This window comes from Phyllobates terribilis, unplaced genomic scaffold, assembly GCF_046119375.1.
Source record: "Phyllobates terribilis strain yellow unplaced genomic scaffold, ASM4611937v1 Scaffold_217__1_contigs__length_3308461, whole genome shotgun sequence".
Lineage (NCBI taxonomy): Eukaryota > Metazoa > Chordata > Amphibia > Anura > Dendrobatidae > Phyllobates > Phyllobates terribilis.
In genome coordinates this window covers 592,020-654,609 of record NW_027362977.1, presented here as the reverse complement: position 1 = coordinate 654,609, position 62,590 = coordinate 592,020, and the positions used below count along the sequence as shown (strand labels likewise).

The window sequence follows — 62,590 nt, the reverse complement described above, 5'->3', positions numbered from 1 at the left end:
TGTACGGAGCGGAGCCGCGCGTGTACGAGGTGTACGGAGCAGATCCGCGTGTATGAGGTGTACGGAGCGGAGTCGCGCGTGTACGAGGTGTATGGAGCAGAGCCGCGCGTGTACGAGATGTACGGAGCAGAGCCGCGTGTACGAGGTGTACGGAGCAGAGCCGCGTGTACGAGGTGTAGGGAGCGGAGCCGCGCGTGTACGAGGTGTACGGAGCAAAGCCGCGCGTGTACGAGGTGTACGGAGCGGAGCCGCGCGTGTACGAGGTGTACTGAGCGGAGCCGCGCGTGTACGAGGTGTACGGAGCGAAGCCGCGCGTGTACGAGGTGTACGGAGCGGAGCCGCGCGTGTACGAGGTGTACGGAGCGGAGCCGCGCGTGTACGAGGTGTACGGAGCGGAGCCGCGCGTGTACGAGGTGTACGGAGCGGAGCCGCGCGTGTACGAGGTGTACGGAGCGGAGCCGCGCGTGTACGAGGTGTACGGAGCAGAGCCGCGCGTGTACGAGGTGTACGGAGCAGAGCCGCGTGTTCACGGAGCAGAGCCGCGCGTGTACGAGGTGTACGGAGCGGAGCCGCGTGTGTACGAGGGGTACGGAGCGGAGCCGCGCGTGTACGAGGTGTACGGAGCGGAGCCGCACGTGTACGAGGTGTACGGAGCGGAGCCGCGCGTGTACGAGGTGTACGGAGCGGAGCCGCGCGTGTGCGAGGTGTGCGGAGCGGAGCCGCGCGTGTGCGAGGTGTACGGAGCGGAGCCGCGCGTGTACGAGGTGTACGGAGTGGAGCCGTGCGTGTACGAGGTGTACGGAGCGGAGCCGCGCGTGTACGAGGTGTATGGAGCGGAGCCGCGCGTGTACGAGGTGTACGGAGCGGAGCCGCGCGTGTACGAGGTGTACGGAGCAGAGCCGCGCGTGTACGAGGTGTATGGAGCGGAACCGCGCGTGTACGAAGCAGAGCCGCGTGTATGAGGTGTACGGAGCGGAGTCGCGCGTGTACGAGGTGTATGGAGCAGAGCCGCGCGTGTACGAGATGTACGGAGCAGAGCCGCGTGTACAAGTTGTACGGAGCAGAGCCGCGTGTACGAGGTGTAGGGAGCGGAGCCACGCGTGTACGAGGTGTACGGAGCAAAGCCGCGCGTGTACGAGGTGTACGGAGCGGAGCCGCGCCTGTACGAGGTGTACTGAGCGGAACCGCGCGTGTACGAGGTGTACGGAGCGGAGCCGCGCGCGTACGAGGTGTACGGAGCGGAGCCGCGCGTGTACGAGGTGTATGGAGCAGAGCCGCGCGTGTACGAGGTGTATGGAGCTGAACCGCGCGTGTACGAAGCAGAGCCGCGTGTGTACGAGGTGTACGGAGCGGAGCCGCGCGTGTACGAGGTGTACGGAGCAGAGCCGCGTGTATGAGGTGTACGGAGCGGAGTCGCGCGTGTACGAGGTGTATGGAGCAGAGCCGCACGTGTACGAGATGTACGGAGCAGAGCCGCGTGTACGAGGTGTACGGAGCAGAGCCGCGTGTACGAGGTGTAGGGAGCGGAGCCGCGCGTGTACGAGGTGTACGGAGCAAAGCCGCGCGTGTACGAGGTGTACGGAGCAGAGCCGCGCGTGTACGAGGTGTACTGAGCGGAGCCGCGCGTGTACGAGGTGTACGGAGCGGAGCCGCGCGTGTACGAGGTGTACGGAGCGGAGCCGTGTTTGTACGAGGTGTACGGAGCGGAGCCGTGCGTGTACGAGGTGTACGGAGCGGAGCCGCGCGTGTACGGAGCGGAGCCGCGCGTGTACGAGGTGTACGGAGCGGAGCTGTGTTTGTACGAGGTGTACGGAGCGGAGTCGCGCGTGTACGAGGTGTACGGAGCGGAGCCGCGCGTGTACGAGGTGTACGGAGCGGAGTCGCGCGTGTACGAGGTGGAGCCGCGCGTGTACGAGGTGTACGGAGCGGAGTCGCGCGTGTACGAGGTGTACGGAGCGGAGCCGCGCGTGTACGAGGTGTACGGAGCGGAGTCGCGCGTGTACGAGGTGTACGGAGTGGAGCCGCGCGTGTACGAGGTGTACGGAGCGGAGCCGCGCGTGTACGAGGTGTACGGAGCTGAGCCGCGCGTGTACGAGGTGTACGGAGCTTAGCCGCACGTGTACGAGGTGTACGGAGCTGAGCCGCACGTGTACGAGGTGTACGGAGCTGAGCCGCACGTGTACGGAGAGGAGCCGCATGTGTACGAGGTGTACGGAGCGGAGCCGCACGTGTACGAAGTGTACGGAGCTGAGCCGCGTGTGTACGAGGTGTACGGAGCTGAGCCGCGCGTGTACGAGGTGTACGGAGCAGAGCCGCGTGTGATCGAGGTGTACGGAGAGGAGCCGCGTGTGTACGGAGCTGAGCCGCGTGTCTACGAGGTGTACGGAGCGGAGCCCTGCATGTACGAGGTGTACTGAGCGGAGCCGCGCGTGTACGAGGTGTACGGAGCGAAGCCGCGCGTGTACGAGGTGTACGGAGCGGAGCCGCGCGTGTACGAGGTGTACGGAGCGGAGCCGCGCGTGTACGAGGTGTACGGAGCGGAGCCGCGCGTGTACGAGGTGTACGGAGCAGAGCCGCGCGTGTACGAGGTGTACGGAGCAGAGCCGCGTGTTCACGGAGCAGAGCCGCGCGTGTACGAGGTGTACGGAGCGGAGCCGCGTGTGTACGAGGGGTACGGAGCGGAGCCGCGCGTGTACGAGGTGTACGGAGCGGAGCCGCACGTGTACGAGGTGTACGGAGCGGAGCCGCGCGTGTACGAGGTGTACGGAGCGGAGCCGCGCGTGTGCGAGGTGTGCGGAGCGGAGCCGCGCGTGTACGAGGTGTACGGAGTGGAGCCGCGCGTGTACGAGGTGTACGGAGCGGAGCCGCGCGTGTACGAGGTGTACGGAGCGGAGCCGCGCGTGTACGAGGTGTACGGAGCGGAGCCGCGCGTGTACGAGGTGTACGGAGCAGAGCCGCGCGTGTACGAGGTGTATGGAGCGGAACCGCGCGTGTACGAAGCAGAGCCGCGTGTATGAGGTGTACGGAGCGGAGTCGCGCGTGTACGAGGTGTATGGAGCAGAGCCGCGCGTGTACGAGATGTACGGAGCAGAGCCGCGTGTACGAGGTGTACGGAGCAGAGCCGCGTGTACGAGGTGTAGGGAGCGGAGCCGCGCGTGTACGAGGTGTACGGAGCAAAGCCGCGCGTGTACGAGGTGTACGGAGCGGAGCCGCGCCTGTACGAGGTGTACTGAGCGGAACCGCGCGTGTATGAGGTGTACGGAGCGGAGCCGCGCGTGTACGAGGTGTACGGAGCGGAGCCACGCGTGTACGAGGTGTACGGAGCAGAGCCGCGCGTGTACGAGGTGTACGGAGCAGAGCCGCGTGTGTACGGAGCAGAGCCGCGCGTGTACGAGGTGTACGGAGCGGAGCCGCGTGTGTACGAGGGGTACGGAGCGGAGCCGCGCGTGTACGAGGTGTACGGAGCGGAGCCGCACGTGTACGAGGTGTACGGAGCGGAGCCGCGCGTGTACGAGGTGTACGGAGCGGAGCCGCGCGTGTACGAGGTGTACGGAGCGGAGCCGCGCGTGTGCGAGGTGTGCGGAGCGGAGCCGCGCGTGTACGAGGTGTACGGAGCGGAGCCGCGCGTGTACGAGGTGTACGGAGCGGAGCCGCGCGTGTACGAGGTGTACGGAGCGGAGCCGCGCGTGTACGAGGTGTACGGAGCGGAGCCGCTCGTGTACGAGGTGTATGGAGCGGAACCGCGCGTGTACGAAGCAGAGCCGCGTGTGTACGAGGTGTACGGAGCGGAGCCGCGCGTGTACGAGGTGTACGGAGCAGAGCCGCGTGTATGAGGTGTACGGAGCGGAGTCGCGCGTGTACGAGGTGTATGGAGCAGAGCCGCACGTGTACGAGATGTACGGAGCAGAGCCGCGTGTACGAGGTGTACGGAGCAGAGCCGCGTGTACGAGGTGTAGGGAGCGGAGCCGCGCGTGTACGAGGTGTACGGAGCAAAGCCGCGCGTGTACGAGGTGTACGGAGCGGAGCCGCGCATGTACGAGGTGTACTGAGCGGAGCCGCGCGTGTACGAGGTGTACGGAGCGGAGCCGCGCGTGTACGAGGTGTACGGAGCGGAGCCGCGCGTGTACGAGGTGTACGGAGCGGAGCCGTGTTTGTACGAGGTGTACGGAGCGGAGCCGTGCGTGTACGAGGTGTACGGAGCGGAGCCGCGCGTGTACGGAGCGGAGCCGCGCGTGTACGAGGTGTACGGAGCGGAGCCGTGTTTGTACGAGGTGTACGGAGCAGAGCCGCGCGTGTACGAGGTGTACGGAGCGGAGTCGCGCGTGTACGAGGTGTACGGAGCGGAGCCGCGCGTGTACGAGGTGTACGGAGCGGAGTCGCGCGTGTACGAGGTGTACGGAGCGGAGCCGCGTGTGTACGAGGTGTACGGAGCGGAGCCGCGCGTGTACGAGGTGTACGGAGCGGAGCCGCGCGTGTACGAGGTGTACGGAGCTTAGCCGCACGTGTACGAGGTGTACGGAGCTGAGCCGCACGTGTACGAGGTGTACGGAGCTGAGCCGCACGTGTACGACGTGTACGGAGCTGAGCCGCACGTGTACGAGGTGTACGGAGCTGAGCCGCACGTGTACGAGGTGTACGGAGCTGAGCCGCGTGTGTAAGAGGTGTACGGAGAGGAGCCGCATGTGTACGAGGTGTACGGAGCGGAGCCGCACGTGTACGAAGTGTACGGAGCTGAGCCGCGTGTGTACGAAGTGTGCGGAGCTGAGCCGCGCGTGTACGAGGTGTACGGAGCGGAGCCGCGTGTGATCGAGGTGTACGGAGAGGAGCCGCGTGTGTATGGAGCTGAGCCGCGTGTCTACGAGGTGTACGGAGCGGAGCCCTGCATGTACGAGGTGTACGGAGCGGAGCCGCGCGTGTACGGAGCGGAGCCGCTTGTGTGCGAGGTGTACGGAGCAGAGCCGTGCGTGTACGAGGTGTACGGAGCGGAGCCGCACGTGTACGAAGTGTACGGAACGGAGCGGTGTTACTATATCACTTATCTCTATAAATGTATATATACATACAGTACAGAATATATACATACTGACCCTACATATATATATTTCTTACGGTTACGTCTACAATATTTACCGTTTTACCTTTTGTACATTGCTGATAAATCCGGACATGATGACGACACATGGACGGAATAACAATAGGGATGAGACTCGTCTGAGCTCTGCTGTGAAGGCTTTGTCCAGTCAGTCGGTGGCGGCTGTCATGGTCATCTGAGCTCTGCTGTGAAGGCTTTGTCCGGTCGGTGCCGGCTGTCATGGTTGTCTGAGCTCTGCTGTGAAGGCTTTGTCCGGTCAGTCGGTGCCGGCTGTCATGGTCGTCTGAGCTCTGCTGTGAAGGCTTTGTCCGGTCAGTCGGTGCCGGCTGTCAGGATTTCCCAGTGTTATTAGCTCTGGGCTACAAATAAATGACAAGTTCATAAGTCTGGGACATAAAATATCACAGATAAAGAAGAGCTCTAGAATTATAAGAAAATTCTAATTTTATTAAATTACATAATAAAAATTACAATAAATTCATGTAAAATACAAGGATAGCTCAAAAAGTGCAGAGCATTAGATTGTGACTATCAGATTAGTAATGTGCAGAACTATGTGTAAAATAGGAAAGAATTAATAAATGATTAAGTGCTAGTGTAATATATTCTCCCTGTGTGGTAATAATTCCCCGCAGTTTATAAATCACATAAAGTCTTTTCTCTATTTTCTCCACTATTCCCGTCTCATCACTTCTACACGTCTGTATATTTTTGCACTTTTCTTACAGTTTCTCGGCATCTCCTCTCCATATTTGTTGGTTAACACACGCCATTTCCCTCATACTCCCTTAGTCACAATTTCTTTTCACACATTTGGGCAAATTATTTTTCCTACACTAATTTCACTTATCCAGACAATAAGTATAATAATACTCTTCTCCCATGGGCTCTTCTTGTTTAAATTAGTTGTACAGTTTTCACAGTGATAGGTATACGCTATAACAACATATGTAATTTCTAGTAATCTGAACACATATATAGTATTCAAAAAATACTAAATAATCTGGATTATTTTGGTAATTCAAACATTCTCATACGTATAATTCTTTTATATCTCCCTTCTTCTCCTGTCAATATCCAAACATATATAAAACCAGCGCAGAGAACCATCTAAGTAATAATGGGCGGTAATGCGCATGCGTCTCCTGAGGACCTCATAGACCTCACTCAGTGGGTATCATAGTAACCGCTTGCGTATCCTGCTTGTGGTTCACCTCGCACATGAAGGAGATCACTTCCTTATGAGGCGGCACAGGAACATCATGCGCCAACGACACCACCCACTTCATGACATCAGATGACATTTTTTATTGGCCGATTGAGTAAAAACGTATCTGTAGCTGATTGGTCCAGTGACATATTTAACCAGGCTATGCCCCCCACTTAAGACACACCCCCAGTAAGAAGCCAGAGCGGTGAAACGCGCGTCGGGTTAAAAGGGGGCAGACTTGTATACAGATTGACTACTCCCTATGTTCATTCAAGTGAAATAAGTTTACCTGATAAGGATCCTATGTGGGGCTTAATTGTGATGTAACAGAAATAGTGGATCAATAGAAAAAATACTTTATATGATATATAAACTGCGGGTAATTATTAACATATAGGGAGAATATATTGCACTAGCATTTAAGAATTTATTAATTCTTTCCTATTATACTTCTGCATATTACTAATCTGATAGTCACAATCTAATGGCCGGCACTTTTTTGAGGTATCCTTGTTTTTTTACCTGATTTTATTGTCATTTTAATTTTGTAGTTTAATAAAATTAGAATTTTCTTATGATCACCGAGCTCTTCTTTGTCTGTGATATTTTATGTCACAGACTTATGAACTTTCTAGTCTTATTGAAGTGCTATGTATCATTTTGGAACATACAATGATAATACAATTAAATGGCGCCTGGCTCCCCCACAGCTGTGGCAGCCACAGCATAGGAGTTGAGGTCGGACGCCTTTTGCAAGCTCTCCCTCCTTGGCTTACTGTCCTCTCCTGGATGTGCCCTTACACTGTTACCCCATACTACACCCCCAACACTACTCAGTCTCTATTCTGTGCCCACTCACACTTTTCTCCCCCCATTATTTCCCCCTCCCCTCCTCATACTGTCTTCTCTCACATCCCCCTGTAAACCATACTGTCTCCTCATATATTTACCCTCACACATCCCCCATACTGTGTCTGCACACATCACATCACCCTCGCTCCCCATACTGTGTCCGTATACATTTCCCTCCTTCGCTCCCCATATTGCGTACGCACCCATCCTCCCCATTCTGTGTCCGCACCATTCACCCACACACACAATCTCTCCCACCCCTCCCCCCACACTAAATCACCCCACCCATACAATAAATCTTCCCTCACACTAAATCTTCTCCCAGCCACACAATAAATCTGCCCTCATAGTAAATCACCCCCAGCCATACCATAAATCATCCCCTATAGTAAATCTCCCCCCAGCCATACCATGAATCACCCCCATAGTAAATCTCCCCCCAGCCATACCATAAATCACCCCCATAGTAAATCTCCCCCAGCCATACCATAAATCACCCCCATAGTAAATCACCCACTAGCCATACCATAAACCACCCCCATAGTAAATCACACCCCATAGTAAATCTCCCCCAGCCATACCATAAATCATCCCCTATAGTAAATCTCCCCCAGCCATACCATAAATCATCCCCTATAGTAAATCTCCCCCCAGCCATACCATGAATCACCCCCTATAGTAAATCTCCCCCCAGCCATACCATAAATCACCCCCATAGTAAATCACCCACTAGCCATACCATAAATCACCCCCATAGTAAATCACCCACTAGGCATACCATAAATCACCCCCATAGTAAATCACCCACTAGCCATACCATAAACCACCCCCATAGTAAATCACCCACTAGCCATACCATAAATCACCCCCATAGTAAATCACCCACTAGCCATACCATAAATCACCCCCATAGTAAATCACCCACTAGCCATACCATAAACCACCCCCATAGTAAATCACCCACTAGCCATACCATAAATCACCCCCATAGTAAATCACCCACTAGCCATACCATAAACCACCCCCATAGTAAATCACCCACTAGCCATACCATAAATCACCCCCATAGTAAATCACCTACTAGCCATACCATAAACCACCCCCATAGTAAATCACACCCCATAGTAAATCTCCCCCCAGCCATACCATAAATCATCCCCTATAGTAAATCTCCCCCCAGCCATACCATAAATCACCCCCATAGTAAATCACCCACTAGCCATACCATAAACCACCCCCATAGTAAATCACACCCCATAGTAAATCACCCCAGCCATACAATAAATCTCCTTCTATAGTAAATTTCCCCCCAGCCATACCATAAATCACCCCCATAGTAAATCACCCCCTAGACATACCATAAATCACCCCCATAGTAAATCACCCCCTAGCCATACCATAAATCACCCCCATAGTAAATCACCCCCTAGACATACCATAAATCACCCCCATAGTAAATCACCCCCTAGCCATACCATAAATCACCTCCATAGTAAATCATCCCTTAGCAATACCATAAATCACCTCCATAGTAAATCACCCCCCACAATGAATCTTCATCTCCATTCCATCTTCGGTGTCTTCAGCTCTGAAGCACAGAGCACTTTCCACCAATCTGCGCCTCTGCAGCTGCAGCCCCGGTGAGTGGTGTCAGCAACGTGATCACATGACCTGACCCTGAGGTCAGAGCGTCAACGCTGGGAGCCAGCACGCTGCAGCTTCTCTGAGCCAGTGTCAGCTTGACATTCTGCTCAGAGAATGGCCAACTCCTAGTCTGGGGGGCGGCAGAACGCAGCCGCCGGGGGAGACACATCAAACTGCCCGACTGCGCCCCCCTGCCAGCTGCGCCTGGGTCACATGCCTCTGCAGCTGGCTCCCGGCGGCGATCACTCCCGCACAGCCTCTGTACGGGCGCGATCAATGAGGAGTAATAATACGTACCTGGTCATTAAGGCCCAGGGCACAGGTACATATTATTACGCCCTGCGTCAGAAAGGGGTTGAGGAGCAGGTTCCCTATACAGTTATAGCATATACAGTGACTGCAAGGCCTGCCCAAAATTTTGAAAAGCCTCAATACCCCTTTGAAGACACATAGAGGAGGTCCTGAGTAAAAAAAATGTCCCCATTATAAAGGAGCGGGTCTCCTATACTGTTATTGTGTATGCAGTGACTGCAAGGGCTGCCCAAATTTTGGAAAAAACCCAATGCCAATTTGAAGACACATAGAGAAGGGCCTCAGTTAAAAAAAAATTTCCCATTAATAAGGAGCAGGTCTCCTATACTGTTATTGCGTATGCAGTGACTGGAAGGGCTGCCCAAATTTTGGAAAAACCCCAGTACACCTTTAAAGAGACTTAGAGGAGGTCTTCATTAAAAAAAATTGTTACCATTGTTAAGGAGCGGGTCTTCTATACTGGTAATGCCCATGCACTAAGTGCATTGGCTGAAAAACCTTTATCCCTGTGGGGTATACATGAACATACTGTATAACCTACAGAATGTTAGAGGTAGGCCTCTAAAAAAATATTCCTATGGGCATCATAAAAACCCTTACAAAAAAATTATGTGGGTGTTGCTTCACGGTCACCCTGGTGATATGGAGGTGGAGGATAAGGAGAAGGAGGAGGACAACAGAAAATAGACAAAATCAGGAAGAGTATACCCATGTCTGGGTGTGAAGAGGTGCATGGGAATAGACCCCCCCAAAAAAAGCCACTGGATTTGACTTTATGTTCCGCTGCTATCATCCGGTGGTGATGAGAAGTCTGGTCCAATCCAGCCCTTGTTCATTTTTATAAGAGTCAGCCTATTAGCATTTTCAGTTGACAGGTGGATGCGCCTTATAATACCCCAGCGACACTAAAAACCATCTCTGACAAAATGCTAGACTCCAGGACCTCCAAGGCATAGAGAGACAGTTCATGCCATGTGTCTAGCTTGGATACCAAATAGTTGTAAGGCACCGGGACGCTGGTACAGTCGCCAAGGTAGTCCTTCAGCATCTTCTAAAACTTTTCTTTTTTGTCAAAGTAACCCGCGCATCATATTTGTGTCTCTCTCATCTGTACTCCTTGGTTGTCCAAGGTACTGTGACCTCTGCCGCCAGCAATTTCAGATGTGAATTTTTTTTTAAATTACGAAACAAGGACCTTCTAGTACTGAAACATTTTACTAGACCTCTCCACCGCGAGAAGGAGAGATAGAAAGTTCTCCTTGTAACGTGGGTCTAAAAGTGTGACCAACCTGTAATTACTGTAGGCCAAAATGTGTACAACACGAGGGTCATGAGAAAGGCAGAGGAACACAAACTCAGCCATGTGTGCCGGACTGCCAACAGCCAAGTCTTCCCTGTCCTGACCAAGAAGACCACTGTCCATGCTCCCCTACTCATCCTCCTCATTCTCCCTTTCCTCAGGCCATCCACGATGAATAAACGGTATGAATGTCATGTGGGTAATACCGTCTGTAGGGCACAAAACCAGCTTCTCCTCCTCATTAGCACCCAATCCGAGTTGGGATGAGATGAGGCTGGGCTTTGTGGCATCAGCCTGTATGGTTCCTTGCTCCATATGATCATGCTGTGCCTCTTTAATTGTGAGCAGCGAGCATTTCAGAAGACAGAGAAGCGGGATGGTGACGCTAATTATGGCGTCATCGCCGCTTACCATCTTGGAGTCTTCAAAGTTTTGGAGGACGACACAGATGTCTGACATCTATGCCCACTCATCAGTTCTTATGTGCGGAGGATGACCTGAATGCCAACGGGCGTGTTGAAGCTGCTACTCAACAACTGCCCACTACTGCTTACAAATAATTCCCAACATGTGCAATGTTGAGTTTCAATGCGTGACGACATGGCACACCAGTCGGTGAGCTGGAAGCACATCGGCATATGGGCCAGCACAATGGCCAAGCATGATGCGTGTGTGAGCTCTCCTCATTTCAGAGCAACCACCAGGTTCCAGCCATTGTCACACACGACCATGCCTGACTGTAGGTTCAGCGGTGACAGCCACAGATCTGCCTGCTCTTTTACAGCTGTCAATAACTCTGCAGCGGTGTGCGGTTTGTCACCTAAGCATATTAGCTTCAGCACAGCCTGTTGCCGCTTGGCCGAGGCAGTGCTTCCAGCTTGCGATTGATGTGGTCATTTTGAAGATGGAGGCCGAGGAGGAGGTGCAGGAGCTGTACAATGTGGGGGCAACCCTGATTGACCCAGGGCCTGCAATCCTTGACATCGGGAGGATGTATTCCGCACCAGGATCCGACTGGGTCCCAGCTTCCACTATCTTAATTCAGTGTGCCGTCAGCGAGATGTACCATCCCTGGCCACAAGCACGTATCCACATGTCCGCGGTTAGGTGGACCTTCCCAGCATTGTTGAGGGCACGCATAATTTTCTGGGACACGTGCTTGTGTAATACAGGGACAGCACACTGGGAGAAATAGTGACGGCTGGGACCAAGTACAGAGGGATGGCCGCCGCCGTCAGGTTGCGGAAAGATTCTGTCTCCATGAGCCGAAAAGGCACCATTTCAAGTGCAAGCATTTGAGAAATGTGTGAGTTTAGTAGTGTGGCCTGTGGGGTGTTGGCTGCTTATTTGCGCTTGCGTTCAAAGGACTGGGGTAGGGACAACTGAACGCTGTGCTGGGACAAGGACGTGGACGCTGACGGTTGCAAGTCTGCAACGACAGGTGCAGGGCAGGAGGCATCTTCACCTGCATCATGGACGGAGGCTTGGCGTGCACATACAACAGCGGAACACGCAGTGGTGTCACCCGCAGACACTGTTTCTGTACCCTGGCGTTCGGCCAACTAGTTGGGTGCTTTGCTGTCATGTGCCTGAGCATGTTGGTGGTGGTCAGGCTGTAGTTTTGCAACCCTTGCTGATGTTGGCATAGCAGAGGTTGCAAATGGCCTTTTGGGGTTATCTGGACAGTCTTTAAAAAAGAGCCAGACTTTGGAAGAACTAACAGTTGTACTGGCAACTTCCCTTGTGTTAGTGTTCCGGGAGCAGTTGCCCGCCTTGTGTCTGTGGCCACCCCACTGCTTGTTCCTGCCTGTTGTGGTGCTACGCCTCCCTCCCCCTCTGTGCTGCTGTCCTCGTTATGCATGTCACTTTGCCAGATTGGGTCAGTGACTTTGTCGTCCACTACCTTGTCTTCCACGTACGCACCCTGGGCCACCTCCTGACTTGATGGCAATTGTGTCTCATCATCATCCACCTCTTGCGACAGTTTCCCACTGTTGACTTTGTGTGACCGTGGCTGTTAAAATATTTGGGCATTGCTACATGCGATCTCCTGTAGCCCCTCTTGAATTGGGCCGGGCAAGAGGCCCGAAACTATAAATGGATAAGTGAACAGCTCTTCAGAGTGTCCAAGTGTGGGATCACTTGTCTACCAGGCACTCGGCATGGTGGGAGGAAGGAGAATCAGTGTGAAGAATATGTGGTCCAGACTCACGGCTACTGAGATGAGACCATGTGGAAGACAGGGTGGTGGTGGTGGCAAACTTACTGGAAGCATTATCTGCTATCCAAGAAACAACCTTTTCACACTGCTCTAGCTTCAATAGTGTTGATCTGTGGCCCCCTAGAAGTTCGGACAGGAAGTTAGTTCGAGATAATGTGGGTGTTTGTTGTGCTCCCTCAGCAGGCACAATTTTATCTTGCCCGTGGCCTTGGCCTCTGTGTGCACCATTACCATCATGTCCACTTCCTCGTCCCTTGCCACGCAACTTGCCCATTTTAAATGGACTATAATATTTGTCACGCTCCCCGAAATTTCAGGATTATTACTGCAGTAATATCGAATCACGTCTGATGACCATGGTTTTATGCAGTCGCCTACTAGTACGGTATTTCTCAGCGACCAAGTGTGAATAGTTTTGACCAACATACACCTGCAAGACTTTAAATGGAGTGTAATATCTGATGTGCTTCCAAAAATTTCAGGATTATTACCGTAGTAATATAGGATCACGTCTGATGGCCACGTTTTTATGCAGTCGCCTAATTGTATGGTATATTTCAGTGACCAAGTGTGAATACTTTTGACCAACATACGCTTGCCAGAATTTAAATGTAGTGTAATATCTGATACACCCCCCAAATTTCAGGATTATTGCTGCAGTAATATGGGATTACGTCTGATGACTAGTGATGAGCAAATATGTTCGAAAAACAATCACCAATTTCAAATTTGGCATGAATATGGCAAATTGGGATTCATGATCGGAAACAAGCATTTTTTCGTAAAATCTGCAAAAATCAGTAACATTCGGTGAAAATATGGGTGAAATTATTTAACACTTTCGCTAGCATAGTGGTGGTGTATGATGAGCGGGAGGATGTGTTTGAAGACGGAGGGGCTGGGAAGAGCTGACCCTTTTTTTTCCCCTAACTTTATGTGTGTAAATCGCGACTAGCCAATCAGGGCGCAGAAAGCATCCACTCTGTCCAGACACAATGGCTTGTGCCGTTGGCTGCTGAAATCACATGTCCTCTCTATATGAAGAGCGGATATGTTGTGTCAGCGCCATTTCTGATTATAACAAGTCACAGATGCTGCTACTGGACGCTGCTCCTGCATACCGAGAGATTTTAGCTAGTTAGATAGGCGGTTGTTTCTAAGTCAGAGAGTTTAGATAACTAGTGTCCTGTGTGTCTGTGAAATCGACCTTCCAGCAGATTTTTTTTTCTTGTGCCATTACTGTGTTCCAGAAAAAGACAGCAGGGCCCATGTCATAGGACTTTGTTGTGCATTGTGCTCCATGCTCGAGTATGTCTTAAAAAATCTATTTTTTCACTTTCTAATGTCATACAGCAGGCCCTACTAGCCCATCTTCTAATTTTGTGGGCTTTAAATTCAGCTGTATGCAGAGCAATTGAGTGCAGAGTACAAAAATATTTTTTTTTCATTTGCTAATGTGATACAGCAAGCTATAAGATCCCACCTTGTCATTTTGCGGGGGTGAAATTTAGCTGTATGCTGAGTAAAAAATATCTATTTTTTTCAGTTGCTAACAAGTAGTGATGAGCGAATATGTTCGAAATCCGAACTCCAAACTTAAGTTCGACACGAATATGGCACATTCAAATTTGTGATCGGAAACATGAACATTTTTTATTAAATTCGGGAAAATTGGTAACGTTTGCCAAATAAGTGTGGGAACTTGATTGCGGGCAGCTACAGCATTTTTAACAGTTTGGCTAGCATAGTGCTTGTGTATGATGAGCGGGGGTATGTGTTAGATGAGGAAGGAGCTGGTGATAGCTCAGAACAGGACATATCAGCAGCGCGTTTGTAATCTTTTTTTTCCCCCTGTAACTGTAAGTGAGGAAAGCGCGGCTAGACAATCAGAGCGCTGGAAGCATTCACACTGTCCAGGCACAAGAGCTTCTGCCATTGGGTGCTGAAATCACATGTCCTCTCTATATAAAGAGCGGCCATATTTACTCGGCGCCATTTTATCCATGTCACTGCCAGTGACAGACGCTGCTCAGTGTGCTCCTCCTGTTTATTGAGAGATATTAGCTAGATAGATGGGCGCTTGTTTGGTAGTCAAATAGTGTAGATAAGTCCTCTGCTGCTTACCTGTGAAATCGACCTTGCAGCACATTTTTTTCTTGTGCAATTACTGAGATTCAGACAGAAACAGCAGTGTCCATGGCATAGAACTGTGTTGTGCACTGCTTGTATTGTGCTGTATGCACAAGTATCCCTTCAGTCTGTTTTTTCACTTGCTAATGTGATAAAACAAGCAAGCCCTTGTAGCCCACCTTTTGATTTTGTGGGGTTGAAATTCAGCTATCTACAGAGCTTGTCAGTGTAGAGCACAAAAACCTTTTCTTTCGTTTGCTAATGTGACAGTGCAAGCTATATTAGGCCACTTTGTCATTTATTGGTAGGTGAAATTCAGCTGTATGCACAGTAAAAAATAATTCTGTTGCTGGGCACAGCAGACAAAAGATTTTTTTGTGTTGCAAACATGATACACTCTGCTATAAGTCACCTACTATTTTAGTGGCATTGAACTTCAGCTGTTGTCAGAGTAAAAAAAATATATTTTTTCTGTTGCTAGCCAAACTACAAAAAATATTTTTATCTGTCGCAAACGTGATACACTCTGCTATAAGAAAGCTACTATTTTAGTGGCGGTGAACTTCAGCTGTTTTCAGAGTAAAAAATATTTTTTTTCTGTTGCTAGCCAGAGTCCACAATTTTTTTTTTTCGGTCACCAACGTGTTACACTCTGCTATAAGCCACCTAGTCCTTTAGTGGCGGTGAAATTCAGCTGTATGCAGAGCTTCTGCAGGGTAAAAAAAATCTATTTTTTGCTGTGACTAACATGATACAACAGGTTAGATCTGAGTTTGAAATATCTTGGAGCACATATTCTATGTTATACAGGCCTCATCCACAGTCAAAAAATACTTTCTTCGATTCCTAATGTTATACAGCAGGGGACATCTCAGTTTGAAATAGTTTGGAGAATACCTCATATGTTATACCGGCCTCATCCACAGTAAAAAATACTTTCTTCTGCTACTAACGTCATACACTAGAAGACATCTCAGGGTGCCAAGGGAGGGTGGTTCACTGCGATCGAGGGGGGTTGGTGATACCAGAAAAACTGTTAGTGAAGGTGCAAGAGGCGAGGAACAAATGGAAGAGGAAGAGGTGATGGGGGCGAGCAACAGTCTGAACATGAAGAGGATAATCATCCCCTCTCTGTTTTTCGTGTTTAGCAGGAGGAGACAGAGGAAGCAAGCATCAGAATTACCCAGCTACCAACACAGCATGGGCTTTAAACTCATTGAAGAGCCCGACATACGAGTGTTTTTTTGCTGCACTATCTGCAACATGATTCCCATATAGTTATGATTCGAAATAGTGCTGACTACTGGGTTGCCACTCTGTTAGAGCCACGTTATAAGAGTAAATTTTGGCAGATGCTTCCCACCCTGGAAAGGGACCCGCGAATGCTGGAGTATGGAAACACGCTTTTACATAACCTTAAGATAGGTTTTCCCCAAGACAGCAGTGAAGCACACAGAGTGCATCGCAGCTCTACACTTCCAACCTCCAGCACGTCAATTCGTCATCACCAAAATATTAGCAGTAGCAGTAGTGTAAGTGGCAGAAGCAATTTTTGTGATCCCTTTCACGCATTTTTTAGTCTGGCTCATGCACCAGCACAACAGAGTACAAGTATGACACGTGGTGAACGACTGGAGAGGATGGTGCTCTCCTGATTGAGTCTCCATCTGCTGGGTTGGCTGTAGTGGAAGAGGTGTAGTTCCTAATTATACTATTTCTACTGTAGTGAAATTGATGCCACTTTGCTGGTTTCTGCCACTAATTTTCTGGAAATGTGGAGAATCCTAATTGAGTCTCCATCTATTGCGTTTGCCTGTAGTGGAAGAGGTGTCATTCCTAATTCTACAATTTCTACTGTACTGAAATTGATGCCACTTTGCTGCTGTCTGCCACTAATTTTTGGAAATATGGAGAATCCTGATTGGGTCTCCCATCTGTTGGGTTGGCTATAGTGGGAGAGTTGTCGGTCCCCATTATACTACTTCTACTGTAGTGAAATTGGTGCCACTGTTTTGGTGTTAGGCCCTAATTTTTTTAAATGTGAACACTACTTATTGGGTCTCCATCTGCTGGGTTGGCTGTAATGGAAGAGGTTTTGGTCTCCATTAAACTACTTCTATTCTAATGAAATTGATGCCACTTCGATGGTGTTAGGTGCTAATTTAGGGAAATGTGAACAATCCTGGTTAGGTCTCCATCTCCTTGGTTGGCTGTAATGGAAGAGGTGTCGGTCTTAATTACACTATTTCTACCGTAGTGAAATTGAAATCCTGGCCCCCTCCACAACTAATAATATCAGCCCTCAGCGGACCCAGAAACGGCACATCCATAAGATGTGGCAAATCTGGCACTTAGCCTTGCTCTTCCCACTGCCATGTAACGCAGGCGAGTGCGGTAATAGGGTTGGGGTTCATGTCAGCCTTGTATTGGTGACTGACATGAAGCCCAGGTTAGTAATGGAGAGGAATCTCTAAGTCTTTTATTGAAATAAAATTGCACACGGTTTTAATAATTTATTTTTCGCCTAATCCGTTGAAGCCCTCGTCTCCTGAAAAAAAACAAAAATATAAAACAACCATATCCCTCACCTGTCCGCCATTGTGACGTAATACAGTGTATCCCACGGCGATCCGGGTCACTTCTACAGCAACCACATCAATCACTGATGTGACTGCTGTAGAAGACAGCACTATACACTGACAGGAGTGTAATCATCTGAAGATTACCAAAGGATTTTATGTGGCAATGTAGTGCCTAGTGTCAGAAAGCTGGGTTTGCATTCTAGGTCATGGGTCTTTCACCATGACAATGACCTCAAAGATACTTCAAGAAGCACCCAGAAATGGGTGGAAACAAAGTGCTGGAGCGTTGTGAAGTGATGAGTCCAGATCTAAATCCCATTGAACACCTGTGGAGAGATCTTAAAATTGCTGTTTGGAGAAAAATATTAAAATCTGAGAGTCTTCAGTGATTGATACCTTTTAATAGCTAACTGAAAAGATGGTAACAAATCTCAAGCTTTCAAGACTACTCAGGTCTCTTCATCAGACATAGTATAACACAAAACCTGCAGAGTCACATATTTATACACAACATGGCACAGGAATAATGCAATAGATAAGACAAGTGATGTGAAGCAGAACTATCAGTATGGGAGAGGGAGAAGCAGTTGTGGTGGTGAATATTAGAAGAGTTCATAGATAAGGAGTGTGAAAGTTTTATTGTCCTGTGATTGAGGTCTGGTCCATGATTGTGATGCCCCCAAACGGTTTGAGGAGCCCATTCCTTAGTTGATGTAGAAAGACATAAATCCATGCGACACATTCATTCCAGCTCAGAGTGTGTCAAAGATTGTCATAAGTTTGTACTTCCACATTTTCCTGTCTCTCTGAGATCTGAAGTTACCTTGCAATACAAGTAATTTCATGTCTATTTTTATTGGTGGGAAGAGCAGATTTTGTCCTTAACTTGCCCTGAACAAAGATGGCCGATTTGGCAGTGCGCATGGGTGCTGTGGGGCTGGGAATGAGCATGTGTGCGGGGCTTCCATCAGATTGGTCACGTGTCTCTGACGTAACAGGAAGTCATTCTTCCTGACCCGTGGCCACTCGGAAACGCCTCCTCACTGCTCCTCTACCGGCCTGACACAGCTCACATGCGCCGGTGATGCCAATTAAGCATCAGAGGCGCTCCTATAAAACTCCCCATTTGCACACTCCTCTCCACATGACCCGGGAAGCAGCATCTAGCGAAACACGTGTCAGGGGTGCACTTTGACATGGAGGGACGCATGACTTCTGGATACAGTATGGGTGAGCAATAATTTACATTTGGGGACCTGTTAGCACTTTAGAGAGGGATATAGGGGCGGATTCTTTTACCCTTGTCATAATACTGGGACCCAATTTTGCTACTTTGCACAAGGACCCTTAACTGTACCAGATGCACTTTATTTCCCCTCTGTTGCCTTCGTGTTATTCTTTTCCCCTACCTTGGCTCTCTGCTCAGTCCTTTGTTTATCCTATTATTGTCTCCAAGATTTGTATAAGCTGTCCACAATGTAACCGATTAATAAACATAATTGCATTTTGAGCACTAGCATGGACATTCTTGATGTTCTTATTTGGGCCATTATGTACTCATTATTTTTAGTATAATTTCATGTCTATGATGCTGTGATCAGGGATAAAAAAATGATTGGCCACAGGTAGATCTATTCTTTTTTCTTTTATTGTGTGGCGATGAGAATTCATCCTTGTTCTAAGTTTTTGCCCTGTCTCTCCCCTACATACAGACCACCAGCTGGACATTTGGTACATATAATTAAGTACATTACATGTGATGCAGCTGAAAGTACCCGAGATCTTGGGGTCCTGATGTGAGTTGGGATCTTTATCTTGTCAGTGTCAGCAGGGCCGGCTCCAGGTTTTTCTGGGCCCCGGGCGAAAGAGTCTCAGTGGCCCCTTTAACACATACCACGATTCATGATGCAAAGATACGGCGGAGAAATATATATATATAGTACAATGCAAAGATTTCACTTCTTACATTACATGAGTGATATCTATTGTAAATTCCACAATAGCTCAGAAACCGGTGAATCGCTCCACACAGAATACTGGCCCCCATATAAGGCTCCATACGGAATACTGGCCCCCATATAACGCTTCATACGGAATACTGGCCCCCATATAAGGCCCCATGCGGAATACTGACCCCCATATAAGGCTCCATGCGGAATACTGACCCCCATATAAGGCTCCATGCGGAATACTGACCCCCATATAAGGCTCCATGCGGAACACTGGCCCCCATATAAGGCTCCATACGGAATACTGGCCCCCATATAACGCTCCATACAGGATACTGGTCCCCTTATAAAGCTCCATACAGGATACTGGCCCCCATATAACGCTCCATACAGGATACCGGTCCCCTTATAACGCTCCATACAGGATACTAGCCCCCATACAATGCTGCATGCAGGCTGTTACCCCCCACATAATGCCCCATACAGGCTGTCCCCCCCTTATAATGCTATAAGGCTCCATACGGAATACTGGCCCCCATATAAGGCTCCATACGGAATACTGGCCCCCATATAAGGCTCCATACGGAATACTGGCCCCCATATGGAATACTGGCCCCCATATAAAGCTCCATACGGAATACTGGCTTCCATATAAGGCTCCATACGGAATACTGGCCCCCATATAAGGCTCCATACAGAATACTGGCCCCCATATAACGCTCCATACAGGATACTGGTCCCCTTATAAAGCTCCATACAGGATACTGGCCCCCATATAACGCTCCATACAGGATACTGGTCCCCTTATAAAACTACATACAGGATACTGGCCCCCATATAACGCTCCATACAGGATACCGGTCCCCTTATAACGCTCCATACAGGATACTGGTCCCCTTATAAAGCTCCATACAGGATACTGGCCCCCATATAACGCTCCATACAGGATACTGGTCCCCTTATAAAACTACATACAGGATACTGGCCCCCATATAACGCTCCATACAGGATACCGGTCCCCTTATAACGCTCCATACAGGATACTGGCCCCCATACAATGCTGCATGCAGGCTGTTACCCCCCACATAATGCCCCATACAGGCTGTCCCCCCCTTATAATGCCCCATGCAGGCTGTCACCCCTCCTCTTTATAATGCCCCATGCAGGATGTCCCCCCCTCTCTTTATAATGCCCCATGCAGGATGCCCCCCGCCCTCTTTATAATGCCCCATGCAGTCTGTTCCCCACCTTATAAAGCCCCATGCAGGCTGTCACCCCCCCTCTTTATAATGCCCCATGCAAGAATCCCCCCCCTCTTTATAATGCCCCATGCAGGCTGTCACCCCTCCTCTTTATAATGCCCCATGCAGGAATCCCCCCCCCCCTTTATAATGCCCCATGCAGGCTGTTCCCCACCTTATAATGCCCCATGCAGGCTGTCACCCCTCCTCTTTATAATGCCCCATGCAGGATGCCCCCCCTCTTTATAATGCCCCATGCAGGCTGTTCCCCACCTTATAATGCCCCATGCAGGCTGTCACCCCTCCTCTTTATAATGCCCCATGCAGGCTGTCACCCCTCCTCTTTATAATGCCCCATGCAGGATGCCCCCCGCCCTCTTTATAATGCCCCATGCAGGCTGTCACCCCTCCTCTTTATAATGCCCCATGCAGGCTGTCACCCCTCCTCTTTATAATGCCCCATGCAGGCTGTCACCCCTCCTCTTTATAATGCCCCATGCAGGCTGTCACCCCTCCTCTTTATAATGCCCCATGCAGGATGCCCCCCCTCTCTTTATACTGCCCCATGCCTCCATACATTAAAAAAAAAAAAATCAAATACTTACCTCCCGTCTCCTCACCTGCTACCAACCGCCCGCTGCCCGCTGTCCACTGCTCGGGTCCGGGACTCCAGCGTTGTCGGCGTCTTCCCGCTCAGCGCTCCCTGTGACGGCTCAGGGGAGGGCGCGGTGTAAAGGCGTCACCGCGCCCTCTGACCTGTGACGTCACAGGGAGCGCAGAGCAGGAAGACAGCTGATCTGCGGAGGCACGGGGAGAGGTAAGTATCCGGCTGCCGGGGTCCTGAGCAAACGGCGGAGAAGGGCGGGCACTGACACCGCTCTCCTCCGCCCATAGCCCAGCGGGGTGCGCGACCGCCAGTGGGCCCCTCTGCCTGCTCAGGGCCCCGGCATTTGCCCGGGTGCGCCGGGTGCTGACTCCGGCCCTGAGTGTCATTATAAATGGACAGGTTTTACATTTTTGGTTGCAGGGAAAGGTTCATGTAGCTATTGGAGAGGACAGGGAGCTTCTGACAATGATGCTTTTTAGATTTGGGGACTGCCTAAAACACAGAAGTGGGAGATCTCGAAATATAGATTGTAACCGGGCATCTTTTTGTAATAAAGGTTGTAATTTCCATGCAGCTCTCTTTAGCGCTGCCAAATTTGGATTGTAGGTGACTACTAGAGGCACCAGGTTGCCCTTGTTCAAAAAGGTCTTTTTGAGGCCACTAAGGTGTTTGTCTCTGTCCATAGGGTTGGAACATATCCGATTGTATCTGATGGCTTGGCTTTAGCCCATACAGTTTTTTTTATGTGTTTTGGATGGAAACTGAACTGACCCATTTAAGGTATGTTGGACGGTTAATTGGATGTCTCTATTTCATTGTTCTGTAGCTTAATGAAGGTGTCCAAAAAGTTAATTTCAGTACAGGAGTAGTTGAGTGTTAAGTTGATGGTTGTAAAAAAATACTTCTTTCCGTATATTTTTTCTATCGAGGACTTCTTATCAGATGTGATCGATTAATGACCATCACGATATTCTTATGAAAAAATGTATCGATTTATTCTCGGATTGTCCATTAAAAAGAATGATTACATAAAATAATTAAATAGTTACAGAGTGATTGTCCATTTGTCCATAATTAGCTTAATAATTGAGATTCACCCATCTTTCCCTGGGATCCTGGATGGTAGATTGCGTCTGTCTGTGTCCAGCACGTCTCAGGATGACACCATGGGTTTCCTTGGGCCTACATCAGCAGCTGGTTTACACACATATCCTTGTCCTGTGGAATGGCAAGAGACCCCCCCCGTCTCTAACATGGGCTTTTATAGGCCTGTCATATAGCACCTGTTCTTCTAATTATGGTGCTGAACTAAAAATACACAAATAGAGCATGTCATCTAGAAGCCCCAGCACGATGGCTGATGCAATCTTATGTATGGTACAGAATTCAGAATTAAGAATAAAATGAATATCCATAATTAATATTTAACAATGGTGAGATAAAATTAATTAAAGTGTTCATGGAACGTCTTAAGCTGTTGCTCAGATTCCGTCCAGATGATTAAAATATCATCAAAGTAATGGTAGTAGGCAAGAGCCCTGATGGGACATGTGGACAAGAAGTCACTTTCAAGCTTGGCCATTAAAAGATTTGCGTACTGTGGAGCCATGTTACTTCCTATTGCTGTACCAGTCTCTTGTAGATATATATTGTTATGTTATCAAATTCTAATAATTGTGGGCGAAGATGAATTTTGTAATTTTCACCACAAAGGTGAAATAATCCTCCTGGTCTGTTTGCTTTCTCTCCCAGTACCTTTTCCTTCTACCACTGTTAGGTTTCTGGGAAGTTATACTTGCTCCTTTTATTTTTGGTTCTCATTAGCTTGCCTTCTTTGCCCTATATGAATGTGTTTTAGTTTCTCACTCAGGGTTTTTCATATCTTATGTCACACTTTTCTTTCCCCTTGTTGACAGTGTGTTGCAGACTCCCCTCTGGTTCCTCAGGAAATACGAGAAACTCCTCAACTGTCTATTTGGTAGTTAGGTCCGAGGTGGTGTTTTAAGTTGTGCAGCTAAGGCCTTTCTAGTGTATACAGAGACCAGTTGGGTGTAGTTGAGTCATTCTCCCCTGTGTGGGTTCTCTCGTGGCTATCAACATGCGCTTTCTGGTTAAAACATTTCCCACATTTTGAACATGAAAGAGGCTTCTCCCCTGTGTGACTTCTCTGATGTTTATTAAGAGTTGATTTCCGTGTAAAATATTTCCCACATTCTGAACATGAAAATGGCTTCTCCCCTGTGTGAGTTCTTTGATGTTTGATAAGATTTGATTTCTGGTTAAAACATTTCCCACATTCTGAACATGAAAAAGGCTTCTCCCCTGTGTGAGTTCTTTGATGTTGGATAAGATTTGATTTCTGGTTAAAACATTTCTCACATTCTGAACATGAAAAAGGCTTCTCCCCTGTGTGACTTCTCTGATGTTTATTAAGAGTTGATTTCCGTGTAAAATATTTCCCACATTCTGAACATGAAAATGGCTTCTCCCCTGTGTGAGTTCTTTGATGTTTGATAAGATTTGATTTCTGGTTAAAACATTTCCCACAATCTGAACATGAAAAAGGCTTCTCCCCTGTGTGGGTTCTCTGGTGCTTAACAAAATAACATTTCTGGTTAAAACATTTTCCACATTCTGAACATGAAAATGGCTTCTCCCCTGTGTGGGTTCTCTGATGTCTGATTAGATTTGATGTCGCTATAAAACATTTCCCACATTCTGAACATGAAAATGGCCTCTCCCCTGTGTGGGTTCTTTGGTGTTTAACAACATCTGATTCATGTTTAAAACATTTTCCACATTCTGAACATAAAAAAGGCTTCTCCCCTGTGTGAGTTTTGTGATGTCTGATAAGATCTGATTTATTTACAAAACATTTCCCACATTCTGAACATGGAAATGGCTTCTCCCCTGTGTGAGTTCGCAGATGCTTGATAAGATTTGATTTCTTTGCAAAACATTTCCCACATTCTGAACATGAAAATGGCTTCTCCCCTGTGTGAGTTCTCTGATGTGCGAAAAGATTTGTTATCGATGTATAAGATTTCCCACATTCTGAACATGAAAAAGGCTTCTCCCCTGTGTGGGTTCTCTGGTGGCCATCAAGATTTGCTTTCCATTTAAAACATTTCCCACATTCTGAACATGAAAAAGGCTTCTCTTCTTTGTGGGTTCTCTGGTGACTGAGAAGAGATATTTTCTGCACAAAACATTTTCCACATTCTGAACATGAAAATGGCTTCTCCCCTGTGTGGGTTCTCTGGTGGGTATCAAGATTTCTTTTCCATTTAAAACATTTCCCACATTTGGAACATAAAAAAGGCTTCTCTTCTGTGTGGGTTCTCTTGTGTCTGAGAAGATATATTTTCTTTACAAAACATTTCCCACATTTTAAACATGAAAATGGCATCTCCAATGTATGAGTTCTCTGGTGACTAACAAGATCCGATTTCTGGTTAAAACATCTCCCACAATTGGAACAGGAAATTCGATTGTCTCCTATGTACATTTTTTGATGTTTAAGAAAATACTTTTTGAGGGGAAAACTATTTCCATAGTCTGACTGTGAAAATGGCTTGTTTCGTTTAGGAGCAGTTCGTCTGTTAATGCCTCTTTTGTGACTGTGATTTTCCTTAGTAGTCGGTAATGAATCAGAAGTCAGGACCTGTTTTAAAGAATCCGATGACAAATCTTTGTTGTGAAGGGATGATGGTAAATCTGGAGTAACGGCATTCACTTCAATTGTATCCTGTGGGATCTCAAGATCATCTGATTTAGAAATTGAAGATGTCAGCTGTCCCTCTGATCTCCTGGTACAGTCATCTGCCAAGAATAAAACCAATTATTATTTTTGAAGAAAATCTCCTTGAATTTTATATTTCTGAACATTTAAACTGTCTGTAGAAATGGCAAGTTACGTAATAACATTGAATTATTCACTAAGACACTGACAGTTCACAGTCTAATAGAAAACCTCATAGCATGAACCAGTAGAGCGTGGTCCATCATCTGCCAGTGTAAAAACAGAAGTTTCTACATTATTATGGTCTCAAATGCTCCTGAAAAGCAACATGGCTTCCATAACCCAATTCAGCAATATCACTCCAATCTCCCCCTTGCTTCTAAGCCTTGCAGTGCGCCCAAACCACATTTAGCATCCATATATTTGGCATTACTCTAGTAAGAAGAACCCACTTAATTTATAGTGTGTGTGTGTGTGTGTGTGTGTGTGTGTGTGTGTGTGTGTGTGTGTGTGTGTGTGTGTGTGTGTGTGTGTGTGTATCTCCTGGAGTACAATATGAACACTATGTGTTGGGCAATAAAATAATATATTTGCAATTTTCAGTCTCCAACATCCAGGCGTGCAAATTTCCAGAAAGTGGTTGTGGAGTCAAAATAGTCACTACTCCTATAGATTCATTTCCTGAGGGTTATAATTTCCAAAACGGAGTCACTTTCTGGGGATTTCTACTGCTCTGATTTTCTGTCATTTTGTCATATTAAGGTTTCTGCAAATGGTGGGTCTCATCACCTCTGGGATCTGCTCCTGCGGCATCTGCTTCTGTCACCATATGTGGCCTCATTCATTCTGCAGAGAATCTAACTTCATGGTATATGTAGTCAAATGCCCATGTGGTCTACAATACGTATGGAAAACTATTCAACACATCAGGGACCGCATTGTCAAACACAAATCCACTATCCGTTGTGGCAAAACCTGGTTACTACTACCCTATCATTTCGCCAGGTATACAGTATAACAACTCAGGTTCCAGGTGATCGAACAAGTATCCAGACCCAGACAAGGTGATAACCTTATTAAAATCCTTAAACAGCGGGAGTGGTTCTAGATCCACGCCCTTCATACACTGTCCCTCAAGGCTCTCAACCATGAAATAGATTGGCTAACCTGATCTTTTTTTCAGACACGCTAGATCAGCTCTATAACCCACTCCTACTCCCCCTCTCCAAGGGAGTTCCTCAAACCCCTTCCCCTCTCCCCTGCCCTCCCACTCCGATCTCCTCCAACCCTTCCCCTCCCACTCCGATCTCCTCCACCCCTTCCCCTCCCACTCCGATCTCCTCCACCCCTTCCCCTCCCACTCAGATCTCCTTCACCCCTTCCCCTCCCCTTCTTACACACAGCTCCTATGTGTCATTCTTGCAAATCTAAGTACATACAAGGGACATACCCTCACACTGTATAGTTTCATACAAGACTCCATACATTTCCTACATCCCTCTCCATTATTGCTTTAATCCAGGGCACCATTTAACCCAACCAAAAGAAGCAGTTTTTTTCCCCCACCAAGATCAACCTCACTTTTGCCGCTCATCCACACACCGTGATGACAATATAACAAAACTATCGCACATAACCTACAGCACAAGCGCGGACTTTGTCCATCGCAATGGTTACGCTACATGTGACACGACCATACAGTGAGCAGGCACTACCCAACAGACCCAGTCCCTGTGCCATGTCACCCGCCCATGACAACTTCCGGTGGGCGGGTATGACGCACGCACTTCCGCATTGCGGAAACTTAGCTAAACCCTCCAGCTGCAACCAGAGACAGATGCACGAGACGAAGGAGTGGGAGCACCAGAACGCCAGTTCACAGCTCCATTAAAGGTAGCCACCCAGCACACGTTGTGCAGACAGACAAGCCACCTGGCAAGATCATACAACATGCTTCTATACTGATCTGTTTGGGCACCTGTACTCCCTATATGTCTCTGCCCTGTTACTTAATAAGCTTCATTACTTATCTGAGTGGGGCCCTATATTGCCGATATGTCTCTGCCCTATACCTAACATGCCTTTATACTCATCTGATACCTAACTTATTTACCACCTAAGCTCTATTGTTCTACTCCTTGGCCTTCCTCTGGCTCCTTTATGTAATCATTAACCCCTTTTTGACATTATAAGTAATAATTATTACATTTGGCGGATCGCACCCGCACAGAGGCTGTGCGGGTACGACAGCCACCAGGTGTGAGCTGATTCTGACAGCTGACACCCATCACTCAGTGCCAGGAGCGGTGCCCGCTCTGCTTCCGGCATTTTAACCCCATAAATGATGCAATTGCAGCATTTAGCGAGCTAGCAGAGGGACAAAAGCGTTTCTGCTCTTGGGTCAGAGACCCCTTATACCTGCGATCAGACTGCAGAAAGTGAAAGTGGGACTAAAATATATATGATGCAAGATGCTGTGGTAGCCATGCTGGTTCAGTATGCCTTCAATTTTGAATAAATCCCCAACAGTGTCACCAGCAAAGCCCCCCCACACCATCACACCTCCTCCTCCATGCTTCACAGTGGGAACCAGGCATGTAGAGTCCATCCGTTCACCTTTTCTGCGTCGCACAAAGACACGGTGGTTGGAACCAAAGATCTCAAATTTGGACTCATCAGACCAAAGCACAGATTTCCACTGGTCTATACTGTATGTAAGCTCATCAAGAGAATGCTAAGAGTGTGCAAAGCAGTCATCAAAGCAAAAGGTGGCTACTTTGAAGAACCTAGAATATAAGACATATTTTCAGTTGTTTCACACTTTTTTGTTAAGTATATAATTCCACATGTGGTAATTCATAGTTTTGATGCCTTCAGTGTGAATGTACAATTTTCATAGTCATGAAAATACAGAAAAATCTTTAAATGAGGTGTGTCCAAACTTTTGGTCTGTACTATATATATATATATGTACCCATACCCATCAATAAATATTCTGAAAAAAAAAACTATAAAAGTACACATATTTGGCATCGCCGCATCCAGAACGACCTGACCTATAAAAATGTCCCACTAGTTAACCCCTTTAGTGAACACGGTTAAAAAAAAAAAAAAAGGCAAAAAACAGTGCTTTATCATCATCACACCGCCGAACAAAAAGTGAAATAAAATGCGATCAAAAAGACGAATGTAAATAAACATGGGACCACTGAAGACGTCATCTTGTCCTGCAAAAAACAAGCTGCCAGACAGTTTCCTCAGCCGAAAAATAAATTTATGCGATGTAAAAAAATTATTCTTCGATAAAATTGTTGGTTTTTGTTTATTCTGCCTCACAAAAATCGGAATAGAAAGTGATCAAAAAATGTCACATGCCCGAAAATGGTAACAATAAAAACGTCAACTTGTCCCCCAAAAAACAATCCATACATGACTGTCGGCCGAAATATGGAAAAATTATAGCTCTCAAAATATGGCAATGCAAAAACTAGTCTTTTTTTTTTTTTGCAAAGTCTTATAGTGTATGATAGCTTTCAATCATAAAAATCAGATATAAATCTGGTATCGCTGTAATCACAGTGACCCAAAGAATAAAGTTGTCTAATCACTTATACCGCACGAGGAACGGCGTAAAAAATAAATAAAACCAATTCTTCACCTGCTGCTGATTTGTTCATTCTGCCTCCCAAAAATCGCAGTAAGGCTTGGCTCACATTTATCCTGCGCTCTGTGCTGAGCACTTACACCGGGGTTTCTGTGTAAATCTCTGAAATAAATTATTCAGACTGAACCCCTGACGGAAGATTCCCAGTAATGAGGCAGATGGAGGCACGGTGGACGCCGTGTGGCCTGTGATCCCAGTGTCTGTCTTTTTATTAGGCGTGCATAAAAGTGTCCTCGGCCACAGTTTTGTAAACCTCTGAAAGGACACCGCTAAACAAAGGCAAGATGAACTCCAGAGTAACTTTGCTGCCTCATTATAGTGAATGGATTCCTTGGGATAGGGTTAGGATTATGTTGGGATTAGGGTTAAGGTTACGATTAGGATTAGGGTTGTGTTGAGGTTAGGATTAGACCTACGATTAGGGTTGGGGTTAGGGTTGTGTTAGGGTTAGCAGTAAAGAAAAAAAATGACGATATGGCAACTAGTGTGGAGCGCAAGGGCTCGCTACTTGACTGCATCAGGTGCTCGGGTATGAGCCTAGTATCGCGGGTGCTCAAGTGACATGCTCGAGTCTCCGCCCCATATGTTTCGCGTTTGTTATACAGCTAAAAAAAAAAAACATGTGGGAATTGCCTACTATACACGTGCAATTCCGCAGCGGAAACGCTTTTAAAACACTTGGTAATACGTGCCTCATGGTCCCCAATGAAAATCTGCATGTTCTGTGCACGTGCTGCGGAATTTTCCGCAGTGGATTTTCTGTGCGGAAAAATCCGCAGCATGTCCATTATTTGTGCGTTTCCGCATGCGGATTTGACTACTCAATGCATTTGAAAAATGCAAGTCAAATCCGCCTGTTAAAAACGCTGCAAAAAAGCTTAAAAAACGCGTGTAAAATCTGCAAGCATTTTTATGGCCAAGGACATGCAGAAATGCTGCGGAAATGTTCTGCTTCAATTCTGCATCGTGGGCACATAGCCATATAGGGTATCGGCGTACTCCGTTCAAATTGCGCAACAACTTTTGGAGTCTCTTCTTACCCTTGTGAAAATAAAAAAATTGGGGCTAAAATATCATTTTTTGTGGAAAAAGTTAGTTTTTTTTTTATTTTCACGGGTCTACATTATAAACTTCTGTGAAATACCTGGGGGTTCAAGGTGCTCACCACACATCAAGAGGAGTTCCTTGAGGGGTCTAGTTTCCAAAATGTGGTCACATGTGGGGGGTTTCCACTTTTAAGGCACATCAGGGCCTTCCCAAATGTGACATGGCGTCCTCTAATTATTCAAGCAAATTTTACATTCAAAAAGTCAAATGGCGCTCCTTCCCTTCCGAACCCTGCCGTGCGCCCAAACAGTGGTTTTCCCCCACATATGGGGTATCTGTATGCTCGGGGGAAATTGCACAACAAAGTTTTTGTTCCATTTTTTCCTGTTACCCTTGCGAAAATAAAAAAATTAGGGTCTAAATTAAAATTTTTGTGAAAAAAAGTTAAATGTTCATGGTTTTCTTCCACATTCCAAAAATTCCTGTGACTCAACTGAAGGGTTATTAACCCCTTCATGACCTTGGGATTTACAGTTTTTTTGCATTTTCGTTTTTCACTTTCCTTGTTCCCAGAGCCATAGCGTTTTTATTTTTTGGTCAATATGGCCATGTGATGGCTTATTTTGTGCGGGACGAGTTGTACTTTTAAACGCCGTTACTACTTTTACCATATCGTGTACGGGAAAACGGGAAAAAAATTCCAAGTGCGGTGAAATTGCAAAAAAAGTGCAGTACCACAGTTTTTTTTTTTTTTTTTTTTCTTTCCACGTTCACTGGATGCTAAAACTGACCTTCCATTATTATTCTCCAGGACATTACGAGTTCGTAGACACCAAACATGTATAGATTCTTTTCTATTTAAGTGGTGGAAAAAAATCCAAAATTTGCTAATTTGCTTAAAAAAAAAAATGGTGCTATTTTCTGAGACTCGTAGAGTCTCCATTTTTCGGGATCTGGGGCTGGGTGAGGGCTTATTTTTTGCGCGCCGTGCTGTCGTTTTTATTGATACCATTTTGGGGTAGATACGATGTATTGATCGCCCGTTATTGCATTTTATTGCAATGTTGCGGCGACCAAAAAAAACGTAATTCTGCCGTTTGGAATTTTTTTCTCGTTACGCCGTTTACCGATCGGATTAATTCTTTTTTAAATTGATAGATCGGGCGATTCTGAACGCGGCAATACCAAATATGTGTATGTGGGGTTTATTTTTTTATTTTATTTTGAATGGGGCAAAAGGCGGGTGATTTAAACTTTATTTTTTAAATTTTTTTTTAATATTTTTAAAAAAACATATTTTTTAAACTTTTTGCATGCTTCTATAGTCTCCAGAGGAGACTGGAAGCAGCAACTGCCTGATCGCCTCTGCTACATAGAGGTGATGAACAGATCACCTCTATGTAGCAGAAATGCTCCTGTGCTATGAGCGCCGACCACTAGGTGGCGCTCATAGCGATCTTTACATGACAACCACTGGGGTCTGCTGCAGACCCAGGGTTGTCATGCCCACCCATCGGTGACCCGCGATCACGTGACGGGGTCACCGATGGGCGGGGTAAGTGACGCGCTTCCGGCGCAGCGCTGTTAAGTTCTGCTGTCAGAGATTGACAGCAGCATTTAACATGTTAACAGAAGCGGGTGGATCATGATTTTCAACATTTTCTTCACATTTCCGATTTTTTTCACCAAGTAACGCATGTCATATCAAATACATTTTACCACTATTATGAAGTACAAGATGTCACGAAAAAACAATCTCAGAATCAGCGGGATCCTTCAAAGCTTTTCAGAGTTATAACCTCATAAAGTGACAGTGGTCAGAATTGTGAAAATTGGCCCGGTCATTAACGTGCAAACCATCCTCGGGGGTAAAGGGATTAAGGGAACATCACAGACTCTCCCAGCTATAGGTGATGCATCAAGTTTATAGAACCCATAAATTGCTATTTGATCGTGGGCTTAGACCACATTCACTGTGCTAGATGTAAGACAAACTCAGCAGACTTATTGCATATGCTTTGCTCTTGTTTTAACTTGGAATCCTTTTGGAAGGGCGTACAAGACACTATAAACAGAATTTACTTAGTACAAATAGACGTCACTCCTTTGGTATGCATATTGGGTTTATTAAAGATTTAGTTATTGATGAACATGGTAAATCTGCTGTTTCTCAAATGTTATATATTGCCAAGAAATGAATAGCTCAACATTGGATAACCGACCAGACCCCCACAATCCCAGAGTCCATAAACAAGATTAACTTTCTCCTAAACTTGGAAAGAAATATCTCAAGAGAAATGCTATCACTAAATTTGATAAACGATGGGCCTTTTGGATTGATAGATCCGGTTGTGCTTCGCGAGAACTGCAAAGATAATGTCCAGGTCTCTTTTAAGCTTCTAAATCCTATAATATAGAATTCCTGAAGGTATACATGTGATATCGATGTTATTTGTACTATATTAGCAAATGACGAAATACATTATACATTCTGACAAATGGTACAGTTGGGCTCAAAAGTTTACATACCCCGGCTGAATTTTTCCTTTCTTTGCCTTGTTTCAGAGAATATGAATGATAACAAAAAAACTTTTTCTCCACCCATGGTTATTGATTGGGTGAAGCCATTTATTGTCAAACTACTGTGTTTCCTCTTTTTAAATCATAATGACAACCAAAAACATCCAAATGCCCCTCATCAAAAATCTACATACCCCAGTTCATAATACGGTGTATTGCACCCTCTAGCATCAATGATAGCTTGAAGACTTTTGTGGTAGTTGTGGATGAAGTTCTTTATTTTCTCAGATGGTAAAGCTGCCCATTCTTCTTGGCAAAAAGCCTCCAGTTCCTGTAAATTCCTGGGCTGTCTAGCATGAACTGCATGCTTGAGATCTCCCCAGAATGGCTCAATGACAATGAGGTCAGGAGACTGAGATGGCCACTACAGAACCTTCACTTTGTTCTGCTGTAGCCAATGACAGGTCAACTTGGCCTTGTGGTTTGGATCGTTGTCATTTTGGAACGTCCAAGTACGTCCCATGTGCAGCTTCCGGGCTGATGAGTGCAAATTTGCCTCCAGTATTTGCTGATAACGTGCTGCATTCATCTTTCCTTCAACCTTTACCAAGTTTCCTGTGCCTTTGTAGCTCACACATCCCCTAAACATCAGCGATCCACCTCCGAGCTTTACTGTAGGATTGGTGTTCCTTTCATCATAGGCCTTGTTGACCTCTCTCCAAATGTAACGTTTATGCTTGTGGCCAAAAAGTTCAATTTTGGTCTAATCACTCCAAATTACCTTGTTCCAGAAGTTTTGAGGCTTGTCTCTGTGATGTTTGGCGTATTGTAGGCGAGATACTTTGTGGCATTTGCACAGTAATGGCTTTCATCTGGCGACTCGACCATGCAGCCCATTTTTCTTCAAGTGCCTCCTTATTGTGCATCTTGAAACAGCCACTCCGCTAGTTTTCAGAGAGTCCTGAATTTCAGCTGATGTTATTTGTGGGTTTTTGTTTGCATCCCAAACAATTTTCCTGGCAGTTGTGGCCAAAATTATTGTTGGTCTACCTGACCGTGGTTTGGTTTTTACAGAGCCCCTGATTTTCCATTTGTTAATCATAGTTTGAACGCTGCTGACTGGCATTATCAATTCCTTGGATATCTTTTTGTATCCCTTTCCTCTGTTATACAGTTCAACTACCTTTTCCCGTAGATCCACTGACAATTCTTTTGCTTTCCTCATGACTCACAATCCAGAAACGTCACTGGCTGGATGAAAGATGCAAGAGTCTGTCTGGATCCCAGAAACTCACTCAGCTTTTATACACACACACTGATTACAAGCAAACAGGTCACAGGTGAGGATGTTACCTTTAGTAGCCATTCAAACCCATTTGTGTCAAATTCTGTGCATGTTATCAGGCCAAAATCACCAGGGTATGTGAACTTTTGATCAGGGTCATTTGGATGTTTTTTGTTGTCATTAAGATTTAAAAAGAGAAAACACAGTAGTTTGACAACAAATGACTTCACCCAACCAATAACCATGAGTGGAGAAAAAGGTTTCTTGTTATCATTCATATTCTCTGAAACAAGGCCAAGAAAGGAAAAATTCTGCCGGGGTATGTAAACTTTTGAGCACAATTAGAGGTCATTCCGGCCTCCCTATCCTTTACTGAACCGTGAATCTACTTTACTGATTATGTTGCACTTTAATATATCTTGTTGTATTTTGTTGGGGCGGGAGGGATTTGGGACTTGTGGGGATACTTTTGTGTATTGTAATATGTATATACAAAAACTTACAATTAAAAACATCATAACTCAGAGGCGGCAGATCTATCTTATGTGTATTGGGACTACCGGGAAATTAGGGAATTTTGGGAACCAGTTAACACATTTGTTGCTGAGAGGCTGAATATTGTTTTGTCATTTCATTTTTTTTTATAGGAGTCAGGATGGATTTTCCTACTAAGGATCTAATTACTTCACAGTTATTATCTGCAAGGGGTTTTATTTTTAAGAACTGGATAACTTAGAAAAATATAATTTTCTAACAACAGCTTAGGCAATAAATGAATAGCTGGAATAAGTAGAAGCAAAGAATTTAAGAAATATGGGCAAGAATTATTGATTGAAGGGTTTTCTCTTCTTTTCTCTTAATGGGGGGGGGGTGTCAGGGAAGTGTTTAAATAGAAAAAGAAAGGAGAAAATATATAATTGTATTATATTTCTTGTGTTTTTGTGACTATGGTTTATATTTGAGCATATAAATAAAAAGGACTTGGACTGGGGTCTCGTCATAAAAGCAAGGCCCACCATACGGATTATATTTTTCTTCACATGATTGTCTATGTTGTCAGCAAATTTTACGTACGCTGTCATTTTGCTTTGCAGTTCAGGGATCTGTGAAGGTAAGGGTCAGCGTCTACTAATCCCAGGTAGTAGGGTGCATTCTCCGGGCTGTAAGCTCTGGCCGGAACATGTCTCACTCCAACAGAAGGACTGTCAACGCTCAAAGTAATGGGGACAGTTTTGGTTTAGCAAGAGAAGGGTGACTGATTGACTGTGATATGACCGGACTACACCGAAGATAAGATAGCCACATCTAGTGACTGAGAAGAATCTGTGACTTCTCTGCATATAGTGGTTACTACTCACCTGGGTAGTCATATGTAGGAATCTCCTCCTTACACCGCTCATCACCCCTCACATATGTCTCTGTAGTATTAATATGGATCAGATCTTCACCCTGAAACAAATATTGTAAAAGTCACAGACAGATGGAGAAGTCTCATCTATGATCAGCTCTAATCCTGCCATCTCCACCGGTCTCATTACACAAGTATAAACCATATAATCCTGGTGGATAAAAGAAGACTGAGCACAAGACCTACACAGCCGTCTACACATCATAGGGGAGATCTCATGACACCTTCTCTCCATCTACCTGATGATCCTGAGGAACATTGGGATCTTCTTGTTTACAGTCCTGTGGAAGAAGAGGAAGGGGACATCTCTCTGGTGTTGTCCTCTTACTGGATAGATCTGGGGGAAACACATACAGGGACTGAATTCATTCTTTACATACAGATAAATATAGGCCGTGTGTATTTAATCCTATTACCTGGTGATGTGAGGGGCTGGGGAACCTCCATCATGACGTCCTTGTACAGATCTTTGTGTCCTTCTAAATACTCCCACTCCACCATGGAGAAATAGACGGCGACATCCTGACACCTTATAGGAACCTGACACATACAATGATACCGTCATCTCCCCGATCCCTCCATAGCGTTACTGTATAATGTCCCAGCATTCCCAGCAGTGTCACCTCTCCAGTCAGCAGCTCAATCATCTTGTAGGCGAGTTCTAGGATCTTCTGGTCATTGATGTCCTCATGTATCAGGGGGTGAGGTGGAGGCCCCGTGATTGGGCTCAGGGGTCTTCCCCATCCCTGAGACACAGGGTCCTGACAGCGCTCCCTAGAGGTCTTCTTCACTACTGTGTAATCCTGGTTATGGAGAAACACATTAATAAACCTCAGTACAGACATTTCCAGAGTCCTCACCTCTCCAGTTCTGTCCATCTGTTGTTCCCATAGATAAGAATGATGTAATGTGACGTCATCAGAATCTCTCACCTCTCCAGTAAGCCGGAAGAGGATCTCTAGGGTGAGGTGTAATATTTTTTCTGCCATCTTGTATCTGTCCATATCCATCTTTGTTGGGTAAATCAGTAAAATTCCCTTTTGTAGAAGATATCCACTGAGAGGATCTGATATTGTAGAGACCTGAATGAGAAAAAGATAAAAATGTAACATCATAAAGAATTCAGTGGAATAATACAATTACTGGAGATATGAGATTTATTACTTTACAGTATTTAATTTTCTTCTTTACAACTAGTAATAAAACCTATATATTTTAGGCCACAGACAACAAGCAGTTTCTTCCTCGGAGTCGGCAGCTGAATACGTTTCTTATAGACTCATCTTCCATAACGCTAATTCTCATCTCATTTACCGACACTGGAATCGGCATTTGCAATACTGCAGGAGATTTTCATTACACATGACATGAGAAATAACTACTTCATGATGAGGACGACATCTTCATCTTCTAATACGGCTCTATAAACATATTTGGCCAGAGTCCGTCACTGACTACATCATCACCGACTGTCTATATGAATGTTTCCCATCTTCCCCAAACTGTAATCTTCTATTATCATGTCTGATGAACACACAGAAGTTTGAGGCTTTTATAAAACTTTCTTGTTTGCACAAATACCACGGACATAAATTATTTGATACCAAAGTCTACATGTACAGTATTTTATGGGGTTTATTTCTGGCCTTAGGTTTTCCTATATTACAAGAAAAACACCAGAAAAAAAGCAGATATTAAAATGTTTCAAAAGAAAATTGGCACCAACAATTCTTGTAAAATGAAAAAAACATGAAAAAGCATAATCCTGATCTCTCATTCAAACCACATATCCAAGCCCTTTCCACTTCCTGCTGACTCCAACTCAAAAAAATCTCCCAGATCCGCACATTCCTCAACCAAGAATCTGCAAAAACACTAGTGCACGCCCTCATCATTTCCCGCCTGGACTACTGCAACCTCCTGCTCTGTGGCCTCCCATCTAACACTCTCCCAGCCCTCCAATCTATCCTATACTCTGCTGCTCGACTAATCCACCTGTCCCCCCGCTATTCCCCGGCCTCTCCTCTCTGTCAATCCCTTCATTGGCTCTCCATCACGCAGAGACTCCAGTTCAAAACCCTAACCATGGCATACAAAGCCATCCACAACCTGTCTCCTCCATACATCTGTGACCTAGTCTCCTGGTACTCACCTGCACCCAACCAAGAATCCTCACAAGATCTTCTCTACTCCCCTCTTTCCACAATTGCATAGAAGATTTCTCCCGTGCATTCCCCCCTACTCTGGAACACTCTACCCCAACACATCAGACTCTCGCCTACCGTGGAAACCTTCAAAAGGAACCTGAAGACCCACCTCTTCCGACAAGCCTACAACCTGCTGTAACCATCGCTCCACCATAATGATGCACAAACAGCTCTACTCTCACCTACTGTATCCTGACCCATCCCTTGTAGATTGCGAGCCCTCGCGGGCAGGGTCCTCGCTCCTCCTGTACCATTTTCTGACTTGTATTGTTCAAGATTATTCTAATTGCTTTTGCTATGTATACCCCCCTTTTTCACATGTAAAGCGCCATGGAATAAATGGCGATATAATAATAAATAATAATAACACACATTTGGTTATTTTTTAACACATTAAACATTTGTTGTTTTTTTTTAAATAACTCTTTTGGCCCCAGAACATAGATGTGCACCACAGGGATGGCACAGGTGCAGCCGCAACAAAAACACTGGCAGCTTAACCACTTGCTGCTGTCAAAAACAAACATGGCATCTAAGAAGGTTTGAGAAAGTTCAGCTGAATTCCCCTCATCCCCCAAGTACTCGATAGTATGGGGCTGCCTAGTAGCTATGATACTTAAATGCCTATTAATGGTGTCTGAGCCTGCAATCCATGAAAGTCTATTAGGCCAGGCCAGAGGCAGCGTAAAATAATTTACTTTTTAACGCCCCCATACACTTTAGACTAAAGTTACATGAAAGCACTGATTTCGGGGGGTTTGGTCGACTATATAATGAATTTAGGGGCCTCCCAACAGATGATGTCAGAGCAGAGAAGGATCTGGCATCCTGAATTTCAGAGGTTAATCCGTTTGTTCTTCCTGTAGATAATCGTCCGCTAGAGGAGTCTGGAGGCGACTCTCGCATAAAGACCACAGAAAAGCTGGAATATGTGTGCGTATGGGGGGTGTCGGGAGAGATAGCCCTCTGCCAAATAACGGTTTATCTCATGTGTATGGGGCCATTAGCATTACACTAACAGGCAGTGATAATACACGGCACTACAGTAGTACAGTGCATCACCTGAGCAATCAGAGGCTTGTATGGTGTATGATCGCACTGATGAGAGTTGCTTAAACTTTTAAAAAAGTTTTAATATGAAATAAAAATATCACAGTTTTACCAGCAAGAATTCGTCACTATAGGGAAAACACATTCACTGCACAATGTTAGTTAAGTCACATCCATAACTTTATTATACTCTATTATCCTATACACAATGGCGTAGATAGAAATCACAGGTCCCACAGCAATAGCTGTAATTGATCCCCAACCTCAAACAGAAAATATATATACAGTACAGACCAAAAGTTTGGACACACCTTCTCATATAAAGATTTTTCTGTATTTTCATGACTTTGAAAATTGTACATTCACACTGAAGTCATCAAAACTATGAATTAACACATGTGGAATTATGTAACGGGTCTGGGAGGCGGAACCTCTGGGCTACTATACAAGGGAGCGGTCCTTGTAAGGGAGCGGGTGGCGACCAGGCAGGCAGTCACAGCAGGTGACCGGGACAGTCTCTGGGTGTACGGGCAGGAGGTCACGGCAAGTGATCAGGGCAGTCTCTGGAAGAACGGGCTAGAGGACACGGCAAGTGACCGGGGCAGTCTCTGGAAGAACGGGCTGGAGGTCACGGCAAGTGACCGGGGCAGTCTCTAGGTAAAGGGTAGGTACGACCTGTGATGGCTGAACCTCCAGGTAGGCTAGCAAGGCAGATGGAGGATGTGTGCTCCCAGGTGAGCAAGCGAGAGTCTCTGGAATAGCAGGTGGTCACAGCACGTGACGGCGGAGCCTCCAGGTAGGCAAGCAGGCAGGTAGCGGAGAAGCGCTCCCAGGTGAGCGGGCAAGAGTCTCTGGAATAGCTGGTGATCCCAGCACGTGACAGCGGAACCCCCGGGCAGGCAAGCAGGCAGGTAGCGGAGAAGCGCTCCCAGGTGAGCGGGCAAGAGTCTGGAATAGCTGGTGGTCACAGCACGTGACAGCGGAGCCTCCGGGCAGGCAAGCAGGCAGGTAGCGGAGAAGCGCTCCCAGGTGAGCGGGCAAGCTGGTCCATAGACAGACTGACCGGAGTTGTAAGGCAGACCGTCGGACCTCAGGCAAGCAGGCAGGTAGCTGATGTGCGCTCCCAGGTGAGCGGGCAAGTTGGTCCTTAGACAGACTGACCGGAGTTGTAAGGCAGACCGTCGGACCTCAGGCAGGCAGGCAGGCAGGTAACAGGAAATCAGGCAGGATTAGGACAGCAAGCTGGCAGGAATCTGGCAGGTAACTGGAAGGTAACTGGCAACGGGACCTGAGGGCTGAAGCAGAGTAGAACGGTGCAACAACATTGCTCGGGCACCTCCATTTTGGAGGAGGTGCCTTATATATGGTAAAGTCCTCCGGCCATTGGCCGGGGACTCCTTAGGACGGCGCGCGCGGCCCCTTTAAGAGGGAGGGAGGGCGCGCGCGCGCGCCCTAAGCACAGTGGCCGGGAAGGAGCGCGCGCTGCCAGCAGAGCGGGAGAGGGACGCCGGGCACGGAGCAGAGCGGTGAGGGGAACAGCGTCCCTGCCTAGCAGAGGGCAGGGACGCCGGCACTACAAATTATATACTTAAAAAAGTGTGAAACAACAGAAAATATGTCTTATATTCTAGGTTCTTCAAAGTAGCCACCTTTTGCTTTGATGACTGCTTTGCACACTCTTGGCATTCTCTTGATGAGCTTCAAGAGGTAGTCACCGGAAATGGTTCTCACTTCACAGGTGTGCCCTGTCAGGTTTAATAAGTGAGATTTCTTGCCTTATAAATGGGTTGAGACCATCAGTTGTGTTGTGCAGAAGTCAGATGGATACACAGCTGATAGTCCTACTGAATAGACTGTTAGAATTCGTATTATGGCAAGAAGAAAGCAGCTAAGTAAAGAAAAACGAGTGGCCATCATTACTTTAAGAAATGAAGGTGAGTCAGTGCGAAAAATTGTGAAAACTTTGAAAGTGTCCCCAAGTGCAGTTTCAAAAACCATCAAGCGCTACAAAGAAACTGGCTCACATGAGGACCGTCCCAGGAAAGGAAGACCAAGAGTCACCTCTGCTTCTGAGGATAAATTTATCCTAGTCACCAGCCTCAGAAATCGCAGGTTAACAGCAGCTCAGATTAAATACCAGGTCAATGCCACACAGTTCTAGCAGCAGACATCTCTACAACAACTGAGGAGACTTTGTGCAGCAGGCCTTCATGGTAAAATAGCTGCTAGGAAACTACTGATAAGGTCAGGCAACAAGCAGAAGAGACTTGTTTGGGCTAAAGATCACAAGGAATGGACATTAGACCAGGGGAAATCTGTGCTTTGGTCTGATGAGTCAACATTTGAGATCTTTGGTTCCAACCACCTTGTCTTTGTGCGCAGAAAAGATGAATGGATGGACTCTATATGCCTGGTTCCCACCGTGAAGCATGGAGGAGGAGGTGTGATGGTGTGGGGGTGCTTTTCTGGTGACACTTTTGGGGATTTATTCAAAATTGAAGGCATACTGAACCAGCATGGCTACCACCGCATCTTGCAGCAGCAAGCTATTCCATCCGGTTTGCGTTTAGTTGGACCATCATTTATTTTTCAACAGGACAATGACCCCAAACACACCTCCAGGCTGTGTAAGGGCTATTTGACCAAGAAGGAGAGTGATAGGGTGCTACGCCGGATGACCTGGCCTCCACAGTCACCAGACCTGAACCCAATCGAGATGGTTTGTTGTGAGCTGGACCGCAGAGTGAAGGCAAAAGGGCCAACAAGTGCTAAGCATCTCTGGGAACTCCTTCAAGATTGTTGGAAGACCATTTCTGGTGACTACCTCTTGAAGCTCATCAAGAGAATGCCAAGAGTGTGCAAAGCAGTCATCAAAGCAAAAGGTGGCTACTTTGAAGAACCTAGAATATAAGACATATTTTCAGTTGTTTCACACTTTTTTGTTAAGTATATAATTCCACATGTGTTAATTCATAGTTTTGATGCCTTCAGTGTGAATGTACAATTTTCATAGTCATGAAAATGCAGAAAAATCTTTAAATGAGAAGGTGTGTCCAAACTTTTGGTCTGTACTGTATATATAAATGTATTTGGAAGAGTCTTATCTCCTGACTCTGCAGATCGCATGCTATCATTGTACTTGGCAGACCCGGACCAGATGGTATGGAGATGAATGAGGGAGACAAAAGTCCAAAAGTAAACTTTTCTTTACTTAACAAGATCTTGATGAGAAGTATATACATCAGATAGTAGGCCCAACACTGTGTGAGAGATGCCAGTATCGTGGGAACATTATACTCTGTGGGGGACAAGAAGGGGGCATTGTACTATGAGAACAATAAATGTTTCATAGTGGCATAGATTGAAATCACAGGGCCTACAGCAATAGCTGTAATTGGGCCTCTCAACCTCAAAAGGAAAAAAATATCTAGGCATGTTTGGAAGGAGTCATATCTCCCGACTCTGCAGACCGCATGCTGCTATTCTACTCGGCAGGCTCGGACCAGATGGTATGGAGATGAATGAGGGAGACCAAAATCCAAAAAATAAACTTTTCTTTACTTAATAAGAACTTAATGAGAAGTATATACATCAGACACAACACTTTATGAATTCTTCTGCATTCATGCAGAGTCACGAGCTTTCTGGGTACATGTAGCAGTACATAAGTTTTATTACAAGCTACAACAGTCCAGTAAACCATTATGGGAAGGTCCATTATCCCCTGTGGTGACCATATGGGTCGAGATGTGTCGCTACGGCCCCTCAGAGGTACTGCCACCTTTCGGTTGATTCGTGAGGACCTCACTGGCTGAGTTGCATCGGTACAACTCCTCATTAGTACTCTCAAAGTCCATTAGATGAGGGCCACACACTCCTTGCTGTGACACTGCATTTTCAACTCTCTGTAGAAGGACTCATGTCCCAGTTTGGCGACGCTGTAACTTCCTCTCTAGTATAGACAATAGTTTGCTTAAATCCTCTTCCTCTAAGATAAGAAATTCTTCCTTAACTTAATCCCCTTTATTTAGGCCTTCTGTCCCCAAGGGCAAAGCTCTGCATCATTTAAGTAGGTCTTCTGGCCTGTGCCAAGAACCTCATCCTGCTGCTCACCTTAAAGTTTTACCTCTTTAATTAGACCTCCTGGCCTTCTGCCCCCCTTCCCCCAGGGCAAAGTTCTATACTGTTTAAGTAGGCCTCCTGGCCTGAGCTAAGGACTTCTCCCTGCTCTATGACTCCGCTACGCTCCCTGCCTGGAATCCGGATTCCCACTGCCATTATATCTCTGCTTTCCTTCAGAACGTACTATCTGATGTCTCCCTCATGTCACACAACACCCTATCAATTCAAGTCTGCAACCAGATAGACCAAAGGTCTGTATTTCTCACTTACTTATCCCTATCTGACTCATCACCAGGAAATTGTTCTCCTGTACAGTGTCCATTTTAGGACATGATCAGATTTCAAAATCAAACATCAGAATGATGTCAGTTTGAGGCTAAATACCCTGTCTGAGAACTGATTTTGATAAGTAATTCTGACGAGTGACTCTGACAAGTGTTTTTTACAACCGTAATAATAATAAAAAAAAAAAAGTAACTGTTTGCTGATGGGACTTGAACCCCAAATTCTACATCCCAAAGCCAATGCACTAACCACTGAGATATAAACTCAGTTTTAAAAATCTAGGAGTTCTATTTGGTTATATGATTTTCAGTGCAAACGTGTCTAAAACTCATTGGGACTTGTGCACAGACGGCAAGCAAGCCAAATTCAAATGATGTGTGAGTCTGATGTGTTACTTTCTTCAAACATCAGAATCACAATGACTTTTAGTCACCCTGAGTATTTTCATGGTTGATCTCATAACGAGAAGAAAAGCTGCCAGTTACAATCACTTGACCGGATAGCGCAATAGTAAGGCATCAGCCTCTGAAACAACAGTGTTAGTGCACTTGCTTTGGGACACCGAATTTTGGGTTCAAGTCCCATCAGTGAACAGTTACAACTGTAATAATAATAATAATAAAAAAAAAGTAAAAGTCTTTTGTGAGTCACTCGTCAAAATCAGTTCTCAGACAGGGTATTTAGCCTCAAACTGACATCATTCTGATGTTTGATTTTGATATCTGATCATGTCCTAAAATGGAGACTGTTCTCCTGTGTACTCATATAGCTGAGAATGAGAGATCCCACACTGTATGATGGCCCCCACAGACCCAACACTGTATGATGGACCCCACAGCCCTTCACTTAATATGATGCCCCCACAATTCCTGATAACACACACACACACACTACTCAACCAACCCAAATGTTGAGGTGCGCTGCTCCGGTCTGTGCAGTGTGAGTACTGAGGCTACATACTACAGGTGTGATGTAGTGACGCCATTGTGCCTGCAGTGAACGAAGTCTCAGACTCACAGGCGAAGGGTGAATGGTGGATTGTGGAGCTCTAATCTCCCTGATTCACTATTCTATTCAATGGTATCACCATCATGGGACAAGGTGCCTGGTGCCGAGTCACACTGAGCCTTCTGAATTTATGGGCATTATAGTATTTATTAATCAGCTGTGGGGTAGTCGGTGGGGTTGATGCTACGTGTGTGTGATGTGTGCGTAGGGGGCAGTACTGTGAGAAACCTCTCTGAAGTAAAATTTTAAACCTTTATTAAATATATGCATTAAAATCTGAACTAACAACAAATATATACTTAAAGCTAGCAAAATTATAAGGTCAATGGCTTGTTGTGGATGTAAACACCATTCTAAGGCCTAGTGCCCACAATGCAAAAATGCTGCTGATTTTTCCTGAGCGTTTCTGCATCTCCCTGGCAGGAAAAACGCATGCGGAATGTACATGCGGATTGTACATGCGGATTGTACATGCATTTGTTTTGTAGGTAGAAGCGTTTGTGAAGCGTTTTGAACATGCGATTTCGCATGCGGGTTATCAAGCGCTTTTCAAAGCGATTTTAGCATCACTTGGAAAGTGCTTGACAACTTGGTCACACTATATAAATCCATGCAACCGGCATATATAGTGTGACCAAATTACGATGCTGCGAATGTGACGCACCCCTGGGCCTGTGTCGCACAGCGTTGCGCATGCAGGAGCTTACCCGGAGCCGGATCTGTTGAGGGTTGTAGTCTCGTGGCGGTGACCCGGTCCGTGCCCAGGGAGTCAGACTAAGTGGCGTTGTATTAGCGGTAGATGTTGGACGACTACGCCACCCGTTGAATGCAGCGAAGGAGCTGCCGCTGCAGGGCAGACCGCTGAGGCCGGTGGTAGGATTGTGCAGCGTGATAGTATCACCCCCAACGGGAGGGGTATGGCCTCAGGGCAGCCGACGTGGATGATGGGGGTAGCAGGAATCACTCAGAGACGATGCGGTGTAGTTCAGGGTCTTTACTGGTGATAAAGATAGACCCTCCCGGAGTACTGGCTAGCGATCGGGGCCTGGTCAGTCCTTGAGCAGATGGGATCTCCCCTGGCCAGGCGGAGTTGTAGGCCTCCCAAACTGACTGTACTCTTCTGGCTACCTTGCTAGAGGCGGGTATAAGTAGCCCACGTCCCTGAGTGTACCGTGTGGTGCTCACCCGTATGGCCGGTGACTCGGGGCCTTCTAGTAGCTTCCGCTCCACGACGGCGGTGCTGGTCCCACGCGTGTGACCGTGCCTTCGGGTTTCTTGGCCAGAGGACCTGAAATCCCCTGCCGGTCGGTTTCTGCTGCTGGGTAGGAGTTAGTCCCCACAGCCTCGGACTCCGGGTCCGGTGATAGCTTCCCAGTCAGGGCGAGCTCTGCAGCTGCCAGCCCCTGACTCCTTATAGCACTGCTCCCACAGAGCTCCTGATGTTCTTTTCCTATATCTGCTTCTCTGTCTCTACTTCTTCTCTACACACTAACCCTGCCTCAGCCCTAGGTTTATATAGGGGAAGTTCTTCCCCTCCCAGGACTGGGCAGGAGGTGTGGCATGCATAGGATCCCTGACCAAGAGACCTCCCACCTGCTCTCAGACATAACATTGCTGTTACTGTGGAAACCAGACCCCTGGGGTGCCACATTCCCCCCTAGTGAAATTTAGTACTCCGGGACTAAACATATTTTTAGAAAAACATAACAAGGTATAAACAATAATAATACAATAAGAAAAACACATAAAGATGGTTACGGCGTGTCCGCAACCGGGTGCAGTTTTGAAGAAAAGCAAGGTGTCCATTTCACCAAAACAGGGAGACGTAACCAGGTAGGGGTCTGTCCTGCCCCGAGTCCTTAACAGTCTTTAGTCCATTCCTAGGTTACGCTCCAACCAATTGTACAAGGATTCCCGGTAAATCCACCAAGGACTCCTAAAAATAACTAGAAACACATAATTATTTACAAGTAACAGACAGGTGACCACAAATAAAACAATTTAAACACTTCAAATCCTCCAACGTGCGGGTAACTGGCCTCTAGTGGCCCTAGTGGACCTACGGAGCTGACTGTCTGGCCCTGAACTACAGGGTGTAGGAGCTGTCAAGGGTAAACTGGGCAGCTGTCTACGGGCTCTTTGGCTCACAAGGGGTATGGCAGGCTCACTATGAGCAGAGGGTTGATCCTCCTGTTCTGCTTGTGTGGAGTCTGCTGCCTCCTGGACCGGCTGCTCTTCCAGCTCTACCTGTTGCTCCGTAGGCACTTGGGATGCTGGTTGGAGGAACGTGAGGACGGGTACCACAACTGCACCATTGACTTGAGTCCAGGACCGAGGGAAGTCTCCGAGCACAGTACTAACCATATCTTCCCTTTCCTCTACGGGTCGAGGGTCTTCTTGCTCTCCTTCTGGGTTCCGTAGCTGTTCGGGACACTTCTTCAGGTGATCCCGGGATACAATGGCTGTGGTTTCCCCTCCGTCTTTACTGATGGTACAGACCTTTGGGTTGTCGTGGCTTGAGGGCAGTACGGTGTACGGGTCCTTCTCCCACTGGTCGTCCAACTTGTGGAGCCGTCTCTTCCTCTTCAAGACCTGCTCTCCGGGTACCAGGGGAACAGCGGGAGCATACTGGTTGTAAGTTTTCTCTTGTCTTTCCCTAGCAAGACAGAGACTTCGCTCCACGCTCTCCTGTACTTTCCGGTACTGCTGCTGCCTCTCTGTGTCCCAGTCTGCTTCCGGTGAAGTGTCCTCGGGTGTCAGGACTCCCATCTCCAGGTCAACAGGTAGCTTACCAGGCCTTGCCCTCATTAGGTAAGCCGGGGTACAGTTGGTGGAACCTACAGGGATGTAGTTGTATAGGTCCACCAGGTCGGGCAGCTTCTCAGGCCACAGACTGCGTTCTTCCAGGGGCAACGTTTTCAGAAGATCCATTACCACCTGGTTCATTTTCTCACAAAGTCCATTAGTTTGCGGATGATAGGGTGTCGTCCTTATCTTCCGGCAGCCATACAGATTGCAGAATTCCTGGAAGACCTCCGCTTCAAAGGCAGGTCCCTGGTCTGTCAGCACTTGGTCCGGGTACCCGTGTGGATGGCAGAAGTGCTGCTGGAAGGCTCTAGCTGCTGTTTGAGCCGTTAAGTCCTTAACGGGGACGACAACCAAGAACCGGGAGTAATGATCCACAATGGTTAACGCGTAGACGTAGCCATTTCTGCTTGGAGTCAGTTTTACATGATCCAAGGCTACCAGTTCCAACGGCTGCTTGGTGACGATGGACTGAAGGGGGGGTCTTCTGGCTGGCACGGTCCTTCCTTCTTAGGTTGCACGGGCCACAGTCTCTGCACCACCTCTCGATGGTTCCCCTCATGCCTACCCAGTGGAACCGCCCGCGCAGCAGGAACTCCAGCTTCTTCCATCCGAAGTGTCCAGCCCCGTCGTGGTATGCCTCCATCACCATGGCTGCGTCTCTTCGTGGCACCACTACTTGCCAGATTAGTTCATGCGTCCGGGAGTTAACCATTCTGCGGCACAACTTCCCCTTGTAAAGGAACAGTCGACTCTTCTCAGCCCACAGTTGTTTGGCTTCCTCCGGAGCGTCTGGGTCAAGGCGAGCCTCTGGCCGAGTCAGCATCTCCTTCACCAGTCGGACGGCAGAGTCACTGTCTTGTGTTTCCTCCCAGTTGTAGTGAGGCAAGGGGTTAAACGTAGCGGCTTGCTTACTCCTTACCCGATGGGAATACTGGATAGTCCCATGACGGTGGAACGCGGGGAGTTCGACTTCTTCCAGTCCCTCTGGATCTTCTCCTACGTCCGGTAGGTTTGGCATCCTGGACAGGGCGTCCGCGTTGGTATTGGAGCGTCCTGCCCGGTATTTGATTGTGAACTCGTAGTTGGACAGACGGGCCATCCATCTCTGCTCTAGGGCACCGAGTCTTGCCGTGTCCAGGTGTGTCAACGGGTTGTTATCCGTGTACACGGTGAACCGGGAAGAAGCGAGGTAGTGCTTAAAGCGTTCGGTGACTGCCCACACCACTGCCAGGAACTCTAGCTTAAATGAGCTGTAATTCTCAGGGTTTCTTTCGGTGGGTCGCAGTTTTCGACTGGCGTAAGCGATTACTCGTTCTTTCCCCTGCTGGATCTGGGACAGTACGGCTCCTAGCCCGATGTTACTTGCGTCGGTGTAGAGGATAAAGGGCTGGCTGTAATCAGGGTACGCCAGGATTTCATCCCCCGCGAGGGCCATCTTCAGCTGGCGGAAGGACTCTTCTTCTAACTTCTCCCATTTGAAGGGCGGCTTCTGGTTCTTGGCCTTCCGGGACTGGCCTATCAGGAGGTCCTGCATAGGAGCTGCCTTTTTGGTGAAACCGGGGATGAATCTGCGGTAATAGCCTACCAACCCGAGGAACTGCCGCACTTCCTTTACACTGGAGGGACTTGGCCATTCCTTAATTGCGGTGATCTTATCAGGGTCGGGAGCCACTCCGTCAGCGCTCACCACGTGTCCCAGGTACTGCACCTTTGGTTTTAGGAGGTGACACTTGGAGGGTTTTACCTTTAGGCCGTAGTTTGCCAGAGCTTCGAACACTTCCGCCAGGTGTTTCAGGTGGTCCTCATAAGTCTTGGAATATACGATGACATCGTCCAGGTACAACAGGACCGTCTCGAAGTTTTTGTGGCCCAGACAGCACTCCATTAATCGTTGAAAGGTTCCTGGTGCGTTACAGAGTCCGAACGGCATGCAGGTAAACTCGCTAAGTCCCATCGGGGTGGTGAATGCGGTCTTCTCCCGGTCCGCCTCTGCTACAGGAACCTGCCAGTACCCGCTAGTGAGATCCAAGGTAGAGAAGAAGTTAGCAGATCTTAAAGCAGCCAAAGACTCCTCTATCCTTGGTAAGGGGTACGCATCCTTGTGTGTGATACGGTTGATTTTCCGGTAATCTACACACATCCTCATGGTGTTGTCTTTCTTTTTGACTAAGACTAGTGGAGCTGCCCAGGGGCTACAGCTATCCCTGATCACCCCAGCCTCCTTCATGTCCCTAAGCATCCCCTTGGCGTGTTGGTAGTGTGCAGGGGGTACGGGTCGATACCTCTCTTTTATGGGAAGATGGTCTCCCGTGGGGATGTGGTGTTCTACCCCCTTGACTCGCCCGAAGTCTAACGGGTGTTTACTAAACACTCTCTCGTACTCTTGAACCACCCGATAGACTCCCTGTCTCTGGTGTGAGGGAGTGGAGTCAGTACCCAAATGTAGTTGCTGACACCAGTCCTCCATTGTTTCCTTAGAGCCGTTAACTTCCTCCGGGGAAGATGGAGGCAAGGGTTCTACGGACTGTATGGAATTTTGATTGATGGTATACAATTTGGCTAGCGTGGCATACCGGGGCAGGTACACTTCCCTCTTCCCGATATTTATTATGCGAACGGGCACCCTCCCATGGCGTACATTGACCACCCCCCGTGCTGTCAAAATGGTGGGCCTACTGTCTGAGTAAACTGGTTCTACCATTGCCTGGTAATCTCTACCTCTCAGACCAATAGCTGCCCGGCACCAAATCATCATTTCACTTTTTGGGGGCATGGCAATAGGAAAAAGGTCACACATTCTTACGCTACCAATCTCACCACCGGAGAGTTCTATCTGTTGCCGTCGCATCAGTGCCCGGATCTCTTTCTGGAGCACTCGCTGCTGGCCGGAGCTGGCGTTCTTGGCAACCTGCTGTAAAAGGAAAATCACCTCTGCAAGACAATTTTCAATTACATTAGTTCCTAGAGTTATCTTTGGGTGACTCTCGTGCTTGTCAATGTCTACAATGATCAGTCCCTGTGCCGCCAATTCGACTCTACCGATTTTAATGGTCACCTCTTTAAATCCAATCTGTGGCACGGGCTGACCATTGCTGGCGATGATACTCAAGTCGTCGTCAGGGTAGCGGGTGATATCCGAGTCATTCCAGTACTGCTTGAAGAGCACGTACGGGATAGTGGTAACCTGTGACCCGGTGTCCAGTAGGGCACTCATGGGGATGCCATCCAGTACCACAGGCAAGACTGGACGTCCTCCCACATATTTGTCGCGCCAGTTCGATGGGCCTGATGATCTTTTTCCTGGGGTTTGGCCCTCTACCCCAGGTTGTGCCAGTTTAAAGGACAGTACCTTGCCATATGTCCGGGTTGATTGCAGCGGCGGCAGATGGGTTGTCCGTCCTCGTTGTATCGGTCGCTGGGTCTTCCTCTGGCCGGTGGGGTCCTCCTTGGTCGACGCCACGGGATGTCCTCCGGTCCGGATGCCAGCTGGATCTTCCCTGGAGTGGAAACCTGTAAAGACTGCACAGTTCAGGTTAGCGCGGCAACGCTTTTAGCTAGCTCTTGGACCTGATGGTGCAGGTCAGGAGCCGGGTCATTGTTCAAAGCCTGCGCATCAGCTCCCACAGGCCCTGCCGATAAGGGTGCCGCCTCCTGGTGGTAAGTGGTAGTGGGGCGTCTGTGGGTCACAACGCCACCTGGTGCCGGTTCTCGGAGCACCCGGATGGCTCTGTCCTTGAACTGTGCAAATCCCAGATGAGGGTCCTGTAAGGCCATTGCCCGCAACTGGGTTCGGTGGGCATTGCAATATAAACCCTCTATAAATTGTTCAGTCAACAGCCTGTCCTCGTCTCCCACGCCGTCAGGGTCGGTCTGCTTAATGGCTCTCAGGGCCTCTTGTAGGTTCAGGGCATAGTCCCTTATACTCTCGTGTGCTCGCTGCTTGCACCCGTAGAATCTAAGCTTGATCTCGGCTGAGGTGCGGGTATCAAAGGTGTCCCTCAGCCGGGTTAGTATCCCTGCAACAGTCCTCCCCCCAGGTGGCCAGGACTTTACCTCCCTTTGGGCTGCCCCGGTTAATTGGGCCACCAGGATGCTCACTTTTTGCTCTTCTGTGAGGGGATACACCTGGAAGAGGCTATCCAGCTTTTCTCTAAAGTCATGCAGGGTATGTGACTCCCCTGAGTACTGGGGTAGCCAGGCCGCTCCCGGGATATAGGGCATGGTGAAAGGCATGACTGCAGCAGCGGTGGCGCTGGCGGGGGTTGAGGCAGTGAAGCTCTCCTCCGTATCCGACATCTTCCTCCCCCCTAGTGGACCGTGGCCTACCTTGCGATGATCCTCTTCCGTAGGCCGCGGCTCCGCAGTGGATCGTCAGGGTTGAGGACCTTCCGTCGCGCTCCTGTGACGTCGGCGTCTGCTGAGCTCCTTCCAGGACCTTACGCAACGTCCGGACGTGAGGCGGGGCTTCAGTTCTCGCGCGCTTTCGGAGTCCACGCCCCTCTTCTTCCCGCGCGGCGTCTTCAAGATGGCGTCCAACGGCGGGAAAACTCCACGGATGGCGGGAAGAAGGCAGAAGATGGCGCCGGATGGCGGGAAAACTTCGCGGATGGCGGGAAGAAGGTAGAAGATGGCGCCGGATGGCGGGAAACCTCCACGGATGGCGGGAATCTTCACCACTGGTAAGTTTGAACAGTCTTTTTCAGGCACGCAGTACCCGGTGGTTGCGGGCACGAGATCCTGCCGACTACGCCAAAAGCTGACGCACCCCTGGGCCTGTGTCGCACAGCGTTGCGCATGCAGGACCTTACCCGGAGCCGGATCTGTTGAGGGTTGTAGTCTCGTGGCGGTGACCCGGTCCGTGTCCAGGGAGTCAGACTAAGTGGCGTTGTATTAGCGGTAGATGTTGGACGACTACGCCACCCGTTGAATGCAGCGAAGGAGCTGCCGCTGCAGGGCAGACCGCTGAGGCCGGTGGTAGGATTGTGCAGCGTGATAGTATCACCCCCAACGGGAGGGGTATGGCCTCAGGGCAGCCGACGTGGATGATGGGGGTAGCAGGAATCACTCAGAGACGATGCGGTGTAGTTCAGGGTCTTTACTGGTGATAAAGATAGACCCTCCCGGAGTACTGGCTAGCGATCGGGGCCTGGTCAGTCCTTGAGCAGATGGGATCTCCCCTGGCCAGGCGGAGTTGTAGGCCTCCCAAACTGACTGTACTCTTCTGGCTACCTTGCTAGAGGCGGGTATAAGTAGCCCACGTCCCTGAGTGTACCGTGTGGTGCTCACCCGTATGGCCGGTGACTCGGGGCCTTCTAGTAGCTTCCGCTCCACGACGGCGGTGCTGGTCCCACGCATGTGACCGTGCCTTCGGGTTTCTTGGCCGGAGGACCTGAAATCCCCTGCCGGTCGGTTTTTGCTGCTGGGTAGGAGTTAGTCCCCACAGCCTCGGACTCCGGGTCCGGTGATAGCTTCCCAGTCAGGGCGAGCTCTGCAGCTGCCAGCCCCTGACTCCTTATAGCACTGCTCCCACAGAGCTCCTGATGTTCTTTTCCTATATCTGCTTCTCTGTCTCTACTTCTTCTCTACACACTAACCCTGCCTCAGCCCTAGGTTTATATAGGGGAAGTTCTTCCCCTCCCAGGACTGGGCAGGAGGTGTGGCATGCATAGGATCCCTGACCAAGAGACCTCCCACCTGCTCTCAGACATAACATTGCTGTTACTGTGGAAACCAGACCCCTGGGGTGCCACAAATGCAGCATCAATAGTTAAACACAAAACAAAACAAAACCCATTATACTCACCTTAGGATGGCCCCCCCCGTCTCCTTCTCTGATGCGTCCGGTATCTTCGGCGGCTCCCGATGCTCTAAAAAGGACCTTCCATGACGTCATTTGGTCATGTGATGGTCACGTGAACATCACCTGACCGCTGACGTCAGCGGTCGCGTAACCGTCACATGACTAAATGACATCACGGAAGGTCCTTGCAGACCACTGCTGAAAGTCAAGGAGACAGCAGCACCGCTTAGAGGCGACTGCGGGGCGCCGAAAGTGATTATAAATTATTATTTTTTTTTTAATTCTTTTTTTACTACACGTACTATGGTACCGGGGTCTGGAAAAGAGTCTCCTCTTCTCCAGACCCGGGTACCATCTGCGCATTGAGCCGCATGTGTAGTGATGCGGATTCCATGCGTTCCAATGCAAGTCAATGGCGGCTAAAACACTGCGATTCCGCAAAATAATTGGTAATGCTGCGGAATTTTCCGCAATGATAATCCGCAGAGGAAATTTCCGCAGCATGTGCACAGCACATGAGGATTATCATTGGGGAACATGCCAGACCTTCTACCAAGCAATTTTTTAAGCGTTTCCGCTGCGGAAACGCTTAAATGTATAGTGGGCGCACAGCCTAAGACACAATTGGGGATTCCTGTGGGAGAAATGATGTGTGCAAAAAGAAATTGCTCAGAACAAGAGCAATATAATAAGGAAAAACATCATTTACAACAGACTCCAAAAACGCAGTTATAAGATGGGCAATGAATAGAGCCACTAAAGTAGCAGATAAAAAATTACGTTATGATTTACTAATCAAACAATCAGAGAAGAAAGTAACCTTAGATAAAGCTGTACAGCAAAGAATATAGCCATATTAAAGGAGTTATTAACAAATACCTTCCCATGTTATATATTGATAGCCAATTAAATCGGATTTTACGAGATGGTTGTTTGTTCTCGGCCCCGACCCTTTCACAACTCCTGTCTCCTGTTGAATCCCAAGAGAAGCCGATAACGAGAACCTGCCTTACACCTCTAGGTTTTCACCAATGCGGCATTGATGAATGTTCACCATGTAAATATGCCGAACACAAGAAATAGGTTTAATCACATTAAATATAAACATTTCATTAAACAATGGATCGCCTGCAGCGGTGAATTTGTAGCATATGGTATTCAGTGCCTGGGATGTAAGGTCAGATATGTCATAAGGCAGAGAATTAATGAGCACATAGGAGACCCCACTAATCCGCGGCCATTAACCCCTCCAACGATTCCACACATTTCCTAAGAGAACACAATGGGGACTGGAAGAACGTTCAGTTTTGTGGCATTGAAAGGGTAAATAGCTGAGGTAGAGGAGAGATGGCGGAGGAGCATTGCTGAACCTGAGGGTAAATCCATCGCACCGGTGGAATAAAGAGAATATGGGGGCGATTATCACCAGTATCTACATCACTGTGCGGGAACTAGGAGAGAAGCAGCGGCCATTGTGTGAGGACGTCTCTGGGCTTCTGTCCTTCATCCTGCAGTCGTCTGAAGGGATCTAATGTGGACGGGAACCAGCGAAGCCGCATTCTGTCCACAGCTGTTACCTCACTGTTCACACCACACAGAGACCCCCAAAGAGCCTCCGTGCTGAAGGGGTTAATGCCCCCTGCGCCCAGTAATGGGGTCTCCACATACCTCCACCTGCAGAGCCGCCACCACATATATGGCTGTTGTGTGCACAGGAGCTGTGATGAGGTCACAGGAGGGGAGGAGTCAGGGGTCACATGATCAGGGGCCTCAGTGGATGCACAGTGTGAACTGCGTGGCTCCTGTAGTGATATCCGGGGTGAAGACGCTACATGGAGACGTCTCCGCAGTCAGGGACATTTCCGCCATTATTTGCCCCTCACTTCTGGCACAAATACCCCGCGCCGCCTTTTCTACAGTTTTATGTGAGGATGTAACGTGGGACGACACATGAGGTGATTATCACCAGTTCCCGGACGTCTACTATATGGCGGCATATGATTGTGCTATCCACTTCATACCAGGAGCTAAAAGGCCGAAATCTCGTTTGTCTAACTGTTAAGGATGTGAATATATTTGATGAAATCATAGATATCAATACTTATATTAAAGATATTCAAAATACAAATTGACTTTTACACGTTGTACCAAACCGCAGCCTTCTTAGGAGCCGCTCCTAGTCCAAAGCCCATGTGCCTGTGTGGACCGCTGATCTGATCGTTCCGTAATCTGCTAATAGATTTTTATTTCTTTAGAGCTAATAACAGAATCATAAAGGTAAGTGACCGTATTAATTGAACTTTGAACTTGATGTGCATTGCTTAGGTCAGCCTGACCGTGATCATGAATATAATGGGACATGGGTAAGAGATGTCAGCCATAATTATGAAGATAAGCCAGTGTTGGAAACTGCCTAAATCTTTGCTATATAATGTTACGCATTCTGATGAATAAAGCAGAGCTCACTTTTGACTCTGTCCTGTAGTCATCGCTGATTTCTCCGGCCGTGCGTCCTATATCCAATTTGGCAGCAGACAATTAACCCCTTAAGCCCCGCGGGTGGTTTGCACGTTAATGACCGGGCCAATTTTTACAATTCTGACCACTGTCACTTTATGAAGTAATTACTCTGGAACGCTTCAACGGATCCCCCTGATTCTGAGATTGTTTTTTCGTGACATATTGTACTTCATGATTGTGGAAAAATTTCTTCGATATCACTTGCGTTTATTTGTGAAAAAAACGGAAATTTGGCAAAAATTTTGAAAATTTTGCAATTTTCAAAATTTGAATTTTTAAGCCCTGAAATCAGAGCGATATGTCACACAAAAGAGTTAATAAATAACATTTCCCACATGTCTACTTTACATCAGCACAATTTTGGAACCAAAATTTTTTTTTGTTAGGGAGCTATAAGGGTTAAAATTTGACCAGCGATTTCTCATTTTTCCAACAAAATTTACAAAACCATTTTTTTAGGGACCACATCACATTTGAAGTCACTTGGAGAGGTCTTTATGACAGGAAATACCCAAAAGTGACACCATTCTAAAAACTGCACCCCTCAAGGTGCTCAAAACCACATTCAAGAACTTTATTAACCCTTCAGGTGCTTCACAGGAATTTTTTGAATGTGGAAGAAAATAATGAACATTTAACTTTTTTCACAAAAATGTTACTTTAGACCCAATTTTTTTTATTTTCACAGGGGTAACAAGAAAAAATGGACCCCAAAATTTGTTGTGCAATTTCTCCTGGGCACGCAGATACCCAATATTTGGGGAAAAAACACTGTTTGGGCGCACGGCAGGGCTCAGAAGGGAAGGAGCGCCATTTGACTTTTTGATTGTAAAATTTGCTTGAATAATTAGCGGACGCCATGTTGTGTTTGGAGAGCCCATGTGTGCCCAAACTTTGGAGCTCCCCCACAAGTGACCCCATTTTGGAAACTAGACCCCCCAAGGCACCTTTCTAGATGCATAGTGAGCACTTGGAACCCCCAGGTGCTTCACAAATTGATTCGTAACAATGAAAAAGTGAAAAAAAAAAAAAACTTTTTCATTTTTATGAATCAATTTGTGAAGCACCTGAGGGTTCCAAGTGCTCACAATGCATCTAGATAGGTGACTTGGGGGGTCTAGTTTCCAAAATGGGGTCACTTGTGGGGGAGCTCCAATGTTTAGGCACACAGCGGCTCTCCAAACGCAACATGGCGTCCGCTAACAATTTGAGCCGATTTTCCATTCAATTTGTTAGCGGACACCATGTCGCGTTTGGAGAGCCCGTGATGTGCCTAAACAGTGGAGCTCCCCCACAAGTGTCCCCATTTTGGAAACTATACCCCTCAAGGATTTTATTAAGGTGTATAGTGAACATTTTGAACCCAGAGGTACGGCACATTATTTGTTTACATTAGGTCATCATATTGAATAAGTTGTCATTATTCTTGAGCGCAAGTGCTCGCTACTTGAGTTTGCATCGGGTACTCAGGTATGCACCATGTACAGCGTGTGCTCAAGTGACATGCTCGAGTCCCTGCTCCGCATGTTTCACGGTTATTAGACACCCAAAAAAAAACATGCGGGGATCGCTCGTGCATGGCAGGCAATCCCCGTAAAGTTTTTTGGCCGCGAAGCATATGGGGCAGAGACTCGAGCATGTCACTCAAATACCCACGATACTCAATGCATACCAGAGCACCCGATGCAAACTCAAGTAGCGAGCACTTGCTCTCAACACTAGTCGCCATATCGTCATCTTTTTTTCTTACTTTTGAAAAAAATCCCAACCCCAGCCCTAACCCTAGCACAACCCTAACCCTAGCACAACCCTAACCCTAGCACAACCCTAGCCCCAGCACAACCCTAGCCCCAGCACAACCCTAGCCCCAGCACAACCCTAGCCCCAGCACAACCCTAGCCCCAGCACAACCCTAGCCCCAGCACAACCCTAGCCCCAAACCCAGCCCTAACCCTAGCCCAATCCTAACCCAAGAGTTTATTTTTGACGCCGTTCCTTGTGCGGTATAAGTGATTAGACGACTTTATTCTTCGGGTCGGTGTGATTACAGCAATGCCAGAATCATATGGGGTTTTTATGACTGACAGCTGTCACACACTAAAAGACGCATTTTTTGTAAAATCTAGTTTTTGCATCGCCATATTTTGAGAGCTATAATTTTTCCAGATTTTGGCAGACAGTCATGTGACGGCTCGTTTTTTGCGGGATGACTTGATGTTGTTATTGGTGCCATTTTCAGGCACGTGACATTTTTTGATCGCTTTCTATTCCGATTTTTGGGAGGCAGAATAAACAAAAACCAACAATTCAGGAATTGTTTTTTTTTTTTTTTTTTATTCTGTTCCGCGTGTGGTAAAATTGATGAGGTAGCTTTATTCTTCGGGTCAGTACGTTTACAGCGGTACCACATTTGTATCATTTTTCTATGTTTTGGCGCTTATACACAATAAAAGCTATTTTATAGAAAAAAATATTTTTTAGTATCGCTTTATTCTGAGAGATATAAGTTTTTTATTTTTTGGCTGATGGAGCTGTATGGCGGCTTGTTTTTTGCGGGACGAGATGACGTTTTCAGCGGTATCATTTTTATTTATATGGGTTTTTTTGATCGCGTGTTATTCCACTTTTTGTTTGGCGGTATGGTGATAAAGCATTGTTTTTTGCTTCGTTTTTTTTTTTTTTTTTTACCGTGTTCACTGAAGGGGTTAACTAGTGGGACAGTTTTATAGGTCAGGTTGTTCCGGACGCGGCGATACCAAATATGTGTACTTTTATTGTTTTTTTTTTATTTTTTTTATAATAATATTTATTGATGGGTACATTATATTTTTATTTTTGGTGTATTATTTTTTTTATTTTTTTATAATATTTTTGCACATTTTTTTTTTTTTTTCCACTTTCACACAGTTTATACACTTTATTACTTTGTCCCACTCTGGGACATTCACTTTTTTTTTTCTGATCGCCTGCATGGCACAGGAATGGAGCACCATCCCTATGCCATGAAGGCTGTCAGAAGTGCACAGTGTGAAGATTGCTTGGAGATGCACTGCGCATGTCCAAGCAATCTTCCTGCTCTCTGGTGACCCGGATGTTGTCATGACGACATCGGGTCGTCATGGCAACACCCGGGAAGCCTTTGCAGACTGCGCTGGAAGCCGGAAGAGGAGGTGAGTATCGCCGATCACCTCCCCTTGCCCCCGCAATGCCGCGATCGACTTCGATCGCAGCATCGCGGGGGTTAATGTGCTGGGAGCGGTGCAGGACCGCTCCCTGCACATAGTACCGGGTGTCAGCTGTGACAATCAGCTGACACCCGGCGGCGATCGCGCCCGCACAGCCTGTGTGCGCGCGCGATCGCAATGACGTACTAATACGGGTCTGGCTCTTAAGTCCCAGGGCACAGACGCGTATTAGTACGTCAGATGTTATTAAGGGGTTAAGAAAATCAAACACACCCTTCGAGTGTGCCCTAACATAACTCCTTCCAGGGAGGGAGGACTTGATAGACTATATTCAGAAGAGTCCGGCTAAGGCTAAGTGCCCACGATGCAGAAATGCTCCTGATTTTTTTCTGCATCTCCCTGGCAGGAAACGTTTTTTACATGCGTTTTTCCTGCCAGATAGAAGCGTTTGTCAAGCGTTTTTGCATGCATTTCTGCATGCGGGTTATCAAGCGCTTTTCCAAGCGATTTTAGCATTACTTATAAAAGTGCTTGACAACTTGGTCACACTATATAAATTCATGCAACCGGCATGGATTTATAGTAGTGTGACCAAGTTAGTTAAAAAAAAAAAAGAGTAAGAATGGTAAAAAATGAAAAAAAAAAACCATTATACTCACCTTCTGATGGCCCGCGGTCTTCTCTCCAGTGCGTTCGGTCTTCCCGGTGTCTCGCGATGGTGTAAAAGGTCCTTCCACGATGTCATATAGTCATGTGACAGGTCAGGCGACCTCCGACGTCAGCGGTCGTGTGACCTGTCACATGACTAAATGACGTCATGGAAGGTCCTTTTACACCACCGCGAGCCGCAGGGGAGCCAGGACGCATTGTACAGGAGACCGGGGGCCATCAGAAGGTGAGTATAATGTGGTTTTTTTTTTTTATTTTAAATTCTTTTTTTTTAACTACAGGTACTATGGTACCCAGGATCAGGGATGTATTACAAAAGCGGTATGAGAAGGTTTGCGTACTCTACATCCTGTTGTACCAATGATACATTTTTTCCCCAAGAATCACAAAAATCTATATAATCCGCCTGGGAGTCCCATGTAACATCCCTGGCGGTGTGCTTGCATAGTGCACCACCTCCCACTATGCAAGATCGCAATCTTACCCTTCAGTCCAGTCTGCAAACCTTGCTCCTGTTCATGCTGTGTGCATGCCTCTGGTCTGATTGCTTAGGGCGGCGGACCGGTTACTTCCTGATTCTTATAGCTGCTGTGGGCACACTCCTAATGTGTCCCCAGCCTATTGCTGTGAGTCACTGAATATTTAAACCCTCTCCACCCTGAAGGAGGTGCTTGAGCAACACTAACGTTCAGTGTGCATCTTGACTCTGAAGTTGCCAGGTCCAGTTCTACGTCTTGTCTGTTTCCGCCATCTCTGGGGGCTCTATACCCAGACCTGTTATCTGTGACTTCTTGTCTGTTTCCGCCATTCTGGGGGCTGTATACCCAGGCTCGTTCCTGTTTCTCGTTGCAGTGTCAGTCCCTGTCTGAACTGTCTCCTAGCCTGTTACCTGTTTGTCTCTATGTCCGTACATTCCCTTTTCCTGCAGTGTCTGAACCTGCACCTAACTCCAACTCATTGTCTCTGTACTTCTGTTTGTGAGTTTAGAGTCCACTCGCTACTTCATTGTAAGTACCTTGTGTGTATCTGGTTCTGCTTGTCCCTTTTCCCTTCCTCCGTATCTACCTCCTGTGTTCTATCCATCTTCCTGTATGTTCCAGTCTGTTCCATGTGAACAGAGCCCTGTTCTCTCTGCCTTGCTCACCGCTTTGGCGGTTCCTCTCTGCTCTGCCTTGCTCACCGCTCCGGCGGTTCCTCTCTGCTCTGCCTTGTCCACCGCTCCGGAGGTTTCGCTCTGCTCTGCCTTGTCCACCGCACCTGCAGTTCCTCTCTGCTCTGCCTTGCTCACCGCTCCAGCGGTTCCTCTCTGCTCTGCCTTGTCCACCATTCCAGCGGTTTCGTCCTGCTCTGCCTTGTCCACTGCACCTGCGGTTTCGCCCTGCTCTGCCTTGTCCACCGCACCTGCAGTTCCTCTCTGCTCTGCCTTGCTCACCGCTCCGGCGGTGCCTCTCTGCTCTGCCTTGTCCACCGCTCCGGCGGTTTCACTCTGCCTTGTCCACCGCATCTGCGGTTTCACCCAGCTCTGCTTGCTCACCGCTCCAGCGGTTCCTCTCTGCTCTGCCTTGCCCACCGCTCCGGCGGTTCCTCTCTGCTCTGCCTTGTTCACCGCACCTGCGGTTTTGCTCTGCTTGCTCACCGCACCAGCGATTCTGCCTTGCCCACCGCTCCGGCGGTTCCTCTCTGCTCTGCCTTGTCCACCGCTCCAGCGGTTTCGCTCTGCTCAGCCTTGGCCACTGCACCTGCGGTTTCGCTTTACTCTGCTAGTCTACCGCATCTGCAGTTCTGTTCCTGAATCCCAGTCTGTACTGGACCCTATCCAGCCTGCGCTCCAACCTGCTAGTACCTCCCTGTCTGCACGCCAGCCGTGCCTGCCAGTACCTCCCTGTCTGCACTCCAGCCGTGCTTGCCAGTACCCCCCTGTCTGCATACCAGCCGTGCTTACCAGTACCCACCTGTCTGCATACCAGTCATGCCTGCCAATGCCCACCTGTCTGTGAGCCAGCCTAACCTGCCTGTTCCTGCATTCCCCGGTGTTGGTCAACAGCCATGTCCGGGGTCTGACCTAGGAGTAGCACCTGATCCCTCTGCTCTGTTCCTCCCTGGTGCACGGAGTCGACTGAGCCGCCGTGTGACCATGGTCGGATCGGGTTGATACTTAGTTATGCCCCTCCAGGCACTCCCCGGTTCATGGTACAGTGGGATCACTAATCACGCACACGCCAGCCAGTCCGGGCGTGTGTATAACAACCCATAGTTTCTGGGTGTGGTGGTCTATGCGAGGCAACCTGTAGATTTCTTGATTTCTACTTAAAACCATGTGTCTCTGAATTGCCATCGTTTATCAAGGATTCAGGGGATGTTCTACAGTGATTACAAGGAATTACATTCGAACAGGACATGTATTTGGTTAGTGGAGACGTGGAGTCTCTTTACACCTGTATAAACCATTATCATGGTGTGGCGGCAGTTAAATTATTTCTAACCAATAAGGGTATGGATGCCAAACTCCAAGAATTAATCTTGGAGCTATTGGAATTTGTGTTAACTAAGAATTACTTTACCTTTAAAGACCGTTACTATCTCCAACGTCGAGGATTGGCAATGGGGGTGACTTGTTCCCCCTCATATGCCAACCTCTTTATGGGTTTGTGGGAACGAAATCATATGTTACCCTATCTTTCTAGTGTATCTGGCCCATCTGTCATCAGTTGGATGCGCTTTATAGACGACGTCCTCTCTATTTGGCAGGGTGATAGGATTGAGTTGGATCGGTTCCTTAAACATCTCAACACCAATGACTGGAATGTTAGGCTTACTTTTAATGTTACTAGGGATAGGATTGACTTCTTGGATTTACTAATCACTATTGACCAGTGTGGAACTATCCATTCATCGTAAGGACACAAGTACCAATTCAATATTGCATGCTAGTTCGGCACATCCTCTGCATACCATTAGAGCTATCCCTGAGGGACAGTTTATAAGAGCCTGCCGCATTTGTGACTCAGATAGTGAGTTTGAAGTTCAAGCCAAAATCTTGACATCCAGATTTTTGCGTTGGGGTTATGACATGGGTGTTATTGATCGTGGGTATCAACAGGCTAAGGGTATGAATCGAAATGCTCTTATCCATAGAAAACCCTCACGCAAGGAGGATTCTAAATTGAGGATCATTACCAACTATCATAGTAGGTGGAGGGACATGACGGCTATACTTAATCATTTTTGGCCTATTTTAAAACAGGATCCTGAGCTTTCAAAGTTGATTGAGGATAGACCCTTGATTACTGCTAGAAGGAGTAAAACAATTGGTGAAACCTTAACACGCAGCCACTACGTAGCCCCAGGATCAAAATTTATTTTTGGGTCTAAGGGATTCAGATGGGGTTCTCAACCGTGAGGGGATTGTAATATTTGTGGTTTCATGGTCAAAACTGATGAATTTTCAAAGTCTGCTGGTACCCGAACGTATAAAATTGTCCACTCTATAAATTGTAAAACCACGGCTGTCATATACCACCTCACATGTCCCTGTGGCCTTGTTTATATTGGGCTCACCTCTAGGCAATTACGTGTTAGGATACAGGAACACATAAGGGATATTAAATCTGCAAGATTATTGGGTCAGGATGGCACCTATAGGGAGGACATCATGAAATTGAAAACAGTACCTGCCCATTATCATAGCCACCATCCACTGGGAACTATAGAAATGCGGGTTCGTGGTATTGATGTCGTCCATATGGGTGTTCGTGGTGGACATCTTATAAATAAATTGGCACAGAGGGAGTGTAGTTGGATAACGACACTCAGAACTATGAAACCACATGACCTTAATGACCAATGGGGCTTTTCCAGTTATTTATAATGGATTGGGTTGGTCCCTGTGCTGCTGTTTCTCTGAACCCCCCCCCCCTTTTATACATATATGTTATGTTTGTATTTATATGTATAGTCCTATGTATTTATACATATGTATGGTTGCTTGGATACATATTTATGTATTGTCCTTAGTTGTTGGCATATACATATGTATTTTTAATTGGTTTGTTTATAATTGTGAGTGTGTGTGTCTAATAGATGTTTTTTTTCTCCTGTAGTGTGGTTTGGACATGTGGCCATATTTTGTT

At 47.3% G+C, this 62,590-nt stretch overlaps 2 protein-coding genes across 2 annotated transcripts; both read right to left on the bottom strand.

Moving 5' to 3' along the window:
- Nucleotides 1-22,986: 22,986 nt before the first annotated feature.
- LOC141214190 (uncharacterized) lies at nt 22,987-35,175 on the bottom strand. The gene is made up of 3 exons (XM_073665416.1): nt 35,161-35,175; nt 34,757-34,847; nt 22,987-24,962 (listed from the first exon to the last, which is right to left on the bottom strand). The coding sequence occupies exons 1-3, from the start codon at nt 35,173-35,175 to the stop codon at nt 23,155-23,157; spliced, it is 1,914 nt and encodes a 637-aa protein (XP_073521517.1). The 3' UTR covers nt 22,987-23,154.
- LOC141214189 (oocyte zinc finger protein XlCOF8.4-like) lies at nt 35,172-37,018 on the bottom strand. Its single transcript, XM_073665415.1, has 4 exons — nt 36,959-37,018; nt 35,430-35,609; nt 35,223-35,346; nt 35,172-35,176 (listed from the first exon to the last, which is right to left on the bottom strand). The coding sequence occupies exons 1-4, from the start codon at nt 37,016-37,018 to the stop codon at nt 35,172-35,174; spliced, it is 369 nt and encodes a 122-aa protein (XP_073521516.1).
- Nucleotides 37,019-62,590: the final 25,572 nt, after the last annotated feature.

Bases quoted from the DNA above. Each gene is read 5' to 3' on its own strand.
- LOC141214190 (XM_073665416.1), bottom strand. The intron at 24,963-34,756 runs GTGAGTAGTAAC...TATTCTTGGCAG, and splicing joins TCCTACATATGACTACCCAG to ATGACTGTACCAGGAGATCA.
- LOC141214189 (XM_073665415.1), bottom strand. From the start codon at position 37,018: ATGCAATTGTGGAAAGAGGGGAGTAGAGAAGATCTTGTGAGGATTCTT. The intron at 35,610-36,958 runs GTGAGTACCAGG...CTCCATAACCAG, and splicing joins GGATTCTTGGTTGGGTGCAG to GATTACACAGTAGTGAAGAA. The intron at 35,347-35,429 runs GTGACACTGCTG...TGTATGTGTCAG, and splicing joins TTGAGCTGCTGACTGGAGAG to GTTCCTATAAGGTGTCAGGA.